Source organism: Globicephala melas, chromosome 1 (assembly GCF_963455315.2).
Source record: "Globicephala melas chromosome 1, mGloMel1.2, whole genome shotgun sequence".
NCBI lineage: Eukaryota > Metazoa > Chordata > Mammalia > Artiodactyla > Delphinidae > Globicephala > Globicephala melas.
The window spans coordinates 161905301-161966248 of NC_083314.1; the positions used below are offsets into that span (position 1 = coordinate 161905301).

The 60948-nt window shown below is 47.6% G+C and overlaps 1 protein-coding gene across 4 annotated transcripts; it reads right to left on the reverse strand.

Annotated features, from left to right (window-relative positions):
• Positions 1-18811: 18811 nt before the first annotated feature.
• AZIN2 (antizyme inhibitor 2) lies at positions 18812-53230 on the reverse strand. 4 transcript variants are annotated; one of them, XM_070046709.1, is made up of 11 exons: positions 53096-53230; positions 52883-53002; positions 52046-52222; positions 50393-50566; positions 40958-41130; positions 39831-39965; positions 38874-39039; positions 37489-37651; positions 36217-36329; positions 22278-22492; positions 18812-19176 (listed from the first exon to the last, which is right to left on the reverse strand). In XM_070046709.1, the coding sequence occupies exons 3-11, from the start codon at positions 52148-52150 to the stop codon at positions 19038-19040; spliced, it is 1383 nt and encodes a 460-aa protein (XP_069902810.1). In that variant the 5' UTR covers positions 52151-52222; positions 52883-53002; positions 53096-53230; the 3' UTR covers positions 18812-19037. The 4 variants fall into 4 exon arrangements, with proteins under 4 accessions (XP_069902810.1, XP_030726272.1, XP_060144646.1 ...); XM_030870412.3 differs by having other exon boundaries at positions 52883-52999; positions 53096-53229; XM_060288663.1 differs by having other exon boundaries at positions 52046-52199; positions 53096-53224.
• Between the last annotated feature and the right edge of the window lie 7718 nt (positions 53231-60948).

Sequence of the window (60948 nt, forward strand, 5' to 3'; positions counted from 1 at the left end):
AAGTAGAAAGGCCACTGGGACCCCCTGCAGTTGTGCACTGCAGCAGCCTTGGAAACAGGACTCCTGGGCCTAGTCTTCGTTCTGTGCTGATTCATTTTGTACCGTGAGGGTCCTTTCCACAGTCTCCTCACCTGCAGAATGAGGGAGGTTATACTGGATGCTCTCTGAGGTGGACCTTCACCTATACAAGGAGGCGGGGAAGGGGAGAGAGGGAACAACCCCAGTCATGATTTGTTTGCAGTTCTAAGAAGAGGGACATGAACAAGGAGGAGGAGGGGCCATTGGCAAGGGCAGAGGGAGAGAGGTCTTTGATTGGCTGATGGAGAACACCCCAGTTTACAGAGAAGTTGTAGGAGTTGATACTGGAACTAGAGTATCTCCACCCCCCAGCTCCATGCTCTCAGATCCCTGTGACTCCCCCAAAGCCACACCCCTCTATTTTTGCTCAGTGGATCTGTCCTCTGGAGGAGAAGCACCCCATCCATGCTCCTTCCTTCGCCTTCCCCCACTCAGTCTCAGCACCAGGTCCAAAAAAGGCTGGTCGCTGCCCAGTCTTCACTCCCAGTTTCCAAGTGTCTGGGAGTAACTGTAGGGACCTAATCTGAACACACAACTGGGAACTCTGGGAAATCAGGGTACCTCTAAGAGGTATGAAGTGTCCAGAGAAATCCTGAATGAAAGAATCTGGGATTATCAGGCTAATACCAGGAACCCCACATTGAACAGGTAAGCAAAGAGGGGAGGTAAAGGCAGCACAGCATTGGAGAGGAAGGAGGGATCAGGAAAGATCTTCCCCAGGGCAGGAAAGAATTGATAGAATGACAGGAAACCCCATTTGCATCCCTGTTTGTGGTCAGCAAGCAAAGCGCTGGTACTTTTTGCACCTTCTCTAACATCAAGACAAGCCCATGAGGTTGGTATCATTATCTCAGTGTTTGAGCTGGGAAACACTACTTGCCGGGGAACCCTCAGCCAGTACTCAGCAGAGCTGGAAATCAGACCCAGGCCTGTCCAAAGCTGAAGCCCAGTTCTTCACTTACCTCCCTGGAAATGCCTTTCAACTTCGAGGACCGCTTCAGTGACAGGCAGCAGCCACCAGAGCTGTGATCCCCGTGGGATTCAAGATGGGAGCTTAACCCAGGCTGCACACCATTGAATTGTGCAATTGTACCAGGCTCTGCTACCTTAACAAGCCCATATGGGAGCAGAGCTAGTGTTTATTATTTCGATTAAGATTACTTCATCTATTTAATGTAAAGAACTTTTGAAAGATTGGCCTTACTTCCGTTGTCCTTTTCTCATAATAGAAGCCTGTCAAGAATGGTATGCCTGTTGGCGCTAGACTTCCAATATTCAGTAAAGATTTAGTAAAAGGCAGAGCTTTAAATGGGCCTCCTATTTTTGAAGATCTTGCTCATCATTTTAATTATGAATAATGGAGGCAGAGGCTAAGACTAATATAGCTTTAAAGATTGCTCATGGGGGCTTCCCTGGTGGCGCAGTGGTTGGGAGTCCGCCTACCGATGCAGGGGACGTGGGTTCATGCCCTGGTCCGGGAAGATCCCACATGCCGCGGAGCGGCTGGGCCCGTGAGCCATGGCTGCTGAGCCTGCGCGTCCGGAGCCTGTGCTCCGCAACGGGAGAGGCCACAACAGTGAGAGGCCCACGTACCACAAAAAAAAAAAAAAAAAGAATTACACAATTGTGAGTCAAGTGTCATCTGCAGGCTCTGCCTCATGTACTTCCCAGGCCAGAGGTGGACTCATGAAGGCACTTTGTGACCCTGAGCGGGTCCCTCTCCCTTCCTCGACCTCTGTTTCTCCATCTCTATTAGAGAGGGGCTAGGGATCTAGTTAACTGATTGCCAAGCTACTAGCTCTAATGATCCAGGATTCTCTAAGTCTAATGTTGGCCCCAGGGCTTGGCCTGCTCAGCACCTAACAAGGCCATTAGCTCTGGGTCTTTCTCTCTGGGGTGGCAGCAGGCAGCAGGAACAAAAAACAGAGATAAGGTCTCTTTTTTGTGTGTTTTTTTTCTTTTTTTTTTAAGTGCAAAGAAAGGATGAATAGTTGGACCTCGAGTCTCTCCTTTGTTCACCTCAGCTACTGGTGTGCAGGAGTTAAACTACAACAGGCTCCTATAGAAACAGTGAAGTTAAACAGTCTCCCGTTAGCTCAGCTTTGAAAGGGAGAGGGGGAGAGGGCCCAATGTGGGGTGGGGGAAAAGAGAGAGAGAGAGAAGGAGAAGAAGATGGAGAGAGGAAATAAGGTCTCTTGACAGCACAGTCTCAGCTCAGGGGCTCTAGGGATGGGCCTTCCCTCCTGCCAGAGAGGACATCCTGGGAGGCTGACTGTTCACACCTGGGCAGAATTCCTGGCTTCTTCCCCTCCTGCCCGAGTCTTGCCCTGTTCACTATCCTCAAATGCTCCACCAGAATGTCCATCACAAAGGACCATGTCACAGGCTTAAATGCAGGTGGCCAGGAGTGGTGAGGTCGGGGGAGGGGTGGTGTGCTGGCCAAGGTGCTGAATTGTCATTGGCCACCAGGGCATGATGATTTCTCCTTACTCTGGGACACCTACAATTCTAGCCAGTGTCTCGGGGGAACAAGGGGTGATGGGAAGCAGAGCAGAAATCAGAAGTAGAGGGAGTGAGGGGGGAGGGGGAGGGAAGGAGAGAGAAGTAGAGATGCATTCAGGAAGAACAGCCTCCAAAAAATAGCGGGGGGGGATACTTTTATTCTGAAATATGCTCATTTTCCTTTGTTTTTCTTTTCTATCTGGATTAAATTACGTGGATTTTTGTTTACCCTAGATAGAGAAAAGAACAGTCTTCCATCTTCTTTCAAAATTTTGACAGTTCTATCATATTTCTATTACAAAATACCCACCATTCAACCTAGGAATTCAGTGAACTAGGGGAAGGGTGGACACTTTGGACCAGAGGACCAGGGGCTTCCTACTCTGATGTCATGACAAGGGAGGGCCTTTCAAGAGGCTGGAGCCAGGGGCACAAAGCCCAGGCCCTGGTGAGCTCCCCAAAACTGTGGGCCATGATGTGATCGAGTCTGAATGCTGGAGGATTTGGGGCTCCTCCAGCCCAATCCAGAGGCCCAGAGAGAGTTGGTTTCTAGCTCAAGGTCATAGAGCACATGGTAGAGCCAAGGCCAGAACCCAGGTGTCCTGGCTCCCAGTCCCTGAGGAGGGAGAATGGCCAGCTGAGAGGGCCTCCCACCCAGGAAAGAGAAAGGAGCACAGACGGCCAGCTGGGAGGGGGCAGGGGCAGGGCTGAGGTGGGTGGTGCTCGGAGGAGAAGGGGCCCCATACCTAAAAGGTCAGCGGGGGGTACGGGTGCCCTCAGAGTGGTGGCTCTAGCTCCTCGGCGAGGAAGAGGAGCAAAGCAGAGTCAGGAAGTCCTCTCTGGGGTGGAGTTAGCCCAGCTGAGCGTGCTAGCCAGCATCACAGATTCCACGATGGCCGTCATTTCACAGGTAAGAAAACCGAGGCCCAAAAGGAAAGTCACCAGCCCCTGAGGAAGAGCCAGGCCCAGACCCAGGTCTGCAGACTCACAGCCATCGGCTCTTTCCACACAACCTTTAATCTCCCCGCTGTGGATGCTGATGCCTCCTCCCACCCTCTGGGAACCTGGCATCAGAGCAGAAGGAGAAGGGGAGTGGCTTGTGTCCCTGCAGCTCCAGGCACCAACAGTGGGTACCTTGCTCCATCTTCCTCCCCGAAGAGAATGGAGAATTGGCCTGGGCCTCCATAGCCCCTCCTCCAGGGCAGAGTCAGTCGGTGCCTACCCACACCTGGTACCTCCTTTTCTGGCAGCAGAGCCAGAGCCAGAACTAGCCACAGCAGGGACAAAGCCACCTGGGCAGCTACTGGAGCCACGGGGAGTCACAGGTAAGTGAGGACACTGACCCGAGGGCATCCCCTGATTCCATGGCACTAGTGTCAGCCCCGCTACCCCAGGTGGTCGGGGATTTGGAAATTTTTTTCCCTGGAGAAGGGGCTTTCCCTCACTCCCTGTAGGCTGAGCCCCTGGGCCTGCTTCCTCTGCCCACTGCACACCCCAGGCAAAGCCCCTCCATGACTAAGCTACCAGATCTACAAGCCAGGAATGGGGCCCTGGGGCCCAGCAGCTCTCCTCTGCCACTGGGAGAAGGGAAAAGCAGATAAGGGCCCCAGGATGTCCCAGAAAAAGCAGAGACCAGCTGCAGGTGTGTGCGTCCCACAGATGCAGACTGAGGGTTGAGATCTGGGCAAACCTGCTAAATTGGGAGGGGGCCCTGACTTGGTGCCTGACTCACCAGTGACCCTGGACAGCTCCTGGCACCGCCACCTTATGGGTGCCCACTCCTTGTTGGTTCAAAAAGAGAGGTGGGTGGCCCTGGGCTATGGGGCAGCCCCCGGTTCTAAGGTTCTAACTTGAGGCAGCCTCATGGAGTTTGTCCAGCAGTGCCCACCCCCTTCACCACCACCCCTTCTTCTTTAAGGGCCTCCCTCTGTCACACTTCTGGAATGCATTCCTCCATCCCTTTCGTTCCTCCAACAAAACTTACCCTCCTGTGTTCCTCGGGGTAACTGACTTATGGTTTGCAATGCCTCCCTCCCTGACCCATGCACTATAAGAGAAACCTTTTTTTTAAATATAAATAAATAAATAAATTTATTTATTTATTTATGGCTGCATTGGGTCTGTTGCTGTGTGCGGGCTTTCTCTAGTTGCAGTGAACGGGGGCTGCTCTTCATTGCAGCACGCGGGCTTCTCATTGTGGTATCTGCTCTTGCTGTGGAGCATGGGTTCTAGGCGCGGGCTTCAGTAGTTGTGGCACACAGGCTCAGTAGTTGTGGCTCGCGGGCTCTAGAGCGCAGGCTCAGTAGTTGTGGCTCACGGGCTTAGTTGCTCTGCGGCATGTGGGATCTTCCTGGACCAGGGCTCCAACCCGTGTCCCCTGCATTGGCAGGTGGATTCTTAACCACTGCGCCTCCAGGGAAGTCCCAGAAACCTCTCTTAAAGAGTAGCTAGTGGTGAGATTTCAGGCACCACACCAAGCAGGTGGGAGAAAAATAATAGTAGGGATAGGAAGGCAGAGGAGAACTCTTACGACTCCACATGGGCAGCACCACAGCAGCTGTTACTGTGTGGACAGAGACCCAGCCAGAAATGACCGTGGCTCCCATGCACCGAACCGATCCAAGTCCTACTCTTGGCCAAGCTTTCAGCCCTCATTCCCCCTCACCAATACCCAGCAGGCTAATGGTGACACAACAACTGCCTTTCTGTTTTGGGGGTCTCACGGTGGAGGAGAAAAAAATGGTGCATATAATGTTAGAATCAGAGCACTCAGAATGTTAGGATCCCAAATGGAAAATGTTACGCAGATTCTGGTCCTTAACACCTCCACTTTTGTAATACCCATCCGCCTCCTAGAATGCCCTTGCCCTCCTTTCCCTTCCTGTTGAAATCTTACTCATCCTTCACGTCCCATTCAAGGTGAAGCTGCCCTGGTCGTTCAGATCCGGCAGAACTCAATGCTCTGGACCCTTGTAGCACTTTGGGTCTTCCACTACCACTAGACCATGAGCATCCCGAAGCAGGGATCATGTTCCCCGGGGACATGGTGCAGAGAGTGTCTCAGAAAATATTTGCTGGCTGGAACTTGTTAGTGCCCAAGCTGGAATCATGAAAGGCACTCCATCTCCAAGTTGGGAGAGAGCTTAGAGACCAGGGATGGCTCCTCCCTAAAGATGCCAAGGGTGAGCACACTGACCACCCCCAGCCAGATTGTGCACAGAAAGAACCAGGAAGAGCCGGCAAAGACTAGGGACATTGTTTGATTGTTTGTCTTTTTTTTTTCAATTATAAAATAACTTCTGCTTATTGCAAAAAATTCAAATAGACGTAAGACCATAAAACAGAAAGTCCCCTCATCCCACTCCCAGGAGTCAACAGCTGTTTACAGTTTGGTGCAGGTCCTTCCAGGCATTCTTCCTTATGCATAAACAAAAATAGAATTTTCTTTTACAAAAATATGTTCACTCTTTATTTCCTATGAGTTCTGTAAATTCCTACAAATAGAATTTGTTGGTCAAAAGCCTTGCTCATTTGAAACGTGTTGCTTTCCTAAGTAAATTTTTTTCTTATAACATGTTCATCGTAGAAAATTTGGAAAATACAGTCAAGACACACAGAGTTATTTTACCATATACCCATCAACCACTGTTCAGAGATAACCACTCTGAACAGCTAGCGTTTGGGTGATAAGGTCTGCAGTTTTTATTTTCCATGTGCATATTATTTACCAAAATCGAACACACTCTCCTATTGTTCCATAGCCTATTTTTTTCTCCACTTATTTTTTTTCCATGCTGTTAAATAGTCTTCTACAGCATCAGTTTAATACAGTCAGGTTGTTTGACCTTGAGGGCCCGCCTAGAAGCCTGCTCTTTCTAAGCCCTATTCTGAGTAGGGAGCCTGCTACAACAGTGGGCCAGAACCTGTTGCTCCAGGGTGTAAACTTGGCCTGCCCCTACTTTCAGGAAGGGAAGGCCCAGGAAGGCCTTGAGCACCTGCTGCCTCCACCCCTCCTGAGCGAAGGCCCCAACACCTCACTGATGGGCTCAGAGCCCCCCTGTAACTTCTCCACTGCTGCCCACCAGTGCAGTAAGTAGATACCTGCCTTGCCCTTTCCTCGGCTGCTTTCCTGGACCCTTGGATCCTTCAATCCTGGGGGGTAGGGGACTTGGGTGATCCTGACCTTGAGGTGGAGAAGGGCCTCTGGAATCAAGTGGGGGGTGAGGGGAGGAGTGCCACTTGCCGTTGCACTTCAGCCAGCTCTTCAGCCAGCTTTCCTGCATACTGACCAGGTTGGGGGAGGAACAGGGGCAGATGGAGGTGGGGGGAGGATGGGGGAAGGAGCTGAGCCACTTGAAAGTTTTCCAAAGCAAATACCCAATTTCCCAACCCAAGCTCATGCTCTGCCCCAGGAATTTACCAGCCAAATAGTGTGGAATTAAGTGTGATCTTGGACAAGACTCCTCCACTCTGGGGGAAGTTTAGGGGTGGGTCTCAGTCTCCTCACTGACATACCAGAAGGTTCCTAAGTCACATTCCCAGCTCTGAAATTCTGTAACCCAGTTCGAACCCATGTTTCCAAATGCTCTCTTTTCTCTCCAAGCCCCTGAACAGCCCCTGAAGCCTCCAACACCCTTATGATTTGTTAAATCTAATTGTACGCCAGACCTTGAGGGATCATTAACAGAATGCATATTATTAGCTGTCATCTCGTTTAATCCTTACAACAAGCCTGAGAGGAGGTGCCATTTTATTCCCATTTTACAGATGAGAACACTAAGTCCAGAGAGTTAAGATGATTTTCCAATTAAGTGGTAAAGCTCAGATTTGAACCCAGGGCGGTGTGACTCCCAAACCCATACTTGTTATTATCCTCCCATACCCATACCACTGTGATGTGTGTAGGGATCATTCTTCCCTAGCTACATTTGAGGAAACTGAGGCCAGAGAGGGGAGGTGAATTCCTCAAGGTCACACAGCATGTTCATGGCAGAGCTAGGTGAATCCAGGCTTTGTGCCTCCCAGCCCACCCTCACCTCCTACATAGCACTGACCAGTTTTCACAGAGGGAAGCTAGTGAACGAGAAACAGCCCTTGGACTGGAGTCAAATGCCCAGAACTGATTGGGGGTGGGGCAGTCAGGTGGGGAAGGCCATGTTTGTTCAGCCCAGCCTGGGTCCACCCTCCCCCAGCTCCATCCAGGAAGTGTTGACTTTGGGCAGGTCCCCAAGGAGAAAAGGTAGCATTACCTGTGGGTGGGGGAGGGCTGGGCCAGAGGAGCCCCATCCCCGCTCTCCTCCTAGAGAGTCCCACTGTCCTCTCCACTCCCTCACTCTCCCATTCAATCACTTACCTAACAAATCCCTACTGAGTGCCTACGATGTGTTAGCACTGAGATGAGCAAGGACAGGTGCATCTCAGGTCTCCAGCAAAGAGCCATCAGTGACCAGGCAGTCACAGCACACGTGCGGAGGGCTGGGCTGGAACAATAGGGGAGGTGCAGGAACTCAGAGAAGAGGGGCCTGCTGCAGGAGGTACCACAGAAGCTGAAACCTGCAGCATGAGTAACAGCTGGAGAAAGTGTTCCAGGAAGAGGGAACAGCATGTGCTAGGGATAGGAGTCTGGAAATGAGGTCATGTGGTTAAGGGTTGAATATGAGGCAAAGGGGCAGCCCCTGCATCTCACCTTCTCCATCTGGTAAATGGGAATAGCATCTTGCCAACCTGTATAAGTCAAGGTACATGAAGCACCTGGTGTTATTAGCATCCCTTCTCTCCCTTTTAGTCCACAAACACGTACCAAGAAACAAGTGCCAAACACTGGGGAAAAGTACTTTTGGCTACTTGTCTCAGGTCACTCAATCTTTGCCTCCAAGCCTGTTCTTGCTCTGTACCATGCCTCCTCCAGACCTGGGAGCCCAGTATTGTGTGGGTCACAGCTACTGAGGGCGGGGGCACAGTCTGCCCCCGGGGAGCAGTCTACTACCACTGCCCTGATGCCTCCATCCCTTCGGCCAGACGTGGGTGGCTTGCAGGCTGCAGTGATCATCATCCCAACCCTGGTCTCCTCGTCCGCTCTGCTGGTCATAAGCTGCATCTTATGGAAGACCTGCCGTCGGTGGTCTCGGGTCACCCACCCCAGCCTGCCATCCACATGAGGGTCCCAGGTAAGTCACTCAAGGACCATAAGGACAGAGAGGTTCTATTTCAGCTTTATTCTTTGTCTTCCTTAAGAGGAGAAACTCTCCTTACTCTTTTGAGGCAACAAGGGATGATGTGCTGAGCTGGAAGAAGCCTCACAGAGGCCACAACCACGTGTGGGACCTCATAGTCTCCTGTACCCTTGTCCAGGTTCTGCTGGAAATTACTCATCAAACTCTCAGTTCAAGGAACTGTGGCCTTCTTTAACTATGAGACCAAGGCTACCCTTGGCCACACGCTGCCCCCCTAGTTCCCTGCGATGCCCGCTGCCTCGTGAGGCCTCCACAGGGAACCTGACCAAGGAGCAGGAAGTCCTCCTCCAGGGACTGGATGAGAGCACTCCCGTTTTCACCCAGTTGGGGTGTGGCTTAACATATTATCCGAGGCTTGCAGTCCTTAGAACTTTCCACTTCTCATATTTTTAAACACTCCCATCACCAGTGCTTTCCTGAGGTCATGGTGTTTCAGCTTATTACATGGTTCTTAGGGGGAACACAGCCCTAAGGCCCCTGACAGGCAAGGCTTGGATGGCATGGAAATTGCCTGATCCCTGGACCCCTGCCCGGCCTGGAGCCTCCTCTCTCCCTGTCTACCGCCTGAGCCCTGGGATTCAGAGGAGCAACAAAGTGAGGAAATGGGTTTCATGCAGCTAATACAAAAGCCCAGAATTCTCACCACTGCCCTAAGATCTCAGGATATCTGCTCTGTCTGCCAGCCACAGGTTCACGGCTTCTTCCATTCATCCAGTGACACTCAGGTGTGTACCATGTGCTGGGCATGCCAGGTGCTGGGTTTATAACAACAAATGACACCCAGACTAATAATCTAGTGGCCGTAACGGAACAATGACAACAGAGTATGAGAAGCGCTTGGATGGGGTACAGGAGTCTGGGGGAGCATAAAGAAGAGACCACTAACTAGCCAGGGGAGGAGGGTTAAGGAAAGTTTCCAAGAAGTGGCATCTAAACTGACAACTGAAGGATGACTAGGTGCTTGCTGGAAGGAAGGTGGGAAAGGACAGTACCGGCAGAGGGAACAGAAAGTACAAGGTAAGGTGCTGGCAAACTATGGACCACTGTCTAGCTTTATAAATAAAGTTTTATTGAGATATAATCATGTCTATTCACTTACATATTGTCTCTGACTGCTTTCGCTCTACACAGCAGAGTGGAATAGTTGTCAAAGAGACGCTATGGCTCACAAAGCATAAAGCATTTACTATCTGGCCCTTGACAGAAAAAGCTTGCTGACTCCTAGAGGTTAGAGCGCTTATACTGCCTTTTAGGAACATAGTAGCTGGAGGGTTGAGGGTGGGAACTGTGCAGTAGTCAGCTCACAATGAGTCCTTCTTTCCTCAGCCACAGTGGATTGATCCAGGAGTAGACACACGTGATTTAAACTGATCTAATCAGATTCTCTCTTCCTAGGAATTTGAAATGTGGATTGTGAGACCCAGAAAAGGAGCTGAGTTACATCAAGGTCTGTGAACCTCTGCTGCTGAGGCCCTTAGAGCTGCCCTGCTCGTTTCCAGACCCATTTATCAATAATCCCTTTGATTCTGAAGCACCTTGCAATCAATTCCCCAAACTTTTAATTTTCATTTCTTTCAGTTTCTGTTCATTTTAATGAAAAAACTTTAACTAAAATTAACATAGTGCAGAGAGATGAAACCGGTGGGGTATACAGTCAGCATGGTCCACTACATGTATAATATGAGCCACACATGTACTTTTACATTTTCTAGTAGCTACATTTTAAAAAGTAAAAAAGAAATTGGTGAAATTAATTTTAATAATATTTTATTTCACCCAATATAGGCAAATATTATCATTTCAGTATATAGTCAATATTTTAAAATTGCTAATGACATGTTTACATTCTTCTCTTTGAACTATGTCTTTGAAATCTGGGGTGTATTTTACATTTATGGCATATCTCAAATCAGACTAGCCACATTCTGAGTACTCCATAGCCATATGAGGCTGGTGGCTAACATAATGGACAGCACAGATTAGAACCTTCAAGGCAGCAAAGGACCTGCTAAGAAGTCCTGGCTTCATTCTGAAAGCATTGGGCATCCCCTGAAGAGATTCAAGCCAGGAAGTAACATGATAAGATATAGATAGATAGATAGATAGATAGATAGATAGATAGATATAGATATAGATAGATAGATATAGATAGATGGATGGATAGATAATTTTAGGAAGATCACTCTAACTTCCACTTAAAGAATGGACTGGACAGGAATTGAGGCTAGAGTTAGGGAGATCGGCTAGGAGGAGTTGAAGAGAGAGGAGAGGTAAAGATTATGATGATAGACTGGCAGCAGCAGCAGGAATATTAAGATACAGTTGAACTCAAGAGAGGCTTAGGAGGCAGGAGCAACATGTCTCATCATCATTGCTGCCCCTACACACTAAATCTACTTCCCACCTGCACATCTTTGTGTATCTCTTCCCCATCACTCCATCCCACATATCTTCCCCCTTTCCTCTCTGGAGACCAAAGAGGCAAATCCTCCCCAATCTTTAAGGCATAGTCCAGGGTAGTTATGCATACACAGTGGTCCACAGTAGGAGATCAATTCACAAATGTTTCTTTCCTCCCTCAATGAAGTCTTCTCTGAATGCTCCTGCCCACACCTCACCTCCAATCCTGAAGTATGAAAGACAGGAATATTGGCCCAATCTAGGGTAAGCTGGAGGTCCTGTCCTGAGAAGTTTCTGGCAACTCTAAGAGGAGCTTTCAGCTTCATGGGTGAAGGTGGAAAGTTATATTTAACCAGAGTTGTGGTTTTGCTAAGAGAGTACACATACAACAAATGAAAAAGAGGCAAGGAAGTAGAGGGTGAATGCAAGGGAGTGATGATAAAGATTAACCATGGAATTTCAGCTGGCATGGGAAACTCTAAGTGCTATTCACAAATATTCAAGTTCTCCAACCCCACCGCTTGCTTCTGGACTTTGGGCAGAAATGCACTTTCTGGTCCACTTGAGGCTAGGTATGACCATGTGACTGGTTCTGGCCAATCAGATTACAGATTCTAGATGGAGCAGTTAATTGCCAACATGACCCTCCAGAGTTCTCTTTTCCTTCTCCCATAGTGACCAACATTATTTGAGATGGTGGCTTTTCCATCACCCTGGGTTTCTGACTGTGAAAAGCAGAGCCTTCTGTTGACCCATGATGTTCAAGTTGTGCAAGAAAGAAATAAATCTTTCTTCGTTGTATTAAAGCTTAAAATGTAAGCCTTAAATATAAGCCTGAAATATTGGGAGTATTTGTTACTACAGCAGTACCTAGCCTATCCTGACTGATATAACTGGAGGAGAGGACATTAACAGGGAGAGAGAGAATGCAAAATGTAGGATTAATAGATTTCACTTCCTGGCATGGAAGGATTGATGGGGTCAGAACAGGAGGGATAATAGTTGGAAAGACATGGGGTATTGTTTAGAGCATTAGATTCATGATAAGGTCTAGGGTATGACCATGAAGTGAGTGCCTGAGGTACAGAGAGGACAAGATCTCTGAAGCAAGGAACTGAGAGAACAATGTTGGATCATCTCTGTGTATACTGAAATCGTCAAAGATTAAGACAGAAGCAATGTTGGAGAGAGCAAGAACCAGAAGCCAAAAATCTTGTTTCTCTTTCTGCAATGAAGATAGGAATGCCATGAAGGCAGAGACTTTTGTGCTCACTTTTACATCCCCAGTGCCTGGGACAGTGCCTGGTACAGAGAAGGCACTTAATACATATTTGCTGAATGAATGACCGGATGAAGGGGAGAGTAGTATACCATACACTTTGACAAGAAAACCTAATTCAGGGAAGAGAGTTCCTTCCAGTTCTTACTCCCTTGATTCTATTTTTCTGCAGTACTTTTTCCCCAGACCAGAGTGACTCTTCTCTTTGTCCAACCTAGAGTCTGCTTGTTGATCTATCTTGTTGTTGCCAGAAATCTCAAGGAGCTACTTTTTAAACTCATCCCCAGTGGTCTGCATGATGGCAACTCTAGCTAACACCACCCCCCGTGTTAGCAAACACTGGTGTTGCTCTCTCCTCTGCCTCCTCCATCATTCCCACATCCAGTTCCATTGCCAAATGTCTTTCCTTTGTTTCCAGACCTATCTCAAATCCGTTCCCTGCTCTTTACCCCCACAGCTGCTGCCCCAATCCAGATTCTCATCATCTCTTCCCTGACCTAGAACAAGTGTTCCTTCCTAATCCCCCCTGATTTCTCTTTGCTTCTAAGCCCTCTCTATTAGCTAGTTAACTATCGCTGCATTAAAGTTACCTTAAATTTTTGTGAAAAATTAAAACCACAAATATTTATTACCTCAAAGTTTCTGTGGGTCAGGAATCTGGGCATGGCTTAGGGGTGCCTCTGGCTCAGGGTCTCTCACATGGCTGCCACCAAGTGTTGGCCAGGGCTACAGTCATGCCAACGCTCACCTGGAGGAGGATCTACCTCCAAGCTCACTTAGGTGGCTATTAGAAGTCCTCAAGTCCTTGCTAGTGGACAGAAACATCAGTTCCTGGACACCTAAACCTCTCCATAGGGAAGCTTGCAACATGGCAGATGTCTTCCCTAAGAGCACGTGAGCAAGAAAGAGAAGGTGCCAAAGACAGAAGTTACGGTTTTTCTGTAATCTAATCTCAGAAATGGTAACCCATCACTTCTAACATATTCTATTCATTAGAATGGAATCAATAAGCCCAGTCCATACTCAAGGAGAGAGAGTCGTATCGTATGTGAACACTATGGTTTGGGATCACTGGGGACATCTTAGAGCCTGCCTACCACAACCTCATCACTGCCTCCTAGTGAACCACCTAAAGTGCAAAGCTGATCTCTTCTCTCCCTTTCTCAGAAACTTCTGTTAACTTGCTCATACTAGGACATAACCCTTTCATAATATTCCTCAATCACTATTTCATTCTCATCTTCCATCCTGTACTCCAGTTCCTAAGAAATAGCTCTGAATTATCACACTTCTATCCCTTTACACACCACTTCCCTGGTGTGGAATGCTTCCCTCCACCTCCCCAGACTTTTCTACCTGGCCAACTCCTACTCACCCATCAAGGTTTCTGCTTCCATCCGTTGCTTCTGCCAAGTCCATCCTAACTTCTAGCAGGCAGTTACGTCTATCCCTAATCAGACTTCCCTTGGCACCCTGTGCTTTCCACTAACACACCACTTAGCACACCAAATTATAATGATCTCCACTTGGATCTCAAAGTCGACATGTTCAGAAGTTCGTTTCTGCTGATTTTTATATCAATGAAATTTAGCAGGAGATGGATCTTGCAGCCTCACCATCTTCAATGGAGATGTATAGAACTAGTTATAGAATCTCACCATCTTAACTGGCATTATTAAATGCCCAGAGAGCAGTCATTTTGTAATAGTGTCCTACTAAATAAATACATGTGCTGCTCTAAAGGCAATTCTGGTCCCCACAGGCTTCCATAGGAAGAGGGCTGGGTGAGTATGACTGAGAGATTCTTCCAGAGTAGGCAGAGATGCTTCCCAACCTGCCTCCACTAGTTACTATCTATTCTAGACAAGTTACATCATATCTAAGCCTCAGTTTCCTAATTTATAAATGGAAATAACCTAGTGGTTCCTATGGTGACCACAGATCAGCTGCTATTCTGAGCACTTTAAATATGTTAATTTATTTAATCCTTAGAAATAGGATATGCGGTAGGTGTATTACTCCATTTTACAGATGCAGAAACTGTGGCACAAAAAACACAGGTAATAACTGGCAGAGCCAGGATTCCAACACAGGCACTGAGGAGTCGGAGTCTGTGTCATAATATCCACTTCACAGGTTAGTGCGGATCAAACGAAAAAGTGCGAATCAAGGTCAAGGGCAGGGCATGGCACACAATGAGTACTCTTTATTATTTTAAAACGTGAAACACCTTGGCCTGCAAGAATTCTTTCAAAGCCCATGATTTTCTGCGTGAATTCATCGGGTGTCTCCTGTAGGGAATGAAACGGATGAGTGGGGAGGACACCGGGGACGAGCCTCCCAATACCGATACAGCTCTGTCTCCGTTACTCAGGGATGCTCCTACTTTGTAAGGGGAAGCGGAAGTAGCTGGTGAGCAAAAGCCCAGTTCCGGTGTTACTGCGGGCCTTTCTAGCCGGGCAGGGGCCCGGTAGCCCCCTTGCCTGCCTCCTGCGTGCCAACAGGACCCCTTGCTCGTGGGGGCCCGGGCTCGGCGAGGGTTTGATTTTCCACTGGTGGAGGCTGCGGGCAGCGTCTGTCCGTCCTTCAGCCAACGGACTCGGCTGTCTCTTCTCGCTGTTTGGTAAAGTCCTCCTCCGCTCAAGCAGAGGGCGCCAGAAGACGGGCCTCGAAGCCTGGGAGGCTCTCTGACACGGAAGTGACGTCACGGCGCCGGAAATCCGCGTCCGCCGGGACTCAGGGGTGTGACGGGTAGTTGAAGCGGCTGAAAGCCGAGCGTGTAAGGTTACGTTAGGAGGTGTTTAAGGGCATCGTTTCCACGCTGGTTAGGCTCGGAGGCTCAGATGAGAAAAGTGAGCTCTTGGAGACAGAGGCTTGTTCATATTCATCCAGCGAGAACCTCTCCCGAGACCAGCGCGCTTCGCACACGACTCCTTTTAGCGGAGGAACGGCCTTGGGGTGGTTTGCTCCGCCTGAGTCCCTGAGGCAAGTGTCACAGGAATACCCGCACTGCACAGATGGGGTAAACGAACCCAGAGAGAGACAGGGACTTGCAGGGTAGGGTTGCCGGATTTAGCAGCTAAAATGCAGGACGCCCAGTTAAAGTTGAAGTTCAGGGGAACAGCAGTGTTTTAGTATAAGGATACCCCTAATAGTCATGGGTCATACGTTTACTGAAAAAGTAGCCGTCGTTTTCTGAATTCAGATTTAACTGGGCGTCCCATATTTTGTATGGCAATCCTACCTCACGGTCACCCAGCTGAGTGGAAGAGCAGAAAGAGCTTTTGAGACATCCTGTATGCCTCCCCACCTAAGGCTCACTAGTGTGTGGACCCATGCCCCTTCTGGGTGTAACCCTGGAAGCCTGCAGCGACCCCAGCTCGTTCCAGTTAGTGGCCTGCCCTTCGCAGGATCTAGGCTGCTGTTCAGGAGCTGAGGAGAAGGGGTCAGATACCCCTGCCTCGAGGTTCAGGGGTAACCCCACCCCCCGCCACCATCCTCCAAGACTAGTTTATTCGAAGACACTAAGCACTTACTCTGTGCTAAGCACAAACCCAGGCTCCAGATGACATTGGCAAGTAGGAGAAATATTCCCTCTCTTTGTGGAATTAACAGATTTGCGGGGAGACGAGTAGAAAGATTACATTGCGATCAACAGTTCTTTAATACGGGTAAATGCAGCACGCTGTGAAAGCACAGAGGTGCAATATCCAGGCAGAGAGTAAGAGAAAAGGGAGATACGCAAGCTGAGACTTGAAAGGTTCGTTCAGCTTATTTGTTGAATATTTGTTTGTGGGCAGTGCTTTAGGCACTAGGAACACGGCAGTAAACAAACATATCTCTGCCCTTAAGAGCCTAAGTCTAAGTAAAATGCATGTCAGATGATGAGCTGTGGGGTGCAGGAGTAAAAGGTGAGACTACGGAGGGGATCATGGGATACTGGGGTGCGAGTAGAGCGTGGTGAGGAGGGCCTCACTGAGAAGGTAACGTGAGCAAAGATCTGAAGGTGTGAGGGGGAAAGATCATGGAGCTATTTGGGGTTATAAGGAAATGTGCCTGGTGTGTTAGAGGAACACAAAGAGAGGAATGATGCACTGCCTCCAGTATGATAGCTTTCGCAGGGATTTTCAGTGACAGCTTTGACAGTGTGTTTCTTGCCTTCAATACTGCCTTTAGAATCTAATTTCTGTAAAATGTGACTCCACATAATTAGCTGGGGGGGGCCACTTTAAATAGGGTGTACAGAAAAGGCCTTTCTGAGAAGGTGACATTTAACGTGAGCCCTTTAAGTTAGGGATGAGTCAGCCCTGGAGAAGCTGGAAGAAGAGCTATTTAGGCAGAGGGAACAGCAAGGGCAAAGGTCTGGAAGCAGGAAAGAACTCAGTAGACGTGAGGAACTGAAAAGAGGCCAGTAGGCCGGTGCATGGTGAGAAGAGTGGCAGGAGATGAGGTTGGAAAGTGGACGGAGATCTCAAGCAATTTAACTTTCATTGGCATCACAGTAGGAATCCACCGGAGGATTTTCAGCAGAGGATTGACAAGATCGGATTCGTGTTTCAAAAAGATCCCTCTGACTGTTAGGAGCCTATATCAGATAATTTTGTAGGTTAAGTTTACACGGGCTTAGCTACTCACCCCCTAGGTGCCAGGAAGAGGGTTTAAAATGGAGCAAAGGGTTGACTGGGAACTCACATCCTGTTGCCTTCCGTATGGTCCCTTTACAGCTAGAATGAGTGGCCGGGGGTGGGGGCGGGGGACACCCGGGAACACCCAGAGAGCCACCATCCCCCTCCTGAGCAGGGGTGGACAGAGATGACAACTTGGACCCCCATCAGGCTCCCTGGCTGGACCTGCCTTAAACAGGCTGGGGGGTGAAGGAGGGTGAAGTGCATGCTACCACCAGCCCACTAGGTCTTCCTCGGCCCCTTTTGAATACACTTTCAATTATCCTCTCAAAGGCCCTGTCATGCTTCTGTTCCAGAAGCATTTAGGGCTGCCTGCTGCCTGCAGAATTAAGTTCAGACTCGTGCTCTGTTGTTCGATTTGTAGGACTGAGCCCTTAACCTGTGGGATCTGATTCTATCTCTTAGGTAGGTAGTGTCAGAATTGAGTGGAGTTGTAGGACGCCCGGCTGGTGTCTGAGAATTGCTTGGCGGTGTGGGAAAAAAAAACACACATTATACTAGGCTTACCCAGTGAGAAGCTCAAGTGAAGATATAAAAACAATCGCAATGAAATGTCTAGACCAGGCAAGTCCACAGAGATGGAAAATAGATTCGTGGGTGCCAGGGCTGGGGGAGGGGAGAATGGGGAGTGACTGCTAGTGGATATGGGGTTTCTTACTGAGGTAATTAACATGTTCTAGAATTAGGTAGTGGTGATGGTTGCAGAAACTCTGTGAATATACTAAAAACCACCGAATTCTACACTTTGAAAGGGTGAATTTTAAGGCATGTGAATTATATCTCAATTTTTTTTTAATTGCAGAAGAAAAATCTTTAGGGTCACCAGTAGCAGCTGGGGGAACTCTAAAATCTGAACTCCTTTGCTAAGCGGCTCACACAGCCCAGTTGCATAGCTTGAGACCCTAGCAATGTGAAGTCCTGAAGAGAACTGCCAGTGTCTGAGGAGACGTGAGCATCAGAGCCGTTGGCACTGGATGTGGCAGTAGTCTGTGGCCAGCCATGTTCTAACAATTACTGCCTGAATAAGCAAAACCGACCAGCACATATCTGCATTACTCTGATTGCCTTGCTGACCTGCAAGGAGAGGAAGGGTACGGGGTCTCCTCAGAACCTCCCAGGGACCCACCTCTTTGCTCTTTATCTTTGGTATGAATTTCCAAAAGCGGTGTCAAATATTCAGTTTTCCCCACTTTGGGCCGGGACTTAAGCTGGCTGCTGGGTTCACACAGAAGCCCCTCACCAGCCATGAGCTGCAGCCCTGGTGCCACACAGAGACAACCGTGACCCCGACCCCAGACCCTGACAGCTCCCCCTTCCCCACGAAGCCAGGCATGGAAGCTTGTGAAGACGAGAGAGATGAGTTAGAGAAGCTGGGTGCCAGTGGGAGGTGCCCACACTGCAGCGGGTCAGGACCGAAGCAGAGGGCATGGGGTTATCATAGTAGGGTGGGGAAGTCTCGGCCCTGGCCTCACCCAGGCTGCTTCGTGGACTGAACCGCCGGGTTCCACTGGCGTATTAAACAACCTAAATATTTATTCGCTTCATATTTACAAAGGTGGGAAGCAGACCAAGGGAGACCCCAAGAACCCCCCCCATACCTGGCTGACCAGGCCCCTGGCGCTGCAGAGGAGGCAGACACAACTGGGAGGCACAGGATTTATGTTGCATACTTGAACTACAGGGAGCGCAAGACTGGTCCTATTTACAGGGCAGAAACACTGCAGGGGGAGCGTGGGGCCGGCAGAGCGAGCGCCGGAGTCCTGGCCAGAGGGTGCTCCTGATCGCCACCTTCCCCTCCGCTCCCAGAGGCGTCTCTGCGGCCCCGCTGGGGTTCTCCGGGGGCGGGGGGACGGGCCCCGCTCACATGATGCTCGCCGGGGTGAAGACAGGGCCCATGCACAAGGTGTCTGTGATCTCCCAGCCACAAGACAGAGGCCTGCACGTGCCCTCGGCGTCCTCGTCCTGTTCTGCAGGCAGCAGCTGCCCTCGCAGGGCTTCCCTGCAAGTGAGAGGGGGTCCCTGGAGGCAGCCAGCACGGGGCCCGCAGGCCAGGCACTGCTAGCCGATGCACTGGAAGACCTGGCGCCACTGGGGCCGCAGAACCCAGGGGCAGGGGCAGGGGAAGGCCTGCTGCCCCTTCTTCCTCTGCTGCTCCCTTCTCCCCCATAGTCTACCCCCACAAGGGAGAGGAACCCACGTTCATTGATGTGCCCACTATTGGGCCAGGCACTTTGCTTACAGTATCTAGTATCCTCCCAAAACCCTATAAGGGTGACATTATCGACCCCATTTTACTCTGAGGAAATTGAGACTCAGAAGTTACCTGCCCAAGGTCACATCTTCTACCCTAGAAGGTGGTAGAACTAGGACTCAACCCAATGCTCACTTCAGTGCCCACATTCTTCATATCCCAAGCTTAGTACTTTAAAAGAATCATCTGCCTCCCCTCAAAAACTCTACAAGCTGTTTCTCCTACATCCCCACGTTAATAAACGGCTCGTGCTCTTGCCACACGTTGTCTTCTTCCCACACCCAGTAGATCCCTGCTGAGCCTAGTTCCTGAGCATCCTCAAAGGTACCTGCTTCTCTCCATTCCCGCTGAGACCACCATCTCTAGCCGGGAAAGTGCAGTCTCCCTGATCTGCTCTTGCCCCCTCTGGACAATTCTGACCCAGGTTCATCTTCCCAAAACGCAAACCCCTGCTCTTGAGTCGCCAGCAGTTTCCTTCCACTCTCAGGCCCCACAAGATCTGGCCCCTGCCAGCCTCTCCCATCACACACAACAGTGCTGCCTGGTTGCCAGCCACAGCAGCCATCTTTTGGGCTCACGTCTCATCCTAGGCCTGTGCACATCCGGCCTCTGCCTGCATCATCAACCGTTCGCTGAGTCCCACAGCCCAGTGTACTCCTTCATAGCAACAAGGGTTCAATGCCTGCTTCCCTGACATTCCTCCAACTATAGCAGGGCAGGGGATATGTCTGAGTTACTCACTGCCTAGTGGCCCCAACAGCAGGCTGGTACATGGTAAACACTTGGTGAGGAGGGGTGGACGCTAGGTAGGAGGACAGGGAAAGAGCACTGGGTTCAGTGTCAAGAGGCCTGGGGGTAGGGGCAGCAGGACAGCCTGTCCTTTACTTCTGCCAAGTTCTGCTTCCCCACAAAACCCTCCCTCTTCCACCTACATCTTCCCTTCCCTCCCTTCATACTTCCAGGCTATTCTAGTCCCCCACCTGCAGGAAGGCCTCCCTCTTTGCCGATATGTGCAATTCAGCAGCAAATCAGTAGTCAGTATCTTTGCGGAGTCCAGTCAGGCTGTTCCCTTCCAGGTGGGAGGTCCTCTGGGCCAAGCACCCCCTATCTGAGCCTCTGTCTCCTTATCTTTCAAAATGGGTTTTGAAAGATAAGTTTCTTAGAACCCCTCACTGGCTCCCTACTGCCTTCAAGATCAAGTCCAACCTGGGCCTCCAAGCTTCTTCTTGATCTATTCTTCCCCACAGTCCACTCCAGCCAGCCAGAGCTACTAAAAATTCTTTGGATGGACTAGACTCTGAAGCCCCTACCCCTCCTGGCCCAGACTACCCTCCTGTCAGCTTGCCTGGCCCTCCTTACCCATCAGGCCTCCTGAGAAGCAGCCCTGACCACCCTCCCCAGCCTGCTGGCCCTCCCTCCCTAGTGACCTTGGCACTCTCTATGCCAGGGTCTATGTATGCAGGTCTGCGCCTTGGCTCACCACGTTCTCAGATGCTCTTTTACCCCCCAGGACCCAGCACAGAGCCAGACTCTAAAGTAGGACATTTTGATGAGGCCCCTTTAATATGGGGAATTTTTTGACATGGCCATTTTAATACATCAAAATTTTGTGTTCCTAAGTAATGAGTGCATCTGACTCCCTGCAGCCTCATCCAACTGTGCTTGCTGGTGACGGTGCCAGGATGGGATAAGGAAGTCTGTGTGATTATTGTTTTTTTACTTTTGTTTTTTAGGCCTTGTCAAAACAGACCCCTGATGTCAAAACGGTGGCATCAGCCTATCCTGTGCCCCTGCAGGGAGTAGAAACAACAGGTTTGTTGACTGGATAAATGACATGCAACTTTGATACTGAGCCCCGTCAGGCCTGGCATTTGGTAGCACTGTTCCGGTGGGGGTGGGCGGGGGTGGGGGGTGCAGGGAAGAGGCTCAGGAACCCAGCATGTCCCTGGGGACGCAGGCTGCACTCATTCCTGAGGGCCTATTATAAAAGCCCCTCCCAACTACCCCAGCCCCCAAAGAGGGGGCCTCTTCATCACTGACCAGCTGTGTGACCTCAAGCAAGTGACCTCTGTTTGTGTGGGTAAAAGGAAATCGTCAAAAGGTGCCTAATGTAGGGCCTGACAGAAAGTTTCAACGGTTTAGGGTTAGGGTTAGGGTTAGGGTTAGGGTTAGAGTTAGTTTTCTTTCCATCTGGCCTCACTGGATCCCACTGCTGGCCTGCCGTGGGCGAGCTCAGTGAGCAGGCGAGTCTTTGACTTTCCCGGGTCACAAAGCAGCCACCCAAGTGATCAGCCCTATCTACATCTGCCCTCATCTTCTCTTAATCCACCCAGTAGTCAGAGCGGTCTTTCAGGCTTCAAACCAGCTCTCAACTTCCTTCAAGTCCCTTCCCAGATCCAACCCTGCTCCTTCTCCAGCCCCGACCAACCTCGTGTAGTTTCCTGAAGTTATGCTCGCTCCCTGTTCCTTCTGCCTGGAACCCGCTTCCCACCCCTCCTGCCACCTAACTCCCACTCGTCCACCAGGCTTTGGCTTCATCCTTCCTTCCTCAGGGAGGGAGATCTGGGCCTTGGGTTGGGAGCTGGGCTCTAAGCCTCCCTCCAGCACTGCATTATCAGGAGTGTCTGTCTGCTTCTGTGTCTCTCACGGGACTCTGAGCTCCTCAAGGGAAGCTCAGTCTCATTCATGGCCACAGCCAAGCACAGGCCTCACTTGGAATCAGCAGCCAACAGCTACTTGTCACATTGGGTTACCCAGGAGCAGGGACCCAGACCTGGGGTTCCTCTTATTGCTTCTGCCCAGGCTGCTCCCTTCTCCCCCCACTCCATTTCCCAGCAGGGCCCCCTTACCAGGCCACCCGGGACATGGCATAGGTGATGCGGCAGGTCTGGGTGCCCCCGAGGAGGGAACCCATGCCCACGGTGTAGGCGCCCATGTTCTCAAAGACCAGCCAGTCCCCTACATGTAGTTGCGGCAGCCACAGGCCCTCAGCTATGCAGTCACAGCCATCGATCACTGGGCCCCATAGGCTGCTGCTGTACAGGGGCTGCTCCGTGGATGGTTTCTGCAGGAGAGAAGGATGACAACGGTCAGCTTTCCTGGGCATACGTGCACAGCCTGAGCACCCCCTCCCTCCGAAGCCTGCATGGCTCCCACAGCCAATAGAATAAAGACTTGATGGGCCTCTAAGCCTGCAGTTAAGGCCCTCCCACTTCTCTGCATTCATTGCTTCCTACACTCTGAAGCCATAGTGCCTGGTCTTACATCCAGACTCCAATACTTGCTAGTTGTGTGACCTTGGGCAAGATACTTTATCCCTCTGTGCCTCAGTTTGCTCATTTGTAAAATGGGAATAATAACAGTACCTACCTCACAGGGCTACTGAAAGGATAAATGAGTACAGGTAGAGCATGTAGAACAGTGTCTGGCACATGGCAAGGGCCCAGTAAGTTAGCACTATCTTTATTATTGTTGGTGTTGCTGTCAGCTCCTGGCTTGGGCCTTCACTGGTGTGTCTGCCACTTTCCAGACCCTGGGTGGGTCCCCCCCTCTGCAGCCCTACCCCCTCCCTCAAATCAGAGATTGTCCTCTGGACCCAGCCCTGGGGCTCCTTCTTCTATGCAGGCCTCCACGATCCCCTCCTTCCATGCTAGGCCTGGTAACAGGAGCTAGAAGCACACCAGTGAGTTAGACCCTCCCTCCCTCCTTCCCTAGGGCTCTCAGTCTGGTGAGGAAGACGGGCCTCCCACAGACAGTCACAGGGTGACCTGCCAGAGGTCACAGAGGACCTCACAGGGTAGATAGAATTACTCCCATTTCAGGGAAACTAAGGTTCTGAGAGGTTAAGTGACTTACCCAAAGACACAACTAACAATGACATAAAATTTTTATTTTTTTTTAAGTGACTTCCAAATCCAGGAAAGAAATCTGTAACATAGGCCATTTGTGGACAACCAAGATATCACTGCAGTTTGTCACAGTGTAGGGATCCTGCCAGGCAGGTCCTAGAGGAGGAGTCATGACTGAAAGAGGGACAGAAGCGAATCCTGGCTGAATCATGCCCTTGAAAGCCCCTCGTTCCAGTTAGTCCAGCTGCTCTGGGCTCCCCAGGTAAACCCTGCTTCCCTTCCCCCAGCCCCAGCCATCCCCATGCTACTCCCTGAGGCTCCAAACCTACCAATTCCTAATTTTCCTTTAGATCTCAGCTTCCTCATGGAAACTTTCCTAAGGCTCCCCAAGCTTTGTCATCATAGCACGTACTATGATTTATGATTAGATATTTATGAAATGTATTACCCAGGCCTGTCTTCCCTGTCAGACTATAAATTCCATGAGTCCAGAGATCATGACAGTCTTGTTCACCCCCATCTCCTCCAAGCCTAGCAGTCTGGCATACTGTAGGTGCTTTTGTCAATAATATTTCTTAAGTGAATGAATGAATAAATGAATAGGGAATACATGAGTGATGAGAAAGAGGAAGAGCCAAAAAGAAAGAAAAAGAAGGTACGAATGGAAGCCATCAAAGAGTCTAGAAGGAGGCAGCGGAGGAAACGAATGCAGGATGAAGGAAAGGTGTTTCAGTACCTCAGCCAGGAGCAGGAATGAGTCAGACTGAGAAGAGTCATGGGTGCCATAAGCAGAAATAATACTCATAGTTGACAAAAGGGTAATGCATAAGCCACTGTCTCATTAATAAAGAAAAACATGCACATTATTAAAATCAAACATGAGAACCATCCTATACTCATTAATTCATTCAGTAGGTACTTATTAAGCACCTACTATATGCCAGGCTCTGATCTAGGAGCTGCAGACGCATCAGTGAACACACACAAAAAAAAACAAAGTTCCTGTGCTCATGAAGCTCACATTCTAGGAAAGCGAGATAAACCAATACATCCTTGTTCATATAACTTAACAAGCTTGTTCACAAGCTTCTTGTTAATGAGTAAAATTCATCTTAGTTGCTCTGAATTATTTCCCTTAGCTCCAGTTCTTAAAAAACAATAAGCTAGGGACTTCCCTGGTGGTGCAGTGGTTAAGAATCCACCTGCCAATGCAGGGGACACGGGTTTGAGCCCTGGTCCGGGAAGATCCCACATGCCGCAGAGCAACTAAGCCCGCGAGCCACAACTACTGAGCCCGCATGCCACAGCTACTGAAGCCCGCGCGCCTAGAGCCTGTGCTCCGCAACAAGAGAAGCCACCGCAATGAGAAGCCCACGCACCACAACAAAGAGTAGCCCCTGCTCGCCCACACGCAGCAACGAAGACCAAACGCAGCCAAATAAATAAATAATTTTAAAAAAACTTAAAAAAAACAAAAAAAACAATAAGCTAACCTTTAAAGAATTGTGAGAGGAAATGCTATATAATTGTATCCATGAGGATCCTTAAGGAAATAGGTTCCAAAGATTCTTCCACAATAAGATAAAAAGGAACCCTTGAGTTATAATCAGAGTTCTCTCACTTCTTAGTAGTGGTATAAATTAAAAATGGGTGGAAAAGAAAGATTTTAAAACTTCACAGGAAATAATGCAATTATCATTTAAAACCTTTAAAAGAAAAAGGAAACAAAAAAGGAATATGCAAAATAAATGTTCCAAAAGCATGTGGGGACAGGCTTGTAAGTCTCAGCTCTGTTTATGAGTCGGAAAACTGAATGGAAATGGACAGGCACCTGTAAAAATGTAAGATGCCCAGTCTGCTACTAGGGCCCCCTCTGAGAGAGAGGGCAGGGGGTTCCTACTTTACCAAGCATGCCCACCACTACTTCACACCTCATCTGGGAGGCAGTTGCAATTCCCATGTTACAGATGAGAAAACTCAGAAGAAATGACCTGCTTCAGGTTCTGCAGGGGGTTAGCAGCAGAACTCCAGGTGGTCCCAGACAAGGTGCCTCCTAGCTGCACCTGAATGGCTGCTTTCCTCAAAGAGACCCAGTAGGTGAGCAGACCCACAGATGAAACAAGGTGAAACATTTAGAATGGCACATGGCTTTGATGGAATCCCTAAATAGTTCCCCAACTTTTAAACAATAAATCAATTAACTCCTATACTGCATAAAGTATACAGAAATATTTTCAAAGGGAAAAAAATGGCATGAGCAAGGGCTGCACACAAAAAGGAAAAAGAGGAAACAGAATAAAAGCCTATGATCAAAATCTCACTCGTATGTTAAAAAAAAAAAAAAAAAATCTCACTCGTGAACATATAGGCAAAAATCCAAAATGAATCCCTAGCTAATCAAATCCACACTCATATTCAAAGAATCACTTTCAATGATCAGATAATTTGTCTCTAAATGGAAGGCAGGGATGATATGAGCAAGGCAATCACTGGCTTCATCATAATATGGAAAATATAGATCTACAATTCAAATTAAATTTTCCCAATACATGTCAACATGGCATTCAATAGCCTATAGCATCTCTTCTTGATTAAAACTACAGACAAAACTAAACCCCACAACGAAGAGAAACTATTTAAAATAAGGAGCCAACTCTAACTTAATGGAGATACACTAGAATGGCTTCATTTCAGAACTAGAAGCAACCTTAGTAATTAAAGTTAAGCCCCCTCATTTTCCAGATGAAGAAACGAGAGAAACAGGGCCCAGAGAGGTTAAGTAATTTGCCTAATGTTACTCAGCTACTATATGGCAGAGCCAGGACTCAGACCCACATCTTCTGACTCCAAGTCTGAAGCTTTCTGTCATGAGAAATGCTGGCAATAGCTAGCAGGGAAAAAACAAACAATATAGAGAAAGTGAAGAAATAAAATATCACATTGCAGATAACACTTGCCCACCTGGCAAACAAAGGGGAGAGAGGTAGTTACTAGAAGAGCTCAGTGAGTTTCAGCATGCAAGCCAGTGTCTCAGCTCAAACACACAGTCTTCACTCACAACAGTAATGAAAGCATTACTAAACTCAGGGATGTACTTGGGCCACAATAATACTTATTCAAAGAAAATAATAAAACCTTAAAAGGAGAGATAAAATACAAGAGCTCTACCCTCTCCTAGCTAGAAAAGCTGAGTAAAGCAAAAAAGAATTCTCTCCAGTTTAATAGATTAAATATGCTACGACTAATTAAAACTCCCAGGATATCTTTCTAAACATTAGAAACAATATGATAAAAAATAAACATGAGCCTATCACAGAATATTAATAAGTAGCAGTGACAGACTCAATTTTTTGTTAAATGTTTAATTCATACAAAAGGACATTTGTATCATGTGTAAAATAAAAAGAATAATGATAAAATTAATATCTGTGTACCCACTGCCCAGCTAAAGAAATAGAACATTTCCTCTATCTTTGAAATCCCCATCCCAATGACATGTCCCTTCCCAAACTCCTCCAGAGGTAACCATTATCCAGAATTTTGTTTTCATTATTCTTTTGCTTTACTTTTTTCCATGAGTATACCTAACCCTAAACAATTTAGAATTTGATTTTGCACTTTTTAAAATGTATATGATTGGAAATATAGGGTATGTAATCTCTGCAACTTGCTTTTTTGTTTATTTGAAACTTACATTCCCAAGATTCATCCAACTGATGCATGTAGATATAATTCACAATAAGCTGCATAGAATTCATTGTATGGAATACACTGTAATTTATTTGATTATTACCCAGCATCAAGACAACATTAAGGTTGTTTCCAACGTTTTGTATTATAGAAATTGCTCCTGTGAACATTCTGACATCTCTTCAAATACACATACCCAGAGTTTCTATGCAATATATACCTAGGAACTTGCTGGGAGAGTGTACACATGTCTAACTTTACCTAAATAATGCCAACTTGTTTCCCAAAGTAGAAATACCAACTCCACCTAGCAGTATCTAAGAGATCCAACTCTCTATATGCCACCAACACTTGATATTGTCATGCTTTACATTTTTTTCTAACCTAGTTGGTAGAAGATGTATCTTGTTTTCCTTTTACTTTGCATTTTCTTGATTACCAATGAGGTTGAGCACCTTTGCATTTTCTATTTGGCTTTCCTCTTCTGTGAACTGCCTGTTAAAGTCTTTTGCCCCTATTTCTATTGCTTTCTGCTTCACTTTTTTCCCCTTATTTTCATAAGATTCTTATTTGTCTCTGTTTCCTTTTTAAGAATCCTTCATATATTCTCTCTACTAATCCCTTATCAATTATATGTGTTTCAGTATTTTTCTCCCACTTTATGATTGCCTCCTTCCTTTCACTAACAGATGAGCAGAAGCTCTCCATTTTAATGTAGACAAACATCAGTCTTCCTTTTTGGTTTTAAAGATATTCTTCACTGTTTTTTCCTATTTCAAGGCCAAACAGATACTCTCCTGTATTGGTCTCTGGAATTTATATATATGTATGGTGTAAGATAGGGATCCAGTTTCATTTTTTGCATATGGACAATCAGGTGGTCTAGCATCATATATTAAACAATTCCTAACGATATGCTTTGCAAGTGCTGTCAAATCAAGTTTCCAGATATATGTGGATCTTTTTTGTGCTGTCAACTATGTTTTGCTGGTCTATGTTTTTATGCCACTCTCCAAACCAAACTATTTTAATAAACTTCTATTATTTTAGTGGTTACTGTAGACATTTACATTTTAACATGCATACCTAACATAAAATCTAAAATTAATCGATATCTTTACCTTCTGCTCAAACAATTCAAAATCTTAGAAGACCAGCTTGGTCACTCTACCTCCCAACTTACATTCTATTGCTATCCAGTGTTTTAGTCTATCTTGTTTGTGACAGAGACTGCTAGTTGCCTACCCCCAGCAATTCCAATCTTCAATGTTTGCTGGGCACATGTCCACCCAGAATAAAGACTATATTTCTCAACTTCCCTTGCAGGTAGTTATGGCCATAAGATAAAAGCATAAGTACTTTCAGGAAATTTCCTTGAAAGACAACTGGCAGAGAGACTTCTCTTATTTCCTATAATGGCTGGAGCTTCAAAATGCACCTACCAAGATGGGGGCAACACCTAGAAACAGGTACAGCTGAAAGCCATATGGTTCCATGTGAATATGAAACCACTATACCAGCTCTGAATTGCCTGCATCCAGACAGTTGCATAAGAGTAAAATAAACTTCAGGGTCTTGTTCTAGTCACATAATTGTTGTTGGTGGTGATGCTGGTGCCAGTCAGTGATCCTTTAAATATACCCGCATATTTACCTACCTTTGCTCATCATTCCTTCCTGCAACTCAGACCATCCATCTGGATAATTTTCCTTATGTCTGAAATATATCCTTTAGAATTTCCTTTAGTGAAGATCTATCTCTCAGTATTTGCTTGTCGGAAAATGCCTTTGTTTCATACTCATTCTTGAAAAACAATTTTGCTGGATATAAAATTCTAGGTTGATAGATTGAAGCTGCTAGTCCACTATCTTCTGCCTTCCATTGTTACAGGAGAAAAATAAGCTGTAAGTCTAATTAACATTCTTCTACAGGTATTCTTCTATCTGTCTCATTTCTCTCACTAGTTTTATGATCTTCTCCTTGTCTTTGGTATTGTTTCACTAATATGTTGTCTAGGTATGGATTTATTTTTAGGTAACATACTTGGAATTTGTTGGATTTCCCAAATCTAAGAATAAGTGTTCCTCTCTTACATTTTATTAACTCTCTGCCAGCTATTAATTTTTTTAATTTTAATTTATTTATTTTGCCTCTCAGCTCCAAATCCACCCTTCTTTGCCCTGGTTTGTGATGCTGGAGTAAGACATTTCTTCTTTACTATCCACCTCTATGTTAGGCTTTGTCAATAGAAGTTGCTGGAAAGACACTGCAAGAACAGATCAGGAAGAAAGGACTTTCCTCCTTTTAGCCTGATGTTTTCTGTGTGGCCACCTCTGGTTCAGGGTATGAGGGTCTGGTTGCATTCACTTCAGTGGCCCCCACAGTTCAACTTTGGCCTGCACAGTCCAACAAGCTTCCCTCCACTCCGCAGCAGGCTGCTTCTGTGATGCAGTTGTGTTGGGAACCCTCTGAAAGTTTCTTTGCCACTGGTAGGCTGCACATCCTTGTAACAGCCACAGTCTCTCTTTAAAGGTTTCAATCTCAGCCTTGGAGGGAGAAGCCCTCCTCTAAGTTTCTTCCTTTTTCACTCTCCCTTACCAGGGGTAGTAACTGCTTTTATCCTTTTTAGTAATTAACCATCTTTAAAGTTAGCAATTCTTTATATTAAAATTCCCCTGTTCAAATTACTTGTCTCATTTCTGTATCCTGATACAACCTCTTCCTGAAACTATGATTAGACATTATGCCTTCTCATTCTATCTACCACTTCCTTTGCCTTTCTTATTTTCTTTCCTATCTCTGTCTCTTTGTGCTACATTTGCACAGTTTCTTCAGCTCTATCTTCCCATTCCCTAATTCTCTCTTCAACTGTCTCTAATATCTTTCTTACCCTGTGCATAAGTTCAATTTTCATATATTTCATTTCTAGAAGTTCTATTTAGTTCTTTTAAAAATCTGCTAGTTCATGTTTTTATATTTGCTTACTTTTGGGTCATATTTTCAATTTTTATTTCTTTAAATATTGTAAATATTTTTATTTTTAGCATCAGATAATTCCAGTACATGTAGTAATTGCAGGTTTGAATCTGCTGTCTATTGCTTCTGCTGGTTCCCCCTCATGGTGACTTGTTTCTTTGTGTTTTGTGATTTTTTATTGTGATCTCATGTACCTTGGAAATTTATCTGTGAGAATTTTTAAAAGCCTAGGTTGAGAACTCCTCCTCCAGAGAGAATTTGTGTTTGCTTCTGCAAGATAAAATGAATTCTAGGCTTGATGTTTTTCAGACCACACAGTTAATATGAATTTGGGCAACAAACCCAAGAAAAGGCCGGCTTGTGGTTTCAAATTCTCATCTTCTTGCTCTCTTCCAACTACTAATAAGATCAAAACAGACAAGTTTTCTTGCTGTCCTCCTCTGTGGGAGTTTTTCCTAATATTCTCTTACACTAATGATTATGTACTTTTTCAGGGTTCCCAGCTTTATGTGAGGGATCCTATCATATTCTCTATCTTGACTAGTCCCTAGGAACACACACAACTATGAAAACTGAAGATCAGTGCTAAAAGGATTCAGTATACACCTCCCAGAGAGAAAGTCAGTTTCAGAGTTAGGTTTTCTCTCTGGATTAATTAATTCACTTAACGCATATTTGAACAGTCACTGTTGTATGTGCTTGGGACACACTAGTGAACAAAATAGACAAAGATCCTTGTCCTCATGGAGTTTATAGTCTAGCAGGAGGGAGGAAAACAAAATAAAGAAGTTATATACTGTGTTACAAAGTAATTAAAAAACAAAAGACCAGGTGGGGGGTACAGGTGTAATATTAAATAAGGTGTAAGGTGTCAGGGTAGGCCTCCTTTAGGGCAAGGACCTAAAGGAGGTGAGGAGTGAACCAGTGTGGTACCTAGAAAAGTGATCCAGGCAGAGGGGAAAGCTGGTGCAAAGATGCTGAGGCAGGAACATGCTGGGTGAGTTCAAGGAACTGCAAGGAGGCTGATATGATTAGAGTGGGGTGAGCAAGGCGAAGAGGGTGGGGGAGGTGGTCAGAGAGGAAACAGGGTCAGATCACAAAGGGCTGCGGGAGCTACTGTAAGGGCTCTGGCTTTAATATGGAGTGAGACAGGAGCCAAAGAAGGGTTTTAGGTAGAAAAGAGACATGATTTGACTTACATTTAAAAAGGATCCCTCAGGCTGGTGAGTTGACTGGCATTTACTCTAAGTGAAATGGAGATTCCTACTTTCACTTATTTTTTGACCTCTGAAGATTCCCTGCTATCTCTTAAGTCAGGACACAGTTTTCTTTGTTGTCAGTGGGGAGGCTGTTTGGGGTATCTAGTCTACCACATTGCTGGAGATAGAAGGCACCCTACCAGTTTTCTAAACATAGCACAAAGCTGTTGTCAAAAGAATGGGATAAAAACTAGAGATCATTGAAAAAAAATGAAATTAATGTACAGTATGGCAAAGCAGAAATAAAAAAGGGTTAGAAATCATTACTTAAGAATTGTTAAGGCAAGAACTAACCAGATTCAGACCTGACAAATACTACTGCAATATATTCCATACGGATTCACACTTTTTAAATCATAAATAATTAGAATAAAATACAATGACAAGTAAGAAAGCCCAATCTTTTCAAGGGAGGGGGTGTCTCTGTACAGAGTGGGGCAACTAGAGCTTGTACCCTGAATTTTGCTTCCCAAGATTCTCGTAAAGCTCCCATGGTACTTGCCCCCTCTGGGTACCTCCCCACACCTAACTATAGCTTGCATTTATGAAGTGCTAATACCCATTTATTGAATTGCATCTTTATACCCTAAATATATGTCGTTTTAGACCACTCAGTGAACATTTAAAATGTTTATAAATAAAGAGTCCATCTAACATATCAGTAAAGAAAACCATATCTCATAGTATATAATTTTTTTTAAGTTAAAAACAATGTGCACTATGACACTTAAAAAAACAGGAATGAAAGTAAATTTTAACAATAGTTGTCTCTGAATGGTGGGATTAGTGGGTTATTTTATTTTACTGTTTGTGCTAAATTTTTCTCCAATAAATGTTCTATTTGTTATATATATACACCATATATATGGTAATCTATAAACCGCAGAGCAGTTAGAGACAAATTTCCTTACTATTAATTGCAGCACACTTAGTTAAGATATATGATAGTGTGTTGAAACTTCTATGAAGGAATAACAAAGAATCACAAAACTAAAATAATAAACCATCAGATTAAGAAAAAATATATGTATCAAATATTATATTAAATACATACACACATGCATATGCAGGCTCATCTTCATTTGCAAGAAAAAAAAAATTTAAGACCTCCCAAATTAGGCGAACAGAGAATATAAAAATATATTGATGGGACTTCCCTGGTGGTGCAGTGGTTAAGAATCCGCCTGCCAATGCAGGGGACATGGGTTCAATCCCTGGTCTGGGAAGCTCCCACATGCCGCGGAGCAACTAAGTCCGTGTGCCACAACTACTGAGCCTGCGCTCTAGAGCCTGCAAGCCACAACTACTGAGCCCGTGTGCCACAACTACTGAAGCCTGCGTGCCTAGAGCCCACGCTCTGCAACAAAAGAAGCCACCACAATGAGAAGCTCACACGCCACAACCAAGAGTACTCCCCGCTCGCCGCAACTAGAGAAAGCCCACACAGCAAGGAAGACCCAACACAGCCAAAAGTAAATAGATAAACTTATTTATTTTTTAAAAAAAGGATCACTTAAAAAAAAAAAGACATTGACATCAAAGGAAATAAAATAAACCAAAAACAAAAAGTTTTATCCTTGTCAAAGAAACAAGAATGAAAGAAATATTGAGGTATACCATTTCAGATAAATTAGCCAACAAGAAAAAGGTCATGGACTTCCCTGGTGGCGCAGTGCTTAAGAATCCGCCTGCCAATGCAGGGGACTCGGGTTCGATCCCTGGTCCGGGAAGATCTCACATGCCATGAAGCAACCAAGTCCGTGCACAACAACTACTGAGCCTGCGCTCTAGAGCCCACAAGCCACAGCTACCGAGCCCACGCGCCACAACTACTGAAGCCCGCGTGCCCTAGAGCCCACGCGCTGCAACTACTGAGCCCAAGTGCTGCAACTACTGAAGCCTGCGCGCCTAGAGCCCGTGCTCCACAACAAGAGAAGCCACTGCAATGAGAAGCCTGGGCACCGCAACGAAGAGCAGCCCCCGCTCGCTGCAACTAGAGAAAGCCCGCACGGCAACAAAGACCCAACACAGCCAAAAACTTTTTTAATTTTTTAAATAAAAAGAAAATGGTCACAGCACATAATGCTGGTGAGCTTATTGTGAAATGGTACAAATGGTAACAATAAATATTGGTCCAAGCTTTGAGGAAAACAATCTGACAATATGTATCAAGAGGCATAAAAATGCTCAAATCATTTTACCCGGTAGTCCTATTCCAGAGACGGGGGTGGGGGAGGGGGAAGCTGGGGCAAAGTGAGAGAAGCATAGACATATATACACTACCAAGTGTTAAATGGATGGCTAGTGGGAAGCAGCCGCATAGCACAGGAAGATCAGCTCAGTGCTTTGCAACGACCTAGAGGGGTGGGATAGGGAGAGTGGGAGGGAAGCTCAAGGGGGAGGGGATATGGGGATATATGTATGCATATGGCTGATTCACTTTATTGTACAACAGAAACTAACACAGCATTGTGAAGCAATTATACTCCAATAAAGATGTATAAAAAAAGAAAAGAAAATAGTTTTTAAAAGGGAATATACTTTAAGCATGTGCATTGAGCCAGCATACAAAGAGACTAACAAAGAGCATTCTAGGCAGAGGGAGTACTCATAGAAACATGAATAAGAATAAACAAAAATTAGCAATGCCCAAATGCCCAACAGTGGCGAGATTTTACAAGGAGGCGGTGATTTTATAGAGAGGCCATCATTTTATAGGAAAGTATCAATAGTCAAGAGCTTGTTCTTTGGCAGCAGACAGGTAATCAAAGATGAATAAGACAGGAACTCTACCCCCAACGGTCTACAGTTTATTCCTTTATCAACTGTGTGAGTTTTGAGTCAGTTGCTTCACCACCCTATGCCTCAGTTTTCTCACCTGTAAAATCAACTATATAAACCATTTATGAGGGGAGATCTGAACACTAACTAGACGACAGGGGATACTATGGAACTGCTCATTTGTTAGTTTGGTGATGTTACTGTGTTCTTTTTTTAAGTCCTTATCTTTTAGTGACAACTACTAAAATATTTTTGAAAAAAGTTCAATAACATTTGTTCTGTAGTTTTTGTACTTTTCTCATGACACTGTTGTAGTTTGTGTACTACTCTCTCTCTCCCTCTCTCTCTCTCTCTCTCTCCCTCTCTCTCTCCCTCTCTCTCTCTCTCTCTCTCTCTCTCTCTCTCACACACACACACACACACACACACACACACACACACGTGTTTCTGCCCAGCAGGATTGTATTTCAAAGACACAGGCAATTATTCCTCACCTGCTGTCTTCTGCAGACCTCGGCACAATGCCTTGCATGTGGAGGGTACTCAAATATTTGTTGAATTTTTAAAAAAGAAAAGAAAAGAAACAAAAAGGAGCCATGCATATTCCAATGATGAGAAGAAAACCCTGAACCAAGGATTATGTTTAATATGAGTTTTTCTCCCTGAGGTCCAAAAACAAAGTGCCTGGGCATGAAGAGCAGGGTACAAAGCTGCCATCCTGGCTAGTGAGGGGCACCGTCCTTGGGGAAGAAAGTGCAGATACCCCTGGCCAGGCTGGGTCCCTCTGACACACTCCCAGCACAACTGTAGCTAACTGGCTATGTGTGCTGTCACCTACACGGTGTCTGTCTCCACGGCCACACCGCGGGCAACACCGTGGGCCCCACCCTGGGTATGGTCACGTGGCAGGACTCCTAAGCGGTTGACAGCCTGAAGAAGAAACCTCAGCACCCACCAGAGGAGGAGCAGCACAGACCACCGAGAGGGTCAGTACCATCCTGGTGCCCAAGTCAGGAACACCAACTAGAGACTGGTCAGCCAGAGCTCCTGGAGCAGGTATGGGGCTGGGCTGGGACTACAGCCCTGCCTGCTCGTCTGAGGAGCTGATGAAGGGAATGGGGAGTGGGCCAGGGACCGCCTGCAACAGAAAGAAGGGAGCGAACCGGGACTGGGAGGGCGACTGGAAGGGAGAGTAACTGGGAAGCAGCTGCTGCCTGCTGTGTAGCCTGGGGCTTGGCTGGCCTAGGCCTGGTGCTTCCTCTGTGTGGTAGGATGTGGGAGACCACAGGAATGCAGGGAATGCTAGTGCATCACCGTAGAAAACTGAATTCCTGAGCACGTCGTCGTCGGGAAGGCTTACTCAGACAAGGCAGCTATGGAATGAATATCCATCAAGTCGTGGGTGGGGTAGGGGCGCCTGGAGGAGAGAGGGGCTCCCTCTGCCAGCCGTAGAGGAGGGGCAGGAAGAGCTACAAAGAGGAGCTAACATCTGATTGCCTCTGGAAAAACTAGTCAGCATGGAAACGAAAAGAAAAACAAAAACACATTGAAAGCTCACGATGGTCTAGGTACTAGTTAGGCACTTAAGTTTCCTTCCCAAAGCAAGACCACACAAAGGCCTGGAGATGCGAAAATCTTACAAGTGCGTCTGATTTCCTTTCCCCTCTTAACAAGGCCCGCTAAAGCTGCCAGAGGCCCTGGGCTGGATTCTGCAGAGGCTAGAAGGAATGTTCTGTCTATTCCTATTCCCTTGTTAACATGGAAAACTCATTAAAGATGAATTTTTACTTCTAGGGATTTATCCCAGAGCAGTGATCAGAGATGGATGTCAAGATAGACCCACAAAGCTCAAAATCAGGAAACCAAATGGACAATCACTAGAGTTAGATTGGCTAAAATATTATGTAGTCATCAAGAGGCGTGTTGTCAAAGATTGGTTAATGGCATGCAAAGAGCTACACCCCATATTAAGTGGGAAAAAAATCAGGTTACAAATTGATATGATCCCAACTTTATGGGAAAAAAGTATAATACATTTTTTAAAAGATTGAAAAGAAATCTAATGTTCAAAGAGTCTCTGTGGTGGAATTATGGATGATAACGTTCTTTATTCCTATTGTCTGTTTTCCACAATGAATGTTTTAGTGTTTTTAAATTAGATAACAATACACACACACAAATGTTATTTAAATGCACCCACCCAATTGAAAACAGGCCCAGTGGGGTAGGCTCACCTTCTGCAGGATGGGGGTAGGGCAGGTGTTGTCAAACAGGACTGAGTTGAAGATTCCATACTCGCCCTCACTGAGTTGGTACAGGATGGTCTTGGGGGCGGAACCGTTTTCCTCTGCAGGGAGGGGAGGGGGCGGGGCAGCACAAGCAGCACATGAGGGGTTGGAACTGTGGCAGGCTCAGCAAGGGGACAAGCTACTGAAGCAAGAGGGCTGCCCCTTCCTCAGCTATGAGGTGGCCAGCCTCCTCCTGTGAGAGGAGGTTCACTACTGTGTTGGAAACACCTTGCAGCTGAGCAACCCTGCCCAGGACACACTCCCCGACTGCATCTGAGCCCCTCAATGCCCCAGCAAAGGCAGAAGAGCAGCCCACCCAAACTCAAGACCCCAAGAGGTTAAGCCACCTGCTCAGAGGCACACGATGGGGCAGCGCATGAGCTGGAATGAGAAGCCAGGTCTCCCGGCTGGACTAGAAAGTATAATCCCCCAGATGTGTAAAGGAGGCCAGAATTCCATCCCTACACACACACACACAGAAGACCTTCCACCTGGAGCCCACCACCCCTCTCCGAGGAAGAGCACACTGACCTCAGGCTCTCGTGCCTGGGGGTCCCAGAGCAGAGAAAAAAGCCCCAAGATCAGAGTCAGACCTCTCACTCAAGAGGCTGCTGGGACGACTGATCTATCTGGAAGGTCAGGGAAGAGCGCTGATGTTGGCAGTGTGGACAGAGGAGCCTTGAGTCAGCCCAGCCTGTACTTGAATCCTGGCACTGCCCCTTATCAGCTGTGTGACCTTGGGCTAGTGACTCAACCTCTCCATGCCTACATTCTGTTGTCTACAAAGTGGGCTTAGACAAATATAAGTTGTCATTAATTACTTTCAATATGTTGTGAGAAGCAGTAGGGTGAGTAAGAGCCTGTACTTTGGAGAGAAGACAAACAAGGGGTGAAATGCAGGCTTTACCACTTACTAGCAATTAAGCAATTCACTTGTATTCTCTCTGGTTCTCAATTTCTTCATTTGTACAATAGGGTTAATAAAGCATCTATTCTCCCTAAGGTTGCTTTGATCTCAATCTTCATAAAATATAAACATGCATAGGAAAAAAAAGATGCTAAAGAGTGTCTTGGGGTGAGAATACTTGATTGTAAACTTCCCTAAAGCAAGGACCCATTTTCCAGCTTCCCCCACCCCTTAAAAACAGACCCGGCTCAGCCAGCCACTGTCCCTGGCTTTAGGGAAGAATGGGGCTCCGCTGCCCACCTGGCACCTACCCTCCCTGCCAGGCTGTTCCAGAAGAACCTCCTTCTTGGCGATGATGCTGACTGCCAAGGTGAAGGCCGAGGTCACATAGTAGCGCCCCAGCTTGGCAAGGATGTCCACACCACAGCCCTCCGGGAAGTACAGGTCCAAGGCTGAGTTGACCACAGAAGAAATCTGAGAGGATGGGGGACAATTACATGTTTGAAATGTGGGGTTTATGCTGAAGACTTGCTGCAGCTCCAAGTCTATTTCTTGAAAGCTTCTTTGATTTCAGGTTACCCCAGCTGGTAACCACGGACAGCTGGACAAGAAGGTAGGCAGAGACAGAGTTGGGTCAAGACCCTCACACTTGTGTAAATCACCCTTCAATGACCCTACAATGGGAAAAGACACTCTTAATCTAAGACTTGGTACTCAGATTCCAGAAGCCCTGACGTGGATTTTTCTTTCCTAAATAACCAATATGCTAAGTAACACATTTTTTTAATAGAAACTACAGAGAAGGAAAAAGAAGGTCAAAGTCACCCCTAATTCTATTACCCAGATTAACCTAATCAGTGTTAACTTTCTGGAGTAGCTCCTTTAATTCCTTTTTATACAAACCTAAAAACCTGATTTTTTTATTATAAACACAATAGGGCTATAAGTATATATGTTTTTATAAACTGTTTCACTCAATAAGCTGAATGACCTCCCCATGTGTGTAAATGTTTTCACCATAAGAATATACCATAATTTAACCAATCCATGAGTGCTATAGGGACCAAGGAAGTCCACTGGACTTCTGTTATGAAGAATGCTGCAATGCTCATCTTTGAAGCTAATTCTTAGTGTCCATCACGTATTATTTTCTTAAATTCAGTTCCAAGATGTGAATATTCCAGGACCAGGCACTTACTAAGAAAAAGCGACCCCTAGTGGTTCAAGTTGGGATTGCAACGACACGTTTTTCCTGATTTCACCTTCCAGATGGGAAGGAGACAGACGGACTAGGAGTGGACAGAATGTTGGCTTTTCCTTCCCCTGCCCACTTGACTTCTCATCAGTCCGCCGGAGGGTGAACAGGGCACACCCAGACCCTCAGAAAGCCTTATGACTTATGCAAATATGGCCTGGTTAAGCCTCAAATAGGTGCATGGACGGAGTCAGGCAGAGCTGGGTGCGCAGCCAGCTCTTCCATGGACTCAGGAAGTGAAGTTAACGTCTGCGAGCCTCAGTTTGCTCAGCTGTAACACAGGGTTAATAATAAAATAATCCAGGTAAAGCACTAAGCACAGCACGTAGCACATGGGACCCACTCACAGTGAGCTTCCTGGGATCATTATAACCCTCCCTGCCCCCATCCCCACCCCCACCCCCACCAAGCCCAGTGTGACACTTGCGATCCCAGGGTTACCTCTTCGAATCTCACTTTGGCCCCCTCCACTCCAGGGAAGCCGCCGCCAAGGTCCAGGATGTGCATCCTGTGGCCCAGCTCAGCACCCATTTCAAACACCAGCCGGGCGTCTGCGATGGACCGAGCGTAGGCCTGAGGGTCAGGACAGCCACTGCCAATGTGAAAACTGGGAAGGGAGGAAGAGCCTCGGCTTACACACAGGCGCCCAAGTACCACCACCTCAGTCCCAGCCAGGAGCAACCTTGGCCGAGCACACTGGATGCTGTGCCCATTTTCCAGATGTAGTGACTGTGGGCATAACAGGTTAAATGGGCTGCCAAGGGCCATGTGGCAAGTGAGGAGTGGACAGGAGACTGGATCCAAGGTCCCTTGGCACTTGGCGCCCCCCATCCCTCCATGCTGCCCCTGGGGCTGAGCCTTCTGGGGTGAGGGCTAGGGCCCCAGATTCAGCCAGATCTGATGTACATCTCACTCAGCAGTCTGACAAGCTGTGCTTCAGTTTCCCCATCTATAAAGTGGGGATAAGATCCCACAGTTATGGGATAGTGTCCATGAAGCATTTAGCAGAGTGCCTGGCCATCCTAAGTCCAAAACAAAGGAAAGCTATATTGTTAGGTCATAGTTCTTGCTTCTTCCATATCCCCTACCAGAAAAGAGGCACAGCCAAGGTGTGCCAGGATGACCTCTGGCCTCAGGCTGGGAAAACTCCTGCAAAGCCAGGTCCCTCCTGGAACCTCCTGGGACAGGACCTTCTGCAGACTGTGGGGTTGGGGCAGTGGGACACTCCAAAACTTCTTTCCAAAGGGAGGAAGCTCTCAAATGGCAGAATTCTAGGCCCAGGGACAGGCCCTCCTTGGAGACCCTGAGGGAGGTCTCACACAGAGTTGATTAAGTCCTGGGAAAACAGGCAGTGGGCAGTGGGCGTGGGTGGTGATGGCGGGGCTTCTGGGCACTCACCTCACACCCACCACCTCTACGTGGTTCCTCTTGGCATCTTCAAGCAGTTGTCTGCAGGATTTCAGCGACACTCCGAACTTGAGGCTCAGGCGGCTCCGGGAGTGGGAGTCATCGGTGGCAATGCACAGAACCATCCTGAGGAGACACGCGGCACCTCTGCAGGGGGCGCCACGCCTCACCCCCCACCCCGCCCCCGACCGAGCCTTCTCTAAGTCAAGAGGCGTGAACCCTCATGGCTCAGAGCTACCCAACCCCACAAGCCCCTGGACCCCTTCCTCTCCCTGCACAGCCAGTCAGCCTCTGAGTCCTGTCCAATCCATTCCCTCAATGTCCCTGGGCCCTTCCCTGGGGCCCCTGCCCTGGTCCCAACCTCACCAGTTCTCCTCTGGGCAGCCCCACTTCTCCGAATCAGCCTTAACACCAGCCAGGCTTTTCCAACTTCTCTTGTATCGGGGGGACCATTTTTTAAACACAGTCTTATTGAGAACCCCGATATCCCCAATATGTAAAACAGACAAAATGGAAGCTGCTTTGGGTGAACTAGAGTGGCCCGCCACCTGGTTCCCCAGGGTGTCCAGTGACCAGGTGAGAGGCACAGCCTGAGCAAGATGTCCAGCCCTGACCCCTCCCAAAGCCCACGTGCATTGGGGTCCCTGCCCTGTGACAAGCATCATTCACTTCTCCTTCCCCCCTTGCACATGGTATGTTCCAGCCACATCAAATTTCTGCTTATCCCTCAAATGCCCCATGCTGCTTCTGGCCTCCATGCGTTTGCTCACGCAGTTCACTCTGACACCCTGTTTATGCCCTCCCCAGATGCTGGTCACCCCTCAAGGCCCTCCTTAAATGCCACCTCCTCTGTGAAACCACCACCCTCTCTTACTTCCTCTGCCGTGACTTTGACCTCCGTAGTACCGTGGGCTTTGCTCTGCCTGGCCTCTAATCCATCATTTCTACCTCTGTCCTACTCAGGCTCTGCATCCTGGGTCCAGTCCAGGAGTGCCTGCCCCAACCTCCTGTGACTCTGGCCGGGTCCAAGGCAGGGTCCTCAGCCCCGGCCCCATTCCTCCCACTCCCTCTGCCCTCACACGCAGCCCAGCCTCCCCCATGAGTGCTTCTCAGCTTACTTGGCACTGGGGTGGCTTTTTGCCACCTTTGCCAGCTCCATCTCGTTGTCAAAGCTCAGCAGTCGGACGCCATGCTTGGCAGCATACTTGATGTGTGCGATTTGCTTACAGGGGTTGGCGTAGATGATCTTACTGGCGGGGACACCAATATGCTGGACCAACTCCATCTCTGCCTGTGGGATCCCAAAGGTGGTGGTGAGGAAGCACCAGAGCCTGCTGGGCCCACGGAGGCCAAGGAAGCACAGATGAGGGGCAAAGTCATAGCTGTGCCTGGGGAGGTCCATAAAAAGTGGGCCTCACTTTTAGACAACAGGTATACAAAAATCAGTACGCACGCTGGTTCACCACTGACAGGCAGGGCTGCCATGTACAGCTGTGTGGGTGGTTTACTGCACAATCCTAGGGAGGGAGGGGTCCCGTTCAGAGAATACATGGTAGATTTGTATGTTTATTATGACTTCCTAACAGTAAAGCATCTTGCCCTAACAAAATCAGTATATTTATTTACAACAATTAAGTGTCTTAAGGAAGGGATACATTTTCTAATTCACACAAAGGCACTCTACAGATTCATGGTAGCCCTGAAAACAGGTTTCTGACACATTTTCCTGGCAGATTTAAATGTTTAGAAACTATCACTTGATGTATTAGAAAGTTCACCAGACCAATAGTGTTTTTGACACAGGACATCCAACATCCAGACACCTGCTCTGTGCATGGCATGGTGCTGGGTGGCTCCAGCAAGGCCCTCTGCCCACAGGGCCTCCTCTTCCTCACCTTTCCAGAACGGTGCTCCACCTGACTGCTGCATTAATGATCCAGACGATGATGATGATGATGGCGAAAGCAACCGTGCTCACAGAGCACCTACCACAAGCAGGCACTGAATGAGAGGCTTTACATCAGGTGTTGGCAAACTTTTTCCATGAAGGGCCAGAGAGTAAATATTTTAGGCTTTGTGGGCCGTATAGTTTCTGTACAACTACTCAAATGTCTTTGTAGCACCAAAGCAGCCACAGGTAATGCATAAGTGAATGAGCATGGCTGTGGTCCAATAAAACTCTACAAGTCCCACCATCCATTGTTTGCCAACCCTTGCTTTACTTATTTATGTGTGTATGTATGTATTTTTATTTATTTGGCCTCGCCGCGCACCTTGCGGGATCTTAGCTCCCCGACCAGGGATCAAACCTGTGCCCCCTGCAGTGGAAGCACAGGGTCCTAGCCACTGGACCGCCAGGGAAGTCTCCAACCCTTGCTTTAGACTCACTCTTTTATTTACTCCTTACAATACGCCACCAGATGGTATTAGCTCCATTCTATAGAGAAGGAAACATGCTCAGAGAGGCTATGGAGCAAGTAGGAGGCAGAACCAACTTTCAAATTCAAGCCTGACCCTCCATGATTAAGAAGGTGGCAGTTTGGAAGCACGGTAGGAGACACAGGGCCATCTTCAGCCATCCCAAGTTTGTAACAAGACTGTAATTTTAATGTAGCAACTTTTCAGCACGAGGTATTTATGTGCATTATCGCATGCAATGCCTATAACTATCCTATGAAATATTTATCGGCCACATTTTACAGAGGACAAATTGAGTTCAAAGAAACCCACTTGCCTTGGTGACACAGCCAGTGAGTAGCAGAGGGAGACACAAAGGTCCACCTCCAGAGCTGGAACTGCTGTCATCACAGCTTGCTTCCAAAGACCCCACGTCTGAGCAGTTATGAAAATGTGGTTTCGCTCCCTGCTTCACCCAAGAGGTGAGAGGAAGCAGCAATGGTAACACTTTGGGGACCTGTGGTTTAGCTTTGATTAAAATTATTTAAATAATAACGATTGTCATTCATTAAAGGATTACTGTATGCCAGCCATTGCATTAAATATTTTATAGACATTCTCATTTCATCGCCATATTAATCTTATGAGGCAGGAAACAGAGGCTCAGAGAGGCCTTAAGTGACTTGTCCAAAGTCACACGGCTTACAAGTGGCACTGCTATAATTCTAACCCAGGACCGTCCGACTTTAGCACACCAGCTCTTAACCACAGCACTTCAGTGGAGAAGACACCTTGATGTTGAATTGGCAAGTGTATCTCGAGCATCTACTGAGTTGCCAGGCTTTGAGACAGGTGCTAATGAAAACAAGTGGTGAGTAAAGCAGACAGGGTCTCTGACCCTGTGGAGGTTTCAGGCAGATGGGAAAGAAGGGGAGGAATGAATGAACACTGAATAATAATAGGATTACAAATGGATAAGAGCCATGGAGAAAAAGTACGGGATACTAGAGAATGTGGGATGGGGAAACCTGGATGTGAGGGGGTGACAGACAGTTTTCTGAAGGTCAGAAATTTAAGCTGAGGAGGAGGTGTGGAGAAAACGGAACCCTCCTACACTGTTGGTGGGAATGTAAATTGGTGCAGCCACTATGGAAAACAGTATGGAGGTTCCTTAACAAACTGGAAATAGAGTCACCATATGATCTAGCAATCTCACTCCTGGGCATATATCTGGAAAGGACAAAAGCTCTAATTTGAAAAGATACATGTACCCCAATGTTCATAGCAGCACCATTACAATAGCCAAGACATGGAAGCAACCTAAGTGTCTATCAACAGATGAATGGATAAAGAAGATGTGGTGTATATATATATACACAAACACACACACACAATGGAATATTACTCAGCCATAAAAAAATGAAATTCTTTCATTTGCAGCAACGTGGATGGACCTAGAGATTATCATACTAAGTGAAATAAGTCAGAGAAAGACAAATACCATATGATATCACTTATATGTATAATCTAAAATATGATACAAATGAGTTTATTTACAAAACAGAAACAGACTCACAGAAATAGAAAACAAACTTATGGCTTCCAAAGGGGAAGGAAGGGAGGGAGGAATAAACTGGGAGGATGGGATTGACAGATGCATACTTCTGCATATAAAACAGGTAAACAACAAGGATTTACTGTATAGCACAGGGAACTATATTCAGTATCTTATAATAAACTATAATAGAAAAGAATTGAAAAAAGAATATAATATATACATATATAACTGAACCACTTTGCTGTACACCTGAAACTAACACAGTACTGTAAATCAACTATACTTCAACTTAAAAAAAAAAAAAAGAAATTTAAGCTGAGCCCCATAGGAGGCCTGGGCCAGGCTGAAAGGGAAGGAAAGAATGTTTCTGGTAGGAGAAGTGGCCTGTGCAGAGGTTCTGAGGCAAGAATGTACTCAGCCTGAGGGAGGAACAGAGAACGCTGGGGTGGCCTGGGCAGGGTGCCCACGGTGGGGGACGATGAGCTTGGAGGGATGCAGGCAGAGCCAACAGGGAGATCAAGAAGGCTGATGTGATTTATATCTGACCCTGCCAGTGGTGGGAAACAGTTTGAGGGGTCTCAAGAGGGAAAAGGACATGATCAGATGGGCATTTTGAATGCAAGGTCTAAATGCATGTCACTCTGGCTACCGTGTGAAAATGGACCAAGGAAGGGCCTAGGAGAATTCTGGGAGACAGTCACAACCTCCCTGGGAAACAGGACAGGCTGCAGAGAAAGGGGGGTGGTGACATCTGTAGGCATGGCTGGCAAGCTTGGTGAGGGACTGCACGTGGGGATGTGGGGTTAGATGTCTGGGGGGGGGACTCCTCGCCCAGCAGACCCAGGGGCCCCTCTCGAGGGGAAGATCACGAGTGCATTTGAACACACTGGGTTCCAGGCATCCTGTGGCAACAAGTCAGCACCTGGATACACAGGGTCTGGGCTGGAGATCAAAACAGGGGAGGTGGTGGCATATTAGGGGTATTTGAAGCCATGGGAGGAGATGAAATCCCCTACGAAGACAGAGAGTTTATAAGAGAAGGGAGCCTGAGCCAGAATCCAGAGGAACTCTCCCAGCTAGAGAGCAGGAAGAGCCGGTACAGGACCGAGGGGAGGAGAGGGCGTCCCCAGAAGAGAGAACAACGCAGAGGTTCTTATGCCATTCCTGTCAAAGCAAACCCTGTCTTGCAATTCACATCTGTGCAGAAGGAGACCTCTCCACTGTCAGAGGCACCCCAGGAGGGTGGAGCAGGCTCCCAGCAGCGTCCACTTTCACTGGATATGTTTCTAAAGTCTTTAAAACCAAGAGCACGTGTTGTTGCGTACAAGCATACCTCATTTTATTTCGCCTCACTCTCTTGTGCTTTGCAGATATTGCGATGTTTACAAATTGAAGGTTTGTGGCAACCCTGCATCAAGCAAGTCTATTGGTACCATTTTTCCAGCAGTGTTTGCTCACTTCATGTCTCTGTGTCACATTTTGGTAATTCTTGTGATATTTCAGATGTTTTCAGTGTTACTGTATTTGTTTTGGTGATCTGTGATGAGTGATCTTTGATGTTACTATTGTCGTTGTTTTGGGGTGCCACGAACCACGCCCATATGCCCATACCGTGAACTTAATGGATAAATGTCTGTTCTGACTGCTCCACCCCTCAGCCATTCCCCATCTCCCTCCCGCTCTTTGGGCCTCCCTATTCCCTGACATACAACAACCCAACCATATCGAAATTAGGCCAGTTAATAACCCTACAATGACCTCTAGGTATTCAAGTGAAAGAAGAGTCTTCTCTTAAGAAACTGCCACCCCACACTTCAGCAACCACCGCCCTGAGCAGTCGGCAGCCATCAACATGGAGGCAAGACCCTCCACCAGCAAAATGATTACGACTCGCTGATGGCTCAGATGATGGTCAGCTTTTTTTAGCAAGAAAATATTTTTTACTTAAGGTATGTACATTTTACTTCAAGTATTTTTTTAGACATAATGCTATTGCACACTTAATAGACTACAGTATAGTGTAAGCATAACTTTTATATGTGCCGGGAAACCAAAAAAATTGTGTGACTCACTTTATTGTGATCTTCACTTTACTGTAGTGGTCTGGAACCCAACCCACAATATCCTAGGCTAGGCCTGTGTTTTTAAAAAGAATGTGTTTCAGGGCTTCCCTGGTGGTGCAGTGGTTGAGAGTCCGCCTGCCGATGCACGGGACATGGGTTCGTGCCCGGGTCCGGGAAGATCCCACATGCCACGGAGCAGCTGGGCCCGTGAGACACGGCCACTGAGCCTGCACGTCCAGAGCCTGTGCTCTGCAACGGGAGAGGCCACAACAGTGAGAGGCCCGCGTACCGCAAAAAAAAAAAAAAAAAAAAGAATGTGTTTCAACGGATGCAACTAGAGATTATCATACCAAGTGAAGTAAGTCAGAAAGAGAACGACAAATGCCATATGATAATCACTTACATGTGGAATCTAAAATATGACACAAATGAACCTATCTATGAAACAGAAATAGAATCAGGGACATAGAGAATAGACTGGTGGTTGCCAAGGGGGAGGGGGGTGGGAGAGGGATGGATTGGGAGTTTGGGATTAGCAGATGGAAACTGGTATATATAGAATGGATAAACAAGGTCCTGCTGTATAGCACAGGAACTCTATTCAGTATCTTGTGATAAAACATAATGGAAAAGAATATGAAAAAGAATATATATTATGTATAACTGAGTCACTTTGCTGTTCAACAGTAATTAACACAAAATTGTAATTCAACTATACTTCAATAAAAAATAAATTTAAAAACTAAATTTAGGGCTTCCCTGGTGGCGCAGTGGTTAAGAATCCGCCTGCCAATGCAGGGGACACGGGTTCAAGCCCTGGTCTGGGAAGATCCCACATGCTGCAGAGCAACTAAGCCCGTGCACCACAACTACTGAGCCTGAGTGCCTAGAGCCCGTGCTCCACAACAAGAGAAGCCACCACAATGAGAAGCCCGCACACCGCAACGAAGAGTAGCCCCCGCTCTCTGCAACTGGAGAAAGCCCGTACACAGCAACAAAGATCCAACACAGCCAAAAATAAAATAAATAAAAATTTTTAAAAAATTTAAAAAATACTAAAAAAAAAGAATGTTTCAAATGGGGAGTCACTACTCAATGGGTATAAAGTGTCAGTTCTGCAAGAGGAATCAGTTCTAGAGATGTGCTGTACAACATGTTGCCTATACTTAACAATTCCTTATTAAACACTTAAAAATTTGTGAGGGTAGATCTCACTTTAAGTGTTCCCACCACACACACACACACACACACACACACACACACACACACACACACACACACACACACACACACACACACTTTTTCATGGTGAGATCAAAAGCTAGGAGGACCAAGGAGTGTCCCCTACAAGGTCTAAAAGCATCAACATGGACACATCTCCAAAATCTGCTGAGCTTAAAGCTACTGTAAGGGACTTCCCTGGTGGCGCAGTAGTTAAGAATCCACCTGCCAATACAAGGGACACGGGTTCGAGCCCTGGTCTGGGAAGATCCCACATGCCGTGGAGCAACTAAGCCCATGCAGTGCATCACAACTACTGAGCGTGCGCTCTACAGCCCACGCAACACAACTACTGAAGCCTGTGCTCCTAGAGCTCGTGCTCCGCAACAAGAGAAGCCACCCCAAGGAGAAGCCCGCGCACCGCAACAAAGAGTAGCCCCACTCGCCACAACTAGAGAAAGCCCATGCGCAGCAATGAATACCAAACGCAGCCAATAAATAAATAAATAAATTTATTTTAAAAAATAAAAATAAAGCTATGTGGCACAACACCTACCACATGAACATCTTATATTTTGTTACAAAATCACAAGATATTTTGTAGGTTTCCTATGGATCATATTTGTAAGTATTTTTCAAATACCATGTGGCCACCAAACTCAGAATGTTGATTATCTCTGGAGACATAAAGCTGACATTCTACTTTTTTTTTTTTGCAGATGAATCAACATATTATTCGAATAATTCAAAATGAATGTCTAGAATAAAGTGCTCACTGGATCCTGGAGATTGCTGGGGACGTTGGCAAGAGGAGATTCCTTGGAATGATGAGTGGAGGTCGGGAAGCAGTGGCTTAAGGACTGGGTGCTAAGGGAAAGAGACAAGTGACTGCAGACAGGCAAGTGTAGACAACTCAGTTTGGCCACGAAGAGGGAGCGAGGGATTGGGCTGGGGGACGATGTGGTGTCCAGAGAAGGCATTTTAAGATGGGAGGATGCTGAGGGAGACAGCCAGAGAGGGCAAGGGATGGGGTAAGAGAGATGACATAAGGTCGTTGGGAAGGTGGGTGGGTGGACCAGAGCCCCGTGTAAGGCGTGGCTGGTGCTCTTGACCCTGGAGCCTGTCTGATGCATATCTGTACACCGAGCCCCAGCTCATGCCTGACCCTAGGTCAGTGGCCGCCAAAGCATGGTGCTGTACAGCGTGGCCACCAGCTCCAACCAACCAGAAGAGGGCAGCCTTGGCCTTCCAAGAAAAGCTGTGCCACCTCTCAGGAAATGCACCCAAGGGCCACATGATCGCACCTACCGGGTGGGGTCTCAGCTCTGCCATCCCCTCCCCAGGGATCTTGGCAAAGACAGCAGTGATAAAGTCAGAGACCCCTTGCCATACTCAAGCGGCCCCTTCCCAGGGCATCCCTCAAACCTCTGTGCCTCCTTGCCTCATACACTAACTGCTTCCTCATGGGGATGTTGTCAAAATCACGGTGATAATAATTACCTCACAGGGTTGTTTCAAGAGTCAAATGAGATCATGTACAGAATACGCTTGGCGAAGCACATGACACAACAGGAGCCCTCAGCAAACGTCCGCCCCCCCGACTTCAAGCCCTACACCCCACAACTCTGCCCTTTGGAGGCCAGTCCTGAGGCTTGAGGGCCAGCACAGGGCCCCACCTCTGGGTTTCCGGAAGCAGAGGACTCTAGTCAGTGAGGTTGGGTCCTGTTCTTCACCCCTAGACCAAGGGTTATGGAAAAGGGTCCCCTTCCTCCTCGGTCAGAGCAGAGACCCGGCATGCTGCAGGGGGCAATCTTGGCTCTGCTACCAGCAAGCTGTGTGAAGCTGACCCCCAGTTCCTCAACTGCAAAATGGCAATCTCTTCTCCTAGGCACTCCATGGGGCTTTATGTGGGGCATGCATGAAACCAGGTGTGCAAAACAAGAGCTGATGCAAAGGGGCTTCACGGGTGACATCAGGGAGACTCACCTACCAATAAGGACACTAACATGCGTCTCTGATAAAGGTGAACCTGCTCGTTCCAACCGTCCACCATGGTGTGCACCTCTCTCCCACCTGGAATCCCTCCAGCCTCCTACCCAGATGAGCTCTCCTCCTGTCTCCTCCAGATCCCTTTCTAGAATCCTCCGCACAACACCCAGCTATATTGCTGACCAGGGTTTAAAAGGGATTCCCCCTCAAAACAATCATTACTAAACATTTTTAAATAACTGTAATAACAATATCACAAACCAATGCCCACAGGCTTGCTCCCACCTCAGGACCTTTGCACTTGCTGGTCCCTCTTCCTGGAATGCTCTTCCCCTGGTTATCCACCTGGCTTGGATCTTTTGCTTCCTTCAGATCTGTGTTCAAATTTCAGTGACGCTTTCCCTGGCCAAACCATCTAAAAGTACAATCCTCTTTCCCGACATCCATGTCTCTTCCCTACTTCCCTTTCCCTCTTTAATTTTCTCCACAGCATTTACCATCTAAAATACCATAGACTTTCACTGTTTCACTTGTTTGTTCTTTAGAAAGCAAGCTCCACGAAGGGACTTTTTTTGTTTTGTTCACTTGCTAAATCCCCACCTAGAAAAGTACTTGACCCCCCAGTAGGTGCTCAATAAATGTTGCTGAATGAATAACTATGTCCAAAGCTGTACTCTGAGGAACCTTTATAGCTAAAAGACTTATCAAGTAAGAACAGAATGGAAATAGATAAGCCGTGCATTCAACTCAAGGACAACAGAGTCTGTTTTACTCAACACTGTATTGCCAGCCCTACCTAGAACAGTGTCTAGCACACTGTCTAGTGTCTGCAAGAGTTCAATGAATAGAGAATGACAGTAATAAACAAATCTAAAGAGAGCAGGAGGGAATTAAGACAACAGCATTAATCAAATCAGAAAGGTAGCAGAACTGGGAACAACAAAATTCTATAAGGATTAGTTAAGAAAATGTACAGTCACACGTTATTAATATTATAAAAGAAAAAAATAAAACCAATGATAAAATGGTGTTTTTGTTTTGTTTTAATTAGAAGAATATCACATATAGCTCTATGCCAAGAAGTTTGAAAATCTCCATTAAAAAGGTGACCCACCTACCCAGGGTCACACGTGGTTCCAATGTGGAACTTCAAGGCTGGCAAATTCCACCCTCATCCCTTACACCCCTTGCATGTGGTGGCCCTTCCCAGAGGGCAGGGGCCAATTACAGGTCACTCCTGCTTCCCCAGGTCCACCCACAGCAGCTGCAGCCGGGCCATGTGGGTGTTCAGTAGGTCAGTGTGCAGGTGGGGGGCAGGGGCTCACCTTGTTGGCACAGCTGAAGCCCAGTCCTAGCTCGGCCAGGACCTTCAGCACACCCGGGCTGTTGTTGCACTTGACAGCGTAAAAGGGTCGGACTCGCGGCAGGCACTTCAGAAAGCAGAAGTGCTTTCGCACTACAGCTCCCAGGTCGGCCACAAAGAAGGCAGCGACCTCTTCCTGCACAACAAGAAGGGTGAATATGAGACCCCACCCAGCTTCCTCCTAGTGCGTGCCATTCACGGTCCTCCCAAGTACCCTGCTCTAATATTCTCTGGGGATCCCCAAGCCTACAGGACATTCGAGGCTCTGTGATCCAGCTCCAGTCCCTTCCCTCACTTCAGCTCAAACTCCAGCTCTATCCTAGATCATTTTCCACCTCCCAGCCTTTATTCCCACCATGTCCTCCATACAGAATATCCTTCCCCCACATGTATCTGGCAAGTTCCTAATCCACCTTCAAGTTCCAGCTGAAATGCCACCTTCCCCCAAACCAATAAGGCAACTCCGCCTTTAATGCTCCCACTGCGTTTTGCACATGCTTCCAAAGTATCAGAACTCTGTGTATATAGACAACTGTTTTCTCCAGAAAAAAAGATAAATTCCTTGAAGACCCACAGCCTACAGCCACTGCCTTTCGCATTTAGGTGTTCAAAGAAGACTTGAAGTAGTCCCACTGCTACTGCAACCCATGCCTGAGGACAGCTGTTTACTGAGGGTTGAACACATATGAGGCCATTGGTGAGACCACATTAATTAAACCTTTTCTGGGACTCAGTTTCCCTTTTATGCAACACTTTTTTACTGATGCCCCCCCTGGTGTCTGACCAAGCATACCTGTGCAAGTATGCTAAGTATGCTTGGGCCTGCAAAAGAACCCCTTAAGCAATTACAAGCCCATTCAATCAATGCTAAGCAGGAGTTTCTACAAAATGCAGAGGGGGCCATGGAGAAGGAAAGTATAAAACCTGCCTGGGGCAATCAGGAAAAGGTGACACGGATGAGTAATAAGTAATGAGCAGAAATAGGTAAGAGGCAAGAGAGGCTGGGAGAAGGGAAGAGGGAACAGCCTGGGCAAAGGAGTGATGATGGAGCCCATGGAATCCTCGGGAAATACGAGCAGAGTAGCTCAGCTCTGATGGAGCATAATACACACCGTGGGAAAAGCCAGGAAGGGGGCTGTGAAGGCAGAGGGGCCTGGACCCTGTAGGGAGTGGGAAACTGCCCAAGAATTCTGATTTTGAGCAGGGCTGTGATAGAGTTGGAAGGGGTGGGATGAGGCAGGGAAAAGGTTAGGGAGTTTTAGAGAGATGAGGCCTAAACTACACGGTGAGGTCCCAGAAGAACGTACTGAAGGGTAATTCAAGGAGGCTGCATTCACAGAGTTTGGGGGTGCCCAGGTGTGGGAGGGGCAGTGAGGACTCCCAGGTTTCTGACCTAGAGCCCTGCGTAGATGATGGTAGTGTTGTTCATGAAGGCAGGGAACACAGGAGGGGCAGGTATGGGGGCAAGGACCAGGAATTTGGAGAAAAAATGAGACGTCTCTCACAAACAGAAAGGAATGAATACCAAATAAGTGAAAGAATCAGATGTGGGCCCTAGGAGGCAGCTGAGCCTGCTGGGAGAACAGAAGACCCATCCCCACTCCCAGGCCCTCACCGTGGTGGCCTGTGAGGCCCCCAGAGTGAGCTGCTCCAGCAGGTCTCGGGTGCTGAAGCCCTCCTCCACCATCACGAAGTCCGCTTCACTCAGGCAGCCAGCCATGCCGAGGAGGAGCCGATGGGCTGGATGGAGCTGCCGCTGCCTCCGGCGCCTTAGAAAGTATGCAACACACTGCTGGAGGAGAGTGAGGGGGCCACTGGGGGGCTGGCGTCAGCTGCACCCCTCACCTCCCCAGGCCAGGGCGCCCACTCCTGTCACACCCTGCCCCCAGCACAAGCCTGGGGAGCTTAGGTTCACTGGGAGGAGTGAAGGAGAAGGACGATCAGGAATCCTGGACTGGGACAAGGCATTATCTGCCTAGATGTCACTGCCTCTCCGAGCCTCAGTTTCCCCATCTGTAAAATGGATGCATTGTTTTGGAGATCCTTTCCAGTTCTGAAATTAGGGTTTGGGTTTAAAGGGAAAGAATGAGAGAGAAAGAGCAGGAAAGCCGAGTGGGGAAGTTTCCAGGTGACCGCCCCCATCCTGACCACGCCCACCTAAAGTGGCTGCAGGTGGTCCCACCAAGGAGTCTCAGCCTGAGAGCTGAGGTTCGAGTCCGCTCTCTGCTGCGTGACCCTGGGTACGCCCCGTCCCCTCTCGGAGCCTCAGTTTAACCGTTTGTAAAGAGGGGCCGGGCTGGTCCTGACGTGCTAGGACGGTAAGCGTGCGTGGGGGCTCCACGTGGTGGGTGATGGCCGAGGGCTCCCGGGCAAGAACTGAAGGCTGAGGTTCTGTCCGGGTGAGCCCTCCTGAGTGCAGGGCCGAGGTCCCGCCCCCCCCAAACCCCCTTACCAAGCCCCGTGCTCCTTCGCGGGGCCAGAGTCAGGCACGCTGCTAGGGGGGGTCGCCGGTGACCTCGAAACTTGTGCAGCACCCCGCGGAGGAGTGGCAGCCGCGGAGCCGAGGCCCCTGCTGAGAGGAGACAAGAGGGGCCAGGGAGCAGGTCAGCACTGGAGCCAAGAACGCCCGCTCCCGAGGCTCCCCAAGCCTCTCCCCCGCACTCGCCTTAAAACGCATTTACACGGCTTCGACCCATAGGTCCCCCCAGCGAGTGAAACGGCACCTCCGCGCCTCCGCTCGCTAGCTTCCTCCGGCTTGGGCGCCGCGGCCTGCCGCCCTCCCGCCCAGCAGCCACCGACGCCACGCCCCACCTTTCGCCCGGCGCTCACTTATATAGGCCCCCCAGACCCCGCCCCTGGCGCTCAGGCCCCTCCTCCGCTCGGCCCCCCCTCCGTAGCCCTGGCAACTGGGTGCCACCATCCCATTGGTCGATTCCGACATAAAGCATTCAACCCTGCTAGCCGGCTCCGCAAACGTGATCCTCAGTCCTACAGAGACCCCTCTGCCGCTACCCTACGCTGGGAAATCTCAACTGCAGGCCTGCTAGCTCAGAACCCCAAGCGTCTACGCGGTGGGACGCTTAGCTCCTGGATATTAGATCTTGGAGAGTGGGCAGGAAGCCAGGAGGTTTTTTATTTGCTCTGGGAAGCCTTTTCTGTGACTACCTCAGCTCGACGGTGCCTCTCCTCTCTGATCTGGTGAATTGCCCACTCATCCCGGGAAGCCCAGGTCAAATGTCATCTCCTTGTTTTACTTTTCTAATAAAATCATTTTTATTTAATTGCCTCTTCCAGCATCCTCCAACTCAAAACCCAGATGAAATGTCTTCAAAGATCCTTCTTGTGGCTTTCCCAGCTCAGGGCAATCCCTCCCTTCATCCCATCTTCTGGATCTGGCAAACTCTTACCTCTCAAATAAAATGTCTCCCTCTCCAAGAAGCGTTCTCTGACTTCCTCAACTCAAAGCGTTTCTTCTCTTTTATACCTATTGAACTCCTGCTCCTGCACATTCATCAAAGTCCAGTATGTCATCTCCCCTGTTGAGCTTCCCATGACTTCCCTAGCCAGAGGAACAATGGAACTCACAGCACTTACATTTGTGTGGACTCCTCACTCTTTTGGCTTTTGTTACCCGTAGCTTGAGATTCCTGTTGTTGCTTTACACATCTTGTTTGGTTACACTTCCCAGCTAGTCTGTGAGCTCCCAAGGGCAGCAACTGAGTGCCTGGCTCCTCAGAACACCCAGGGCCTGGCATAAACAAGAGTGCTGGGACTTCTCTGGTGGCGCAGTGGTTAAGAATCCACCTGCCAATGCAGGGGACATGGGTTCGAGCCCTGGTCCCGGAAGATCCCATACCGCTGAGCAAGTATGCCCGCATGCCACAACTACTCAGTCCGCATGCCACAACTACTGAAGGCCACGTGCCTAGAGCCCATGCTCTGCAACAAGAGAAGCCACCCAATGAGAAGCCTGTGCACCACAACGAAGAGTAGCCCCTGCTCGCTGCAACTAGAGAAACACCTCACGCAGCAACGAAGACCCAACGCAGCCAAAAATAAATAAATAAATTTATTATTTTTTTTTTTTTAAAAAGAGTGCTGAGGAAGATTCAATATCTATGCTACTCAAAAGCTAATACGAAAGTTCATCTGAAACAGTAATTGTACAAGAACAGCCAAGACATTCTTGAAAAAGAAGAGGACGTCTTCTACAATACATCAAGACATTTTATAAAGCTATGATCTTTAAAGCATCATGGTGCTGGTGCAGGAAAAGACAGTGCTAGAACAGAACAGAGTTTAGAACAGTCTTGTGCATATTGGAGAATTTGGTCACAATGAAGGCAGCATTTCAAATCAGTGGGACCAAAGAGCTTTTGGCCTTACATATGTGCTCATATCCCCTGTCAGGCTGTAGGCTTCTTGAAAGCCAGAGGCACTTCTTGTTCTGCATCAGTATCTCCCTAGGGCACCCTGCACAACCTAATCAAAGCATCTTCAGCACACAGATGGTATAGAGCAGTGACCATGGAGTCTGCAAGAGCCATTTTCTGCTCCCCACCCAGCCTGGCCACATAACTGCTGGAAGTCCTTTGTTGGATCATCCTGCGGAGACCAGGGTCACATCTGCCTGGCCTGATTTCCACCTGTGAACTGAGAGGGCTCAGACTGAATGATTTCTCTGGGCTCTTCTGCCTTGAACACTCTTGCTTTCTATGCTAGGAACAGACTTTCAGTAGGCAGTCACCTTCACAGGAGGCGTCATTTGAGATCCATTCTTTGAGAGATCTGTAGTCATTTGCACCATAGTGTGAATTAATGACTGAAGTCCTCCTAAGAATAAGCATCTACTGAATGGGAGGGGGTAGATAAGGATGGCCATGGCAGAAACCTCAAAGGGAGCCCTCAAGAAAAGATGATAGTAAGAGGATGGGAGAGGCACCCAAACAAACTGGCTATACTTTTCTTTAAGTCATTCTTTGAGCTGCCTTTATTTGGATGCCATGGTCTAAGTCTGCCTCACTAGCTCTTTTCATTACCTGGTACATAGTAGGCACATCATAGGCACATTCAGTATGCTAACTGAATGAATCGCTAAAGGTAAAAAGAAACAAACCATAATCCAATCTGTCCATTTGTAATTTGTCAAGGGTTGGTAGTCAGAGCAGAAAAATCTGTCTCCTGGACTGGATACAAATAAGCTGTTGATTTATCTTTTTCCCTACTGGGTATGTGATGTCACTGAAACTCCATGACAACCCTATGTCATAGGGCTATAATTATCCCCATTTTACAGATAAGGAATCTGAGATTCAGAGAAGTTCAGTACCTTATCCAGAGTCACACAGCAAGTAAGGGTGGAGCTCAGATTTAAACCCATCTGGCCTGACCCTTAACCTTCATGCTTAACTGCCAACCAGTAGCTGAGCATTCAGGTCCCAGCTCAAAAAAAGTCATCCTGTTGGCATCCAGCCCAAAGTCTGGTGGCCCCTCTCCTGCTGGTCTCTCATGCCACTGTTATCGATGGATGCCGTGCAGAGCCCTCAAAAACATGTTGCTGAAGCAGGACAAAGAGTCTTTGATCTTTGACCAGGATCGTATCTGTCAATTTCAACCTATTCTTTTTTTTTTTTTGCGTTACGCGGGCCTCTCACTGTTGTGGCCTCTCCCGTTGCGGAGCACAGGCTCCGGACGCACAGACTCAGTGGCCATGGCTCACGGGCCCAGCCGCTCCACGGCATGTGGGATCTTCCCGGACCGGGGCACGAACCGTGTCCCCTGCATAAGCAGGCAGACTCTCAACCACTGTGCCACCAGGGAAGCCCCAATCTATTCTTAAATTAATCATAAGTCTAGTCACAAACACTGCAATAACAAAAATGCCTTACGTGTGCATAGAACTGGAGAGTTTGTAAAATACTTTCCTGTTCATCATTTATTTGGGCTTCACAGTACTTTGTAAGATTGGATATCTGTTAAATTTAGGTTTGGCTGAGGAAAACAGAAAAGTCAAAAGTAATAGAGCCATAAACAAACAGGTTTACTCTGCTATGTATGTAGTATAACACTGGAGGGAGGCTGTCCAAATCTGGTATGGCAGCTCCACAAGGTCATCAGGAACCAAGGTGCCTCCTCTCTTTCAACTCTGCCATCCTCTCTGACTGGCTTCTAGCCTCATGGTCCAAAATGGCTGCAAGAGCTCCAGCCACATTCTTAGGGCTAATATTTAACCAGTACACACAAGTGTGACCAGAAAAATTGTTCACGGCCAGTGTCCTTTCTGATTGATCAGTGCCCATCTTCATACTGATTCCTAAATATTTTAAACACCAACCCTGCACGTTCCAGGGAGGAGAAAGCAGCCACCCTCAGATTCCACACGTGTTAATTTCCCAGGGTTGCCATAACAAAGTACCAAACACTGGGTGGCTTAAAATAATATATTGTCTCACAGTGCTGGAGGCTAGAATTCCAAAATCAAGGTGTTGGCAGTGCCATGCTCTCTCTGATAATTCTAGGGGAGAATCCTTCCTTGCCCCTTCTAGCTTCTGGTGTCCACTGGCAATCCTTGACATTCCTTAGCTTGTATCATTCCGGTCACAGGGCCATCTTCTTCTCCCTGTGTCTTCACATCATCTTCTATGTATACATGTCAGTCTCTGTGACCAAATTACCCCTTTTAATAAGGACTTCAGTCGTATTGGATTAAGGCCCACCCGAATGACCTCATTTTAACTAGATTACTGGCATAAAGACCTTATTTCCAAATAGAGTCATATTGTGTGATACTGGGGGTTAGAACTCAACTCATCTTTTGGGGGGACACAATTCACACCATACCCAATACTTCCTTTCATATCATTGGCCAAAACATAGATACATGGCGCCACCTAGCTGCAAAGGAGACAGGAAGATGTCTTTAGTCTGGTACATTGTTGCTTCCTCCCACCCCCAATAAAGTCAAAATAGTAAAGAAGAAAGTAAAGAAACCAGTTCAGAAGGATTATGGGATTTACTCCATAGGGAGAGGTGACAGAGAAGTAAACAAACATTTTTTGACCACCCACTGTATGACAGGCATCATGCTGAATGCATGATTGCAATTAATCTTTAGACAACCCTGCAAGATAGGCATCATTAGTCCCATTTTACAGATGAGAAAATTGTGATTAAATCCTTTGTCTAGTGAGTAACAGAGCTGGGACTTAACTTAACGTCTGACTGACATTATGCTTGTGAGATGGGTCCCAGGAAGAGGGCATGACTCCAGAACAAAGAATGCTGAGATTGATCTCAGAGAGGCAGCAGTGAGTGGTGGCATGAAGCAAGATCTTAATTCCCTGCCCAGGAATTGAACCTGGGTAGCCTGGAGGGAAACCAGGAATCCTAGCTACCACACCTCATGGCTCTTGCACCCAGTGAAAAATGCATTTCTCACGGAGGCAAAAACTGTAAAAACAGGTACAAAGTTTATCATTAGACACATAGCGCAACAACAAGTGGGAGAGCACAGTTTGTTTAGTTACGACAGAAGCAAGGCAGAGATGCACACCCAGAGAGCAAGGGTGTGGGCGTCCTCCCTAATGAGGAGGAGTGCAGTAAGGAGGCAGTGAAGTCTTTTATATAGGGCAGATCTTCCGGGTCTTTGTTTACCTTTGGCCAATTATCTGGTTTCGTTTTCCACACCTGACCTGCCTTAGGACCCTCTCTAACATGTGTGCGCAGCTTTTTTCCAAGATGGATTACAGCCCAGAGGCCTATGGGATGGCCTTAGCGTCACATGTTATGGGGTGGTGGCCCCTCCTTTTTGACCCCCAAGGAGCCTTTCTGCGCATGTGCAATGTTTCCCTTGGCCCAAGGGTGGGAAATGTATGACCTATTGATCTTTTAACAGGGTTTAGTCCCACTCTGTCCCTGCCATAAAAATGTCCCGTCTGGTTATTTACCCTATTTCTGTGGCTGGTTTTATATCGAGGTGCAGATCTTGAAATATGGACACGAGTCTGGTCATAAATACGTAGTCCTGGAGCCCGTTTGTCTCTTGCTTCAGGAACTGTAAACAGGGGGCTGGTAATGAATGTCTAGCCTGGAGCCCATCTTCTTCTCATCCCAGGTAGTGTGAACAGGAGGCCAGTTGTAAATGTCTAGCCTGGAGCCCATCTACCTCCTACCTCAAGATCAAGCCAAGTGCAAACAGCAGGAAGACCTGAGAGAGGCTGGAATTCAGAGTCAGACACAAGATGGATTGGCAGAAAAGGCACCAACCCCAAGTCAGCACTGCAAACTCCCTGAAGGCATCAGTGAGATGGAGACCCTGAAGTAACCAGAAACCAGAAGCTGAAAGCAGCATTAGGCACTGTTAGGTCAGACCTGTCTTCACATTAAGATGGAAACTAAGCACTAACAGCAGCCACCATTTACTAAGCATCTACTGTGCTCCGGGCACTGTATTGTGTGCTTAATAATAACAAGAGCAGCTAACATTGCCAGAGTATTTACTATTCTGCAGCCTTGATTTATATAACCTTTAACCTCACAACAACCCTATGAAGTTCGTGCTATTGGTATTACAGAGCAGGAAGCAAGGTAGAGAGACTAACACACCTGCTCAAGGTTACACAGCTAGTGAGTGGCACCATTACGCTACATACATTTCCTCCATCCTCACAGCAAGCCTGCAAGGTGGGAATTATTACTCTCGTCTCACAGTGGAAGAACCTGAGGCCCAGGGAGGCTGAGTGATTTGCCCAAGGTCACACAGCTGGTAGGTGGTAGAGCCTAGACCCAAACTCAGGGCTGTGCGCTGGTGAGGAACTTGAAATGCTGCAGTCCAGAGTCATGTTGGAGCAGACCCTGAACCACAGCCCTTGGAACCCCCCAATTCTAGTTATTAGTGAGGTGTCTGTGTCCCCTGACACAGAAGCAGGCAGGACAGAGGCCCAGTCTGTGCCTCAGAGCCCAGCCCGGGACCGGGCACCAAGAAGGCAAAGCTTGAGTGTGTCGACTGAGTGTGGAATTACAGTTGCACCCCTTCCCTAGACAGACAGGATGCTAAGATCCTGCATTTGGTACTTTGGATTTCTTTATGTTTATTTTCACTCTCTTTTAGGCTGAACACATATGTGAAAAAATAATAATAAGGTGCGACAATTAAGGAATTCACACACTCTCGCCAACCCTGAGGCATCTCTGACAAATGTGTTGAGAAAACAACAACAACAACAATCGAATAAAAAAATAAAAAATACTCGAATGAAAATTCTCACCTTGGCCAGCTGCTGTCGCCAGAGCCACCTGGGCGTAGAATGGAAAAGCGTGTTGATCTTCTGCATTCTCCAATGATTCTCAAATGAGTGTGCATCAGGAGCACCTGGAAGGCTTGCTAAATGACAGATTTCTGGACCCCACCCTAGAGTTTCTGATTCAGTAAGTCTGGGTGGGCCTGAGAATATGCATTCTGACAAGTTCCCAGGTGATGCTGATGCTCTGGCCCAGGAACCCCACTTTGAGAACCCTTGCCCTAAACGAACTTGAAGCACAGCAGGTAAAGAGGTCAAAGCTGTGTACCCTTGAAAAAGGGCGTCAGGCTCTTACCCCCATCCCCTCTCTGGCAGGGAAGTAGGCAAAAACCAACCTGGGCTAGCCGAATGGCTGTACAGTTTCTAGATAACGAGAACAAATTTCATGGGTATATAAGCTTTACTCCATCTTCTGGGGCCACACTCACCGGCTGTGTGACCTTGGCAAAGTTACTCATCTTGTGTGAGCCTCACTTTATTCATCTGTAAAATGGACATAATAAGAGTACCTACTTCCTAGAATTGGTGTAAGGAATTCATGGGCATGTAGAAGCTCTTGCCTAGTGCCTGTCACATAACATTAGTAAATGCATTCTAAGTAGTAGCTGCTAGTATTATGACCCTGAGCTGGGGGTGCAGGGGCCCAGAGGAGAAAATTCAGAAATGTGTCAGAGTGATACTGCTGGGACAGGATGGGAGAAGCAGCCCCACAGGGAGGTTCTGGGACCTGAGCTGAGGAACACCCAGCAGGAGGCAGAGGCTCAGGAAGAGAGTCCATGCAGTATGAGGGGATGGGTGGTGGAATTCCATTCCAACCCCATGGGATTTCACGGGGGCAGAGCCAGTGTGCTGAGCACTGAGTCATGGAAGCCTGCCCCAAGCTGGGCCTCTTTCTAAACTGCTGTAGTGTCATGTTCTCCCTTTGAAAACTGCTCACTCACCCTAGGGTGGAGTAGAGACAGGCAGCCATGTCTGTACCTCAGGGATCCTGCTCCCCTGCCCCACTGCCAATAGAACCACACAGCGTCCATATGCCTCCAGTTAACTGACCAGAGACACAGAGACTGTGGTCAGGTGACAGGTCAGAGCCAGGGTCAGCAGAATCTTCTCCAGAGGGAGGCAGAGAGTGTTTGCCTCTGTCTCTGAGGGTTCCTGCCCTGCCTGGTGTCCGTGAGAGGCCCTGTGTCCTTTGGCTAAACCCCTTCACAGAGACCACATA

What these genes read in the sequence shown, in the direction of transcription:
- AZIN2 (XM_070046709.1), bottom strand. Translation starts at nt 52,150, where the DNA reads ATGGCTGGCTGCCTGAGTGAAGCGGACTTCGTGATGGTGGAGGAGGGC. An exon ending in GGGCCTCACAGGCCACCACG is followed by an intron (nt 50,567 to 52,045) that starts GTGAGGGCCTGG and finishes CTTGTTGTGCAG; the next exon opens with GAAGAGGTCGCTGCCTTCTT. An exon ending in CCAAAGTGAGATTCGAAGAG is followed by an intron (nt 37,652 to 38,873) that starts GTAACCCTGGGA and finishes CCATCCTCTCAG; the next exon opens with ATTTCTTCTGTGGTCAACTC.